Consider the following 61,099-nt stretch of genomic DNA (forward strand, 5'->3'; position numbering starts at 1 on the left):
AAACAATAACCTTGATGGGTACCAGAGGGCAGAAAAAGTGCCACTTTCCATCAGCACCGGGGAGGCACTCTCCTTGGTGCTGAACCCTGTGATGAGCGCTCAAGTGTTGGCGGAGGAGGTGTAAGCCAGAGGAGGGTGAACAAAAGTTAAAGTGTTTGAACCTCCAGCCCAGAAGGGGGGTGATGCCGTGAAGAAGGCCGAATATGGATGCTGATGGGCGGACACAGAAGCACCATAAAACCACCCCCTTGTAAGGTCACCAGGGGCACGAGAATACCCTCCAGCCCAGAAGGGGGTGGTTTTCCGTGAAGAAGCCGAATATGGATGCTGATGGGCGGGACACAGAAGCACCATAAAACCACCCCCTTGTAAGGTCACCAGGGGCACGAGAATACCCTCCACAGAAGGGGGGGTGATTGCCGTGAAGACGGCCACCGAATATGGATGCTGATGGGCGGACACAGAAGCACCATAAAACCACCCCCTTGTAAGGTCACCAGGGGCACGAGGGTTCTGGTGGGTGTGAATACCTGTGTTTAGTCCGTGGGGGAGGGCTTAACTGTGGGGGCCCGGGGACTCAGGGTGTGCAAGGTTATGGAGGTCCCACTGTTAGGGGCCCATGCTGGAGGTAATTAGTCCGTCCTTGGGGCTCTGTGAGCGGGCAAAAAGAGGTGATTTCCCCCTGGTCTCTGCTGGAGGTTGCAGAGTCCCACTGTTAGGGGGCCCATGCTGGAGGTAATTAGTCCGTCCTTCGGGGCTCTGTGAGCGGGCAATGAGAGGTGATTTTCCCGGTCTCCGCCCTGGAGGTGTGAAATAAACAGAGTCCCCCTGTTAGGGACTGGTGCTGGAGGTCTCTAGTCCGTCCTTCGGTGCTATGTGAGCGGGCAAAAAAGAGGTGATTTCCCCCTGGTCTCTGCTGGAGGTGCAGAGTCCCACTGTTAGGGGCCCATGCTGGAGGTAATTAGTCCGTCCTTGGGGCTCTGTGAGCGGGACAGAGAGAGGTGATTTCCCCCTGGTCTCTGCTGGAGCTGTGTGAAAGAAACAGAGTCCCACTGTTATGGGGACATGCTGGAGGTAATTAGTCCGTCCTTGGGGCTCTGTGAGGGGGCAGAGAGAGGTGATTTTCCCCTGGTCTCTGCTGGAGCTGTGAAAGAAACAGAAGTCCCACTGTTATGGGGACATGCTGGAGGTAATTAGTCCGTCCTTGGGGCTCTGTGAGGGGGCAGAGAGAGGTGATTTTCCCCTGGTCTCTGCTGGAGCTGTGAAAGAAACAGAGTCCCACTGTTATGGGGACATGCTGGAGGTAATTAGTCCGTCCTTGGGGCTCTGTGAGGGGGCAGAGAGAGGTGATTTCCCCCTGGTCTCTGCTGGAGGTGCAGAGTCCCACTGTTAGGGGCCCATGCTGGAGGTAATTAGTCCGTCCTTGGGGCTCTGTGAGCGGGCAGAGAGAGGTGATTTTCCCGGTCTCCGCCCTGGAGGTGTGAAATAAACAGAGTCCCCCTGTTAGGGACTGGTGCTGGAGGTCTCTAGTCCGTCCTTCGGTGCTCTGTGAGCGGGCAAAAAGAGGTGATTTCCCCCTGGTCTCTGCTGGAGGTGCAGAGTCCCACTGTTAGGGGCCCATGCTGGAGGTAATTAGTCCGTCCTTGGGGCTCTGTGAGCGGCAGAGAGAGGTGATTTCCCCCTGGTCTCTGCTGGAGCTGTGAAAGAAACAGAGTCCCACTGTTATGGGGACATGCTGGAGGTAATTAGTCCGTCCTTGGGGCCTCTGTGAGGGGGGCAGAGAGAGGGTGATTTTCCCCTGGTCTCTGCTGGAGCTGTGAAAGAAACAGAGTCCCACTGTTATGGGGACATGCTGGAGGTAATTAGTCCGTCCTTGGGGCTCTGTGAGGGGGCAGAGAGAGGTGATTTCCCCCTGGTCTCTGCTGGAGGTGCAGAGTCCCACTGTTAGGGGCCCATGCTGGAGGTAATTAGTCCGTCCTTGGGGCTCTGTGAGCGGGCAGAGAGAGGTGATTTTCCCGGTCTCCGCCCTGGAGGTGTGAAATAAACAGAGTCCCCCTGTTAGGGACTGGTGCTGGAGGTCTCTAGTCCGTCCTTCGGTGCTCTGTGAGCGGGCAAAAAGAGGTGATTTCCCCCTGGTCTCTGCTGGAGGTGCAGAGTCCCACTGTTAGGGGCCCATGCTGGAGGGTAATTAGTCCGTCCTTGGGGCTCTGTGAGCGGGCAGAGAGAGGTGATTTCCCCCTGGTCTCTGCTGGAGCTGTGAAAGAAACAGAGTCCCACTGTTATGGGGACATGCTGGAGGTAATTAGTCCGTCCTTGGGGCTCTGTGAGGGGGCAGAGAGAGGTGATTTCCCCCTGGTCTCTCCTGGAGGTGTGAAATAAACAGAGTGCTACATTTTGTAAATAGTGCAATATCTCCAGGGCGCATAACTGCACTTTACAAGCCAGAAATAATGTTTAAATGGTCGGGGAAAGTATTTTTAAATGTCTGGAAGAGAGTTTTAGACAGTCATTTTGCACGAAATCATTTAACATAGACGCTCTCCTGAAAATGCACAGAATATGTGCTTTTTCAGGAGACCGTCAATGTTAAATGATTTCGTGCAAAATGACTGGCTAAAACCTCGGAATAAGTGTTTGAAAAGCGGGGAAAAGTTGTTTAAAATAGTCTGATACCTCCAGGGCGCATCACCAAAAATGTACAAGCCAGGGAAGATGCCTGAATCCCGGATACTTTAGGTCTGTCACTTAGGGTGACCGCACCACTCCGACGCTCCCGAGAGTGGACGTCCATTGTTTGTAAGGCACCTAAGAGGGAGAAGGGGAAAAATCGGCCTGAAGCGCCAAACACTTGGCCTCTTCTCCTGTTGGCACTCAGAACAAATTTGACAATTTTTCAAAACTTCATTTTTGATTATTTTAAGATATAATTAAGCGTTTTCTTCACTTTTCTTTGCTTTCCACGGGTGGGGGCGCCTGGCAGGCCACCTATGAGCACCCAAATTCAGCCTGGATCATCCAGGATTTGTGGGCTAAGCTCCATAAACTGACTAAATCACCCAGAGAGGTCACCTTTCTAGCCCAAATATATATAATACAAATACATTCAAATTGTAAAAGGTGCACTTGTGCTCTGCATTACCCGGAATTTTATTTTCATAGCCCCATGATAGTGATTAAAAATCATTTTCATGGGAAAAAGTGTTAAAACGCCTGATTAAATTATATGCAGGACCCCAGTGAGCTCCAGACTATGTGCATTGTGTTGGGGAACCATATAAATGATAGAATAAATGCATTTAAATGCAAAAATAATGATTTAAAATCATTTTAGGGGGACAATTGTGGAGAGGAGCCTGAAAATGACTCTGCAGCAGGCCGCCTATGAGCACCCAAATTCGGCCTTCTTGACGTCACCACCACACCTTCTGTGGAGGGTATTCTCGTGCCCCTGGTGACTCTACAAGGGGGGTGGTTTTTATGGTGCTTCGATGTCCGCCCATTAGCATCCATATTCGGCCTTCTTGACGGCACCACAACCCCTTCTGTGGAGGGTATTCTCGTGCCCCCGGTGACTCTACAAGGGGGGGTGGTTTTTATGGTGCTTCGATGTCCGCCTATGAGCACCCAAATTCGGCCTGGATCATCCAGGATTTGTGGGCTAAGCTCCATAAACTGACTAAATCACCCAGAGAGGTCACCTTTCTAGCCCGCTCACAGAGCCCCCAAGGACGGACCAGAGACCTCCAGCAGCAGTCCCCAACAGTGGGACTCTGCACCTCCAGGAGAGACCAGGGGGAAATCACCTCTCTCTGCCCGCTCACAGAGCCCCGAAGGACGGACTAGAGACCTCCAGCAGCACTCCCTAACAGTGGGACTCTGCACCTCCAGCAGAGACCAGGGGGAAATCACCTCTCTCTGCCCGCTCACAGAGCCCCCAAGGACGGACTAGAGACCTCCAGCAGCACTCCCTAACAGTGGGACTCTGCACCTCCAGCAGAGACCAGGGGGAAATCACCTCTCTCTGCCCGCTCACAGAGCCCCCAAGGACGGACTAGAGACCTCCAGCAGCACTCCCTAACAGTGGGACTCTGCACCTCCAGGAGAGACCAGGGGGAAATCCACCTATCTTTGCCCGCTCACAGAGCCCCGAAGGACGGACTAGAGACCTCCAGCAGCACTCCCTAACAGTGGGACTCTGCACCTCCAGCAGAGACCAGGGGGAAATCACCTCTCTCTGCCCGCTCACAGAGTCCCCAAGGACGGACTAGAGACCTCCAGCAGCACTCCCTAACAGTGGGACTCTGCACCTCCAGCAGAGACCAGGGGGAAATCACCTCTCTCTGCCCGCTCACAGAGCCCCCAAGGACGGACTAGAGACCTCCAGCAGCACTCCCTAACAGTGGGACTCTGCACCTCCAGCAGAGACCAGGGGGAAATCACCTCTCTCTGCCCGCTCACAGAGCCCCCAAGGACGGACTAGAGACCTCCAGCAGCAGTCCCCAACAGTGGGACTTCCATAACCTTGCACTCACTTCACTTGTCTCACACACACCCAGGGGGGTGAAAGAGGACACATTGGAGCACACATTGACCCAGCAGTAAGTGCTTGAAACGTGGGTAAAGGTATGTTAAACTGTGGGGTAACATGTTTCAAATGACAGCAGACTGGTGGTTGTTGGCAGGCTGACTCAGTTCACTTGTCTCACACACACCCAGGGGGGGAAAGATAACACTTGTACCCAGGAATAAGTGTTTGAAAGGCGGGGAAAAGTTGTTTGAAATAGTATAATACCTCCAGGGCGCATAACTGCACTTTACAAGCCAGAAATAATGTTTAAATGGTCGGGGAAAGTATTTTTAAATGTCTGGAAGAGAGTTTTAGACAGTCATTTTGCACGAAATCATTTAACATTGACGCTTTCCTGAAAATGCACAGAATATGTGCTTTTTCAGGAGACCAACAATGTTAAATGATATCGCGCAAAATGACTGACTAAAACCCCGGAATAAGTGTTTGAAAGGCGGGGAAAAGTTGTTTAAAATAGGCTGATACCTCCAGGATGCATAACATGGGTAAAAAGTGTGTTAAAAGGTCGGGGAACATGTTTCAAATGACAGCAGACTGGTGGTTGTTAGCAGGCTGGCTCAGTTCACTTGTCTCACACACACCCAGGGGGAAGAAAGAGGACACATTGGAGCACACATTGACCCAGGAAAGAGTCCTCGAAATGTGGCTAAAGCTGTGTCAAACTGTGGGGTAACATGTTTCAAATGACAGCACACTGCTGCTTGTTGGCAGGCTGACTCACTTCACTTGTCTCACACACACCCAGGGGGAAGAAAGAGGACACATTGGAGCACACATTGACCCAGGAAAGAGTCCTCGAAACGTGGCTAAAGCTGTGTCAAACTGTGGGGTAACATGTTTCAAATGACAGCACACTGCTGCTTGTTGGCAGGCTGACTCACTTCACTTGTCTCACACACACCCAGGGGGAAGAAAGATAACACTTGTACCCAGGAATAAGTGTTTGAAAGGCGGGGAAAAGTTGTTTGAAATAGTATAATATCTCCAGGGCGCATAACTGCACTTTACAAGCCAGAAATAATGTTTAAATGGTCGGGGAAAGTATTTTTAAATGTCTGGAAGAGAGTTTTAGACAGTCATTTTGCACGAAATCATTTAACATTGACGCTTTCCTGAAAATGCACAGAATATGTGCTTTTTCAGGAGACCAACAATGTTAAATGATTTCATGCAAAATGACTGGCTAAAACCCCGGAATAAGTGTTTGAAAAGCGGGGAAAAGTTGTTTAAAATAGTCTGATACCTCCAGGGCGCATCACCAAAAATGTACAAGCCAGGGAAGATGCCTGAATCCCGGATACTTTAGGTCTGTCACTTAGGGTGACCGCACCACTCCGACGCTCCCGAGAGCGGACGTCCATTGTTTGTAAGGCACCTAAAGTGGAGAGGACTAATAAAAGTAGTAGGTGACTTTTTTATAGATCAAGGCTAATTAGATTGACAACAAAGGGTCTGAGAGTCTCACAGTCTTGTCCTCACAACAGTGTAAAATAAATTTGATGCAGCAGTGAGCCAGAGTCATTGCAGTTCATTATGTGTTTGAATATATCAAAATGTTCTAAGAAATGTTTTAAAGCACCCAGGACTCTCATTTTTGCCAAGACATGACTTAATACACGATACAAGTTTTAAAGCTTTGCCTGGAAGTAGCAGATTAAGTGATTTAATGGTGGAGCAGGATTGTTAAGAAACCCAATTCCTTACAAAGTACTTTATATTCTACCAAGAAAACGAATTCCTTACAAAGTACTATTCTATTAGTTGTAAAGTGTTGCACACTTCAAAGTGTATCTAAAAGTATCTTAGTAACACAAACAAAAGCAAGGAAGACAAAAGCAAAAATCAGTAAAGTCATCTAACAAAACATATATTTAAAAAAGTAATGTTAGTAAAGTGAAGTTATCAAAACTGCGTTGTTTCATCGAAACAGTGTTAAAATCACAAACTCTCCATTTAGAGTTTGATTCTTTAAGAATCTCAATTCATTACAAATTAATGAATATTTGACCAAGTTATAAAGTTTTGCATCCATTAAAGTGTAACTATAAGTATCTTTGTAGGAGAAAAAACAAAAATAATTTAAGTTATTTCCAGAAAACTGGATTGTCTTATTAAAATCCCCAAGTGCCTTTAAGAGTCACAGTCTTAAAGAAAATCTGTTCGTCTTAGTGGGGGTCCTTAGTTTTGGATGATTTGCTGATTGGGGTGGGACTTATTGCGTTGAGTGTCTGTATATTCAAAAATATAATGGAAAAAGGAGAGAAAAAACAAATATCACAGTATGTTGAAAAATATGAAAAAAGTAATGTTGTGTTAAAATAACATTAAAGAAATCAAAAGTAAAGCATCTAAAAACATATATTTAAAAAAAGTAATGTTAGTCAAGTAATTCATTACAAATGAATGAATATTTTACCAAGTTATAAAGTTTTCCATACATAAACGTGTATCTTACAGTTCCTTTGTGAGAGAATTACGCACAAATCTGTCATATCAAAACATTCTATTGCAGTATTTTATCTGTTTTATGTGCTCTATATGTATATATATATATATATATATATATATATATATATTTGTTGCACTGTTGGAGGAGCCTGTGACCTATGTTTTTCATTGACATATCTACACTGTAGCTAATGGGCATATGCCATAAAGCCTTGAAACTTGAAAACTTAAAATGATCAGAAACTGCATTGTCTCACTGAAAAGAGCTCTAAAGAAAACCCAATTCCATACAAAGTACTTAACTTTCTACCAGTTGTAAAGTGTTGCTCACTTCAAAAGTGTATCTAAAAAGTATCTTAGTAACAAAAACAAAAGCAAAAAGCATTAATGTTAACAACGCCTCAAAGGGCGGACTCCTGAGTTCCGTAATGTCCCCCTACCATGGCTCTTGGACTATTTACATCATCCAGGGCTCAACACCAGTAAATACACCTCTCTTTATCCGCTCTCCAAGCCTCCAAGGGCGGACTCCTGAGTTCCGTAATGTCCCCCTAACATGGCACTTAGACTATTTACATCATCTAGGGAAGCACACCAGTAAATCTGTCACGGCCCAAACTGTGTCCCTGTGTGTCCCTGTTTGTTCCCCTGTGTGTGTGTGGAGGGGGTGTAGTTTCCCTTGCAGGCAGCAGCCTGATTGCACTCACCTGGCCGACCGGCTCAGCTGTCCCTCATCAATCCAATCAAGACACAGCATATCTACTCCAGTCTCCCAGCAACTCACCGCCAGATTGTTTTCTACACCAGTGGTATTGCATCCTCCTGGCTGCTCATTTCAGTTATCCTGTCTGCGTGTTATTCTGTACTTTTTGTAATTAGTTTCTCCTTGTACTTCCAGTACGATCCCTCAGCCATCGGCCACCAGAGCTTCCAGCCAACCTGCCTGCTTCTTCCTTCACCATACCTGCCTGCCCTGTTCTCAGTCCAGCCTGAACTGCCTACCTCCACTCCGGACCTCCATAGTCTCCAAACCCGCCTGAGTCTCAGAACAATAAACCTTTTAAACATCTCCAGTCATTGCCTGCGCCTGGGTCCTGTTTAAAACATAATCCTAACAGAACAATCTGGCCACCATGGACCCAGCAGGCTCGGACCCAATTCGTGAGGCTCTCTCCAACCAAGGCGTCCTCGTGGGCCGGCATGACCAGATGCTCAGAGAGGTTATGGATAACCTTGCATCACTAGCTGCCAACGTAGCACAGATGGGACATCACCTCAACCTGGTTTCAACTCATCTTGCTCCGCCTGCTCCTGAAGATCCAGCTCCCCCACAAGAGTTAGCACCGGTTCCAGCCCAGCCCGCTCTCCCTTCACGTGAGCCTAATATTCCCACTCCAGAGCGGTACGCAGGTGCCTTAGGGACATGTAAGTCTTTCATAATGCAGTGTTCTCTTGTGTTTGAGCAGCAGCCGTCTACTTATGCTAACGACAGAGCTAAGATTTGTTATATGATAGGTTTACTTACAGGTAGCGCCCTAGCCTGGGCATCAGCTGTATGGGAGAGTCAGTCCAACCTTTGTAATTCTTATCCAGAGTTTGTAGAGGAAATGAAGAAAGTATTCCACCACCCCGTCAGCGGTAGGGACGCTACTAAACGCCTCCTCTCACTGCGACAGGGCTCCCGTAGTGTAGCCGAATACTCAGTGGAATTTAGGACCTTAGCTGCAGAGGCGGGTTGGAATGACACAGCGCTTCAAGGGGTTTTTCAAACAGGGCTAACTGATTCGGTTAAGGATGAGTTAGCAGTGAGGGACGAATCAGCTAACTTGGATGAGTTGGTCTCTCTAGCCATAAGACTGGATAATCGCCTTAGGGAGCGCCGTAGGGAAAGAGCCAGCCGATCTCCTGGGTCACTCCACTCTCGCCCTGTCTCGTCTCCTCTCGCAAGATTCGGGTCGGAAACTTTCCCAAGTCCCAGTGCCCCATCTGAAGTCTTTTCTCCTCTCCTGTCTTCAGAGGAACCGATGCAGCTAGGCAGAGCCCGACTCACTCCCCAAGAACGTCTCCGGAGAAGAAGAGAAGGACTTTGTGTCTACTGTGCTCACTCCGGTCATTTCGTGGACACATGCCCCCAGCGCCCAAAAGAGGGTGCTCGCCAGTAAAGGTGGGGATACTGGTGAGCAAGGCTGTTTCTTCCTCAACCCCCCAGACCCGCAAGCCACTTGAAGCCACACTGTTGTTAAACCAACAGTCTCTCTCTCTGCCTGTCCTACTGGACTCTGGGGCTGATGAGAGCTTTTTGGATGCCCAACTGGTTGCCTCAGCCGGCATCTCAACTCAACCTCTGACAGCTCCTCTCAATGCTCGAGGTCTGAATGGGAAGCTCCTGGCACACGTTACCCATGTCACCGAACCCCTACATCTCGTCCTGTCCGGTAATCACCATGAAATGATTCAGTTCCACGTCATGTCCTCCCCTCACACACCCCTAGTTCTGGGCCAGCCATGGTTAAGACTGCATAACCCCCACATAGACTGGTCGGAGAATCAAGTAAGGAGTTGGAGTACCTTTTGTCACTCTTCATGCCTGCGGTCTGCAATTCCCCCAGCAGAGGTCGGTATTCCCCCAGTTCAGCAGGAGCCACTCAACTTGTCCGCTGTCCCTCCGGTTTATCATAGCCTGGGAGAGGTTTTCAGCAAGCAGCGAGCCCTTTTTCTGCCCCCTCATCGCCCTTACGACTGCACAATAGATCTTCTTCCTGGGGCATCTCTCCCATCCAGTCGCCTGTTTAACTTGTCCCGAACTGAGCGTGAGGCCATGGAGACATACATCAAAGACTCACTCGCTGCTGGCATCATAAGACCCTCTTCTTCCCCCGTCGGAGCAGGCTTCTTCTTTGTATCCAAGAAAGACCGCTCCCTGCGCCCCTGCATTGACTACCGGGGCCTTAACAACATCACCATCAAGAACAAGTATCCACTGCCCCTCATCAATTCAGCCTTCGAACCCCTACAGAAGGCCACCATTTTCTCGAAACTCGACCTCAGGAATGCTTACCACCTGGTCCGCATACGTCAAGGAGACGAGTGGAAGACCGCATTCAACACCCCACTAGGCCATTTCGAGTATCTAGTGATGCCCTTTGGACTCACTAATGCCCCAGCTGTCTTCCAGGCTCTTGTGAACGATGTCCTCCGTGACTTCCTGAACCGTTCAGTATTTGTGTATCTGGATGATATTCTGATATTCTCACAGACCATGGAGGAACACACCCAACATGTGCAGCAGGTTCTACAAAGGCTCCTCGAGAACAAGCTGTTTGTCAAAGTAGAGAAATGCAAATTTCACGTGGATTCAGTGGACTTCCTGGGCTACATCATTGAGCAAGGTCAGGTGAGAACAGACCCAGAGAAGGTACAAGCAGTGGCACAATGGCCCAAACCTTCCACCAGGAAGCAGCTCCAACGTTTTTTGGGCTTTGCAAATTTCTATCGCCGGTTCATCAGAGACTACAGTCGTGTTGCCGGTCCTCTCAACCAACTCACCTCCCCAGCAATCCCCTTCTCATGGACTACTCAGGCTGAGGCTGCCTTCTCTGAGCTGAAGAGACGTTTCACCTCGGCTCCTATTCTTATGAATCCTGACCCATCTCTTCAGTTTATTGTTGAGGTTGATGCATCCAACACCGGTGTGGGGGCTGTTCTATCACAACGCTCAGTCTCCGATCAAAAGCTTCACCCTTGTGCTTTTTTTTCCCGACGACTGACAACCTCTGAGCGCAACTATGATGTTGGCAACAGGGAGCTGCTTGCTGTAAAGCTTGCGCTGGAAGAATGGAGGCACTGGCTGGAAGGCTGTGAACATCCATTCATTGTGTGGACAGACCACAGGAACCTGGTCTACATACAAACTGCCAAACGACTAAACTCCCGTCAGGCACGCTGGGCATTGTTTTTTGGCAGGTTCAACTTCACCCTTACCTACCGACCTGGTTCTAAAAACCTTAAACCTGACGCATTGTCCCGGCAGTTTGCAGTGGATCAGGACCCCATAGTTCCTGACACCATAATCCCTGCTACCAGAGTGGTGGGCGCTGTGACATGGGAGATTGAGAACTCAGTGAGGAATGCACAGAGAGACCAGCCAGATCCAGGAAATGGTCCAGATAACCGTTTGTTTGTACCTGACTCTGTCTGCTCACAGGTTCTCCTATGGACCCATGCTTCCCGCTTTGCCTGCCACCCGGGTGTGAATCGGACCCTGTCCCTCCTGAGACGACACTTCTGGTGGCCTTCCATGGAAGCGGACTCTCGAGCCTTTGTGCTGGCCTGCACTGTCTGCGCCCGTAGCAAGTCTTCACACCAGGCTCCTATCGGTCTACTCCAGCCTCTCCCAGTCCCTAGTCGTCCCTGGAGTCACATCGGCCTAGACTTTGTTACCGGCCTCCCGGTTTCACAGGGTAACTCAACCATTCTCACTATTGTCGATCGCTTTTCCAAAGCGGTTCATTTTGTGCCTCTTCCTAAACTCCCCACAGCCTCTGGAACTGCTGACCTCCTAGTCAATCATGTGGTCCGGCTTCATGGCATTCCAACAGACATTGTTTCCGACCGAGGGCCACAGTTCATATCTCAGGTATGGAAAGCATTCTGTCGAGCACTTGGAGCATCTGTCAGTCTCTCCTCAGGCTATCATCCGCAGACTAACGGGCAGGCCGAAAGAGCCAATCAGGACCTTGGAGCTGCACTTCGCTGTGTCACCTCCCGGAATCCCACCTCCTGGAGTTTACATCTGCCCTGGATTGAATACGCTCATAACTCACTGTCTAGTGCTGCCACCGGTATGTCCCCATTTGAATGTTCTCTTGGATATCAACCCCCTTTGTTCCCAGCCCAAGAGGACGAGATCGCAGTTCCCTCTGTCCAAGCCCATCTCCGTCGTTGTCGGAGGATCTGGAAGGATGCCCGCTCTGCCCTTCTCCGCTCCGCTGAACGCAATCGGCATATTGCAAACCGCTACCGGACCGCAGCTCCCCAGTTCCAACCAGGTCAGAAAGTTTGGCTTTCATCTAAAAATATTTCTTTACAAGCTGAGTCTAAGAAGTTGAAACCACGCTTCATTGGTCCCTATGTGATCGAGCGCATAATCAATCCATCTGCTGTTAGACTCAAGCTGCCTCCCTCCATGAGAATTCACCCTACCTTTCATGTGTCCCAGTTGAAACCAGTGTTTTCCAGCCCTTTGTGCCCTCCAGCCATCTCCCCTCCACCCACCCTTGTTATTGATGACCACCCGGCCTACACGGTCCGGCGGCTGTTGGACATTCGCCGCCGGGGCCGTGGGTACCAGTATCTGGTCGATTGGGAGGGTTATGGTCCTGAGGAGAGGAGCTGGGTGTCCCGCAAGCTCATTCTAGGTCCCTCTCTCATTCGGGACTTTCACAGAGACCACCCAGACAAGCCTGGTGGTTCGCCTGGAGGCTCCCGTTGAGGGGGGGGTACTGTCACGGCCCAAACTGTGTCCCTGTGTGTCCCTGTTTGTTCCCCTGTGTGTGTGTGGAGGGGGTGTAGTTTCCCTTGCAGGCAGCAGCCTGATTGCACTCACCTGGCCGACCGGCTCAGCTGTCCCTCATCAATCCAATCAAGACACAGCATATCTACTCCAGTCTCCCAGCAACTCACCGCCAGATTGTTTTCTACACCAGTGGTATTGCATCCTCCTGGCTGCTCATTTCAGTTATCCTGTCTGCGTGTTATTCTGTACTTTTTGTAATTAGTTTCTCCTTGTACTTCCAGTACGATCCCTCAGCCATCGGCCACCAGAGCTTCCAGCCAACCTGCCTGCTTCTTCCTTCACCATACCTGCCTGCCCTGTTCTCAGTCCAGCCTGAACTGCCTACCTCCACTCCGGACGTCCATAGTCTCCAAACCCGCCTGAGTCTCAGAACAATAAACCTTTTAAACATCTCCAGTCATTGCCTGCGCCTGGGTCCTGTTTAAAACATAATCCTAACAAAATCTTCCTTATAGTTAATAAAGTAATTAAACAATAAAAAGACAAGATCAAGGGGTCATTAAGATCTTTAAATTATTATTACCCTCTTCAAAGAGACTTCGTTGTAGTTAAAGTAATTAAACATTAGTTCACAAGCCATACATTTTCAAAAGAACATCCTTAGTTAACAACAACTTCATAGGGGCTTTTAAAGTTGTGTGAAGTAATTAAACATTACAATTACAATATCAGGGGGTCATTAACATCTTTTTTAATTAGTATTACCCTCTTTTAAAAAAGAGAGTCCCTTGTAGTTAGTAAAGTAATTAAACATTAGTTCACAAGCCTTACAACTTAAGAGAACATCCATAGTTAACACAAATCATGTTAAAAACTAATCTAATTTTTTAGGTGACTTAGTGAATGAGAATGAATGGCTGATAGCAAAATCAGGAGGTGACCGGCTGGGGGAGGGGAGGGGTGGGAGGGGGTGTGAGAGGAGACAGTCTCACACATCCAGACTCCATTTTTCATGAAGAGCCTCAGACGGAGGGTCTGAACCCGGCACAGATACTGCATCCGTTTCTTGACTGGCGCTCCCGACTGTCACAGGCGTCTCGCTGATTAAACCCATATCGATGCTTCTCTTTGCCATTTTCGTTTTTGAAAGTTTAGGTGACTTGGTGAGTGGAAATGACTGGCTTTTTATCTAGTTTGCACGGATTTCTTTTTTACCTAACTCCACCCCTCACTATCTTCTGACATCACAGCTAAAGGAAGGGGGGTGACAGAAGAGGTGAGAGGGGGACGGGGTGGGAGGAGGACGGGGTGCGAGACAGTCTCACACAACTTCAAAGAGACTGTCTTAATATTAGTTACAAACACTGATCAAAGGACATACATCAAAGGGCTAATTAGATTGACATAAAAGGCTTATAACACGTCGGTGTGATATCACACCTACATGTTACAACACCTCACCACCCTCACATCAAAGGACAGACATCAAAGGGTAATTAGATTAGACAACAAAGGGGCAGACATCAAAGGCTAATTAGATTAGACAACAAAGGATCTACTACAAGGGGGAATATCACACCTACATGTTACAACACCTCACCCCTCACATCAAAGGATATCACATTAGCATAATTAGTGGGGGACCTGTCACTTTGTATGCATACTTATGTGATGGAAGCGGGATCAGTATAACTACTGTCATCCGATAATTTATTCCGAACTTAAATTACTCAGACCTACTAATGAACCTAACCGAAGTTATTGAGTCTATGTAAGTTTACTGCTTTGCTCAGATCCACCAACGTCAGCAAGATCTCACCTCTATTAACTCCTGAAGAACCAGGTTCAATTAACTGCTGTTTCAATTCAGACGACCCCCTAAATCTGTTTAAGCGATCCCGAAGGATTTTGATATCAGTAATGAGGTGTGGCCCTACCTAAGTGTGAGTGTGGCAGTGTGCAATCTTACCTTTGAAGCAGGAGAGGAGAGCGCAGATGTCTTTTAAGTTGTCCCAATCCAAAAGGTGGGATCAGTTTATTTGAAGAAAAATAGGTCCACACTTATACAGGGTTTTTACCTTCTCTTGTTACAACATTATAATCCTACTAAACATATCATGCTGTGATCATGTTCTAATGTGAAACCTCAATTCACAGTTTTACATTTATTACCATCATTTGTAACTTCAACTGCCCAATTCAGTTGTGACATTTAAAATCTCCCGATAGAATTTAGAGGCATTTCCTCATAAATGACCAGTGATAATAAAAAGCACATTCAAACTTTCATTCAACAAATCAATTCACGTACACGTATGTCCAGCATGAATTCAGAGGACCTTTCCTCACAGGTGGCAGGGTACTATCATTCAACAAACATTAATTCATTCCACTCATTTCACAAAGAAATTCACTCAGCATTCAACAAAGAAATTCGAGAGATATTTACCAAGTTTGAGAGAACCTTACAGAGAGCAAAAACCCAGCTCTGAAGCTCTCCCTCTCTAACCCAGTGTTTTAAAGCTCAACACAGGGCAGACAAACCCAATACACACCTCCTCAGGCTTATGTAACAAAAGTTCATGACCTCAAATGTACAGAACTAAAACATTATTCTCGGTTATGACAAAACCACCTTTTTGGGCCTCAGTCTATCTCCAAAAAGTCAGGAGCCCCCCTCCCTGTGTACTGCTGTGAGGGAAGAGGGAAGAAACTGCCTTCTTATCAGTGACACCTATAAACCATTATAGGCCTTACACACTCAACTTAACAAACCACTTGTGTTTTGTTTATACTGTAAATATAGAAAATCATAAAATATGAAGCATTTTCATTTTGGGTTATACAAGAATATAATTGATTATATTTGATTATAACTAACTTTCGTTTTAATTATTCAACCTGATATGGAGATCTCAACAAATGCCAAACTAAGATGAAGGTAAACCAAAGCATGAATCAGATAGCTGCTCTCCAAACAGATCCTCAGCAGAGAGAGAGACTCTGGCTCGGGCCTTTCACTCCTCAGGTGCCGACGGCCAGGTGCCCTCAGTCAGTGCTGATAGGGAGGAAGGGAGATCGTTAAAGGGCCACACACACACACACACACACACACACACACACACACACACACACACACACACACACACACACACACACACACACACACACACACACACACACACACACACACACACACACACACACACACACACACACACACACACACCAGGAGAGAGTAAAGCAGGGGTCCTCACAGTATTGTGTGTTTGGCGATGAGGCTTCAGTTGCGAGGAGTCAACACAAGACGCTTCCTCAGGGTGTGCCAAATTGCAGGCATCTGCGTTGTTGGACCACAGCTCGTACCAGACTCCGGACCACATCTCAAAACACTGTTTTTCCTGGCTACTTCCTTGTTCACGCGGCGGAGTATGACTTCAATTTCTTCATTCCTAAATAAATATGAGGGGTAGAAAAACATGTTATCACATGATGGTCACATTAAGTCGAGGGTAAAATATATGTTAACGATTTTAACATCAGATTTAGATCTACAAAATCTTTTGGATATTTCAATAACTATATAATTAATGTTGAGTCTGACATTCACCTCTGACAGCCCTCTATTAGCTGCTTACAGACAGATGGCAGTATGAACTAGAAAATCTGCTTCCTGAGGGATGAATTTCGAGTCAGAGTCATCAGCCTGCCGTGTTGAGCGAGAGCTATCAGCCTGCAGACCCTATAATAACACCATAGGATCGTCTGATACCACCTTAGGATGTATCTGGTCCCCCTGGCAGGCCTGGATCAGGAACACTTTGGGCTTGGCAGTGAGGGGAGATTGAGGAGTTGCCATGAAGATTCTCGTTATTTGTTTGATAGGGAGGGGCTTCCTATCAACCCCAAATACCACACCCTTTCCCCCGTGACTGAGAAGATAGCAGATGAAGGCATCGCCATGCTGAGGAGCCTCTAGAAGTTCGGTGAATCTGCTTCCAGTCCACTCCTGGACCTGGACCTCCTGCAGCTGAGAAAGGTCGCACTGAGAAGCAAAGCATTTCAGCGCTCGCTCCATCTGGTCCTTGGTTTGGTCTTTACACATCAGCACTCTGAACCCCAGCCAGGTGAACACCTTTCCCAAGCTTTCTGCAGTGAAATAAAACCTAGTTAGGCTTCAACAGGCAACACCGGGATGATAATATACATCTGTCAACTCTGTAACGTACCAGCATCTTTATCGGTTCCACGTCTCGGTTTACCACTAACAAACGTTTTGTTGTTTATGATCAGGCAGAGGCCGGTGGGCTGGCTCTTCAACTCGTACTGCTCATCCTGAAAACAACAGAAACAATTTCACACAAACACAACATGATGAAACTGGAATGGATTAGGTCTGGGCTGTGTGGACACAATCTAATATATTTACACTTTAAGGTTTTTGATGAAGAATAATAGCTATGTGGATATCATTGCTAAATAGTGCTGCAGATCATTAAATATATTAATAAATAGTCCAAAAGTGGAAGCAAGTACTCAAAACAAACTCCTTTGAGTTGACTCTTTTGAAAAAGCCCGCTTGCCACTCCAAAGATGGAGGCAATGTTCAGGATGGTCACCAATGATGGAAATGTCCTTTTTGCCATTAAATCACTTTCACTTGCTCAATAATTGATCTTGGTGTCAAATCATAAATGTAATAACAACGTAGAAACAAAATTCAGACGTCAGAGGCCTGTACTACGAAGCTGGTTCAACCTAACCTGGATATGTTGGAGTTAGCCGGTTGGCCCAATCCAAAACATACGCGCTCTCGCTAAACTGTACTACGACGCTGGTTATACAACTCGTTAACTCAAGCCAGCCGTGTCCTATCTAGTTAGGTGCGCGTTCACATGAAAGGGGTGGTATCTGGAGCATTCGACCAATCACAAACATGGAGAAGCGCACTGACAGCGCAGCGTCATACTTCCTGAATGAAAAGTGAACTTTAATATTAGTCAAATATGAAGAAGTTAAACTTTAAACATCCATGACTTAAAGCTCCCATGTCATGCTTTTCCGGTTATTACCCGTCCCCTTGTGTGTTATGAAGGTTTTTATGCATGTAAACGGTGTGCAGAGTCAAAACCCTCAAAGTACACCCTGTAGCGAGTAAAACTCTAACACAGAAAATACCTCCCCAAAACGCCTCGTTGGAGATACGTCACTGCCCATTTGAGTCTTCCATTTAGTTCCGGGTACCGCCTGATGTCATGCGGTACCCGGAACGAAATGGACCAATCCCGAAGAGCTATGGCCACACCAGCAGCGTCGTGTTCCTCCTCCAGAGGTTCGAAGAACCGGCATTTCACAGACGAAAGCTTCCAAAACATTGCCCAGTTTGAGGCCGGATATGCACAGCTTGTTTGGACCGTTTGGAGCAGGGGAAGATCTGGGTATACAACCTGTAAGTTTGCATTGTTATTTGTGTATTTATCAAACAAGACTGTTTAAATGTGTAAACTGTGTTGGACTGCTAAGCCATTGACACAGTGCTAACTAAGTTGCTAGAGTTTCCATATATCAACTCTAATATCAGCAGATGGCCTTGCATACATGTATCTCATAGCAGGAGAATGTCTGCATTCACACACAAAATACCTATTGACAGTATACTCCGGGTGATTTGCCGGTCAGTCGCGAAACGTAATTACATTATAGCTGGCGTAGCGATCTAACACACGGAGCTAGAGCTAGTTTCGGTCAGAAAAACATTTTTGTGATGCTACGTTGCTAGCGTTTAAATATATCAACTACAATGTCAGCAGATGGCCTTACATGTTTGTCATGGCAGGAGAATGTCTGCAGTCACACACACGGAATACTCATACAGTATACTGTACTGTGATTTACCGTACATTGTGACCGTACATATACTGCATGTAGCTAACGAGGCTAGCTGTATGCTAGCGCAAAACAATGTATTCATGCAAGTTACATTGTATGACCGAACGTAGCAGAATACCCGTATACGATTGCAATTATAAACACGTTATTGCTAGCCTAATATGAACCACTAGCTTTTGTTCATAGTAGTTTTATTACACTGCATTATAGTTGCCTTTCCTCCAAGCTAACGTTCATATCGTGTTAGCTACCAAGGTAAACAAAGCTAGGTTAGCATATTAGCAGGCAAGCTGTTCATTACACAACTACTACTAACGAATCTAAAACAACTAAGTTTCTCTAATATTTTGTGATTTGCATTTGATTTCGTCCAGCCAGATCCTGGCGGACAATCCATGACGGGGAAGGGATTCTACTACTACTGAGGGTGCTAAAAGGCACCGCACCGACTGTGCGCAGGCAAGATGCGAGGAGGAGGAATGGATGATATACCGTGTATATATGTATATTTATGTTCATTTTGTACATTTCTAAAAATAAAGTTTAATGGAAATACTTAGTAGGCCTATCCTTTCTTCCCTGAATTCATATATAGCAAACCATGATTTGATTTCTCATCAAACAGTAGTAGTTTATAACGGGTAAAAATAACTTACTCTTTGTTATGAGAGTAGCTCGTAGGCCACAACGGAAAGACAAGGAGACATACACGAGTTTACAAAACCACGGCACATTTATTGTAGTAAATGCAGAGACAGGTGGTCGAGGGGAGAGGGTCGCTCAGTTCGTACTTCTGCAGCCGCTTTGGAGAGAGACTCCGGGCCGCTGGGATTAATAGCACCGGCTACGGAGGTGTCCGTGATCGCGCTGATTACCCTCTTCAGCTCCACCCCACCGTAAGACAAAGGCCCTGAGGCCGTCACACTCTTCTATAACAACAGTTAAAAATATATATGTATATAAAATATACGGCTGTACCGACGCCATGATAAGACTGATGTTACGCTGAGAGCAGCCGGGAAAAGCACTGACATGGGCGCAGCCTCTCTGGTGGTTGACTAATCAGAACGAGTGGCCGAGCTGACCAATCGGAGCACACTAGGCTCACAGGGAGGGGGGGGCAAGAGCTCCAACGAGTCGTTTAGTGGAGAAAGTGAATACTGCTGAATACACATGCTTGACAGAGATGCTGTATGCGAAACCAATGTGAGTTTGGAAAATTGCACAGTATAAATCTATTTTAGTATACCTCAACAATGTAATTATGATCAGTGGAAATGGCCATGACATGGGCCCTTTAAACACTTTATCCAGGATAAAAGCCACATAGCTGCACCTGCAAGGTGAATACAGCTGGTAACAGAGAAAGTGTTTGAATGCGTACATTAACAGGTTTATGATATCACTGCCCCGTCTAAGACACGATCTGACTTTAATTACATTTGACTCCAGTGTTTCGTCAATTTAATGTGTTGCTTAAAATAATACTTCTGCATCCAGTATGTGACACTGTGAGTGTTGCACGGCCAGATACGGCTCAGCTGACTCAGATAAGGAGATATATGATACATTATGATGTGATATGATATGAATGATAATGGGACACATCGACGTCTGCACTCACAGTGCCGCGGACTGTACTTAATGTTACTCTGATCCGGTTACTTATGTTGTGGCAGATATTTAAGTAAGCTTTCTTAACGCTAATATTATAATAGTCAGATTGCTCTGAAGATGGGAGGGGATATTCTATTAATGTTCACGTTCACACAGTCGGTGATTTTTGCCGGCCGTCTTTCTGTATTTCCTCTGTAATATGACTTGATCGCTTTAAACTCCGCACACTGAGCTCTGATTGGTCAGCGATCTCTTAGCCTGCAACCTAACCTGCTCCGGACCAGGTTAGCCGCTCAGCATAAGTTACCATGGAGATCTAGCCCGCTAAAAAGAGAACCAGCGTCGTAGGACCGGAAACCCAGAGTTTACCCTGAAGTTAGCTAAGAGAACATCCGGCTTCATAGTACAGGCCTCTGGAATGACTCAGAAGTTGTCTAAACCATAACATTTAAATAATCTGCCAATAGAAAACTGGGTAGCCAACATGCAGTGCAGCTGTAGGTGGTGCAGGTATGTTGGGGTGTAGGAGTGTAGTACTGTAGAGGTACACTGGGGACATCATGGTGTTGGTAGCTTGCTAACATAGAAGACTCTCATCAGTATCAGTGTGCTTTCTAATACGCCCCACATTGTAACGTTCTGTGTTTAAAGGACAGAACGTAGCTCTGAAAAACTTTCTAAATTGTGAATTTGGCTGTAATTCAAAACCAAAAGTGGTGAAAATGTTAAAATACTGTTTACTTGGATGGAAATGACGGCCATCTTGGAAATTGGCCGCATTTATTTCAAAATGTAAGTCAATACAGGATAATAAGGATGTTAAAGGTGTCTTTTTTACAAAGGCTAACTAAAAACCCTGACGCAAGCATTTTAACATGAAGTGTGCTTTTTAAATAATAGGTTATCTCACCTCCAGTATGTTCTCCAGCTCAGGGTAAGTCTTCTGGATAGCCTCATCAGTTTGCAGGAGCTTCAGGAAGGCTTGGCAGGCCCACTCTCCTTTGTTCATGATCTTATTCACCAACCTGGCCCTCTGCATCTAGTTTCTTGATGCTTCTCAGTTTGTTGTACTCGCGTGCAGTCATCAACTTCTTTTCATAAGCTTTGTTGAGGATTAGCCTGTCGTATGCACACAAAGTGTCCACAATGGATATCTTATTACTTCTCAAAATGTCGTAGGCTGCCATGCTGAATCTGACAGGGAGAAAAACAACACGCATAGTAAATATATTGGTCTATTTTTTTTCATCATAATCTGGCACCAAAAATAAAATATCATTTTTTTATTTACTCACGAGTTAAAAGCATCAATAAAAGCAGCAACACCCTTCAGAATGAATCCATATCGCTTTAAAATGTAGTTTAACTCTCTAGATTGAATCCATGCTAACCTGCTATCAGCTAACTTTCAGAACTACTTCCTACGATAATGGCATTAAGTGACGTTGCTAAAGTTAGCCACTTTATCAAAGTCGACCACATGTTTCAGAGCACTGCTATCTCTGTCCTGCCGAGCCACCGGGCTCCATTCAGGCCAGGCCGAACAAAACCACACAATGTACCAAACTCCACCCAAATATCTGAGTATTTAAGGAAAACGTGGGTATAATGACAAATAAACTTTGATTTAAAACTAAACTAGTTCCTAATAAGCTGTTAATGCTGGTGAGTTCGGCAAGTATTATATCCACTATTAAGCTCTGTATTTAGCATAAATAGCCTCATAAACTAACAGACAACCTATGCGGCGCGCTCAACCTCCATGTGTCTCACGAGCACACAGGTACCAAACTCCGCTCAACTTACTGTATATTTAACAAAAACGTGGGTATTTATCAAGATATGTGTTGATTTCAGACAGGTTAGTTCATAATAAGCTGTCTTGGTTACTTCTGATGAATTCGGCATATCATTTATCCACTATTAAACATGTATTTTGAATAAATTGCTAAATAAACGTCCCTCTAAAGAGGCGGGAAAACAGCAGTAGTGGGAATACAAGTTGTATAAATATGAATATACTAACAGGTATGTGTGATGTGTGTACACCGAGTAAAAGATGTGATCCCGTAGATTCCTGTACTCATGCTATTGAGTGTGTGTTTTCATGTAAACATCTACAGCAGGGCTTCTCAAACTCCAGACCAAGGTCCGGATACGGACCGAACTGCAAATCAATCCGGACCGAACCCTGTGTCCCATTATAAAAAATTAAAAAAAATTAAATAAAAAAAAAATAAAAAAATCTGATTCTGATAAATTAAAGGTGGGGTAGGTAAGTTTGAGAAACCGGCTCGAGATACACTTGTTGTTATATTCCATGGAATGCTCTTAACATCCCGATAGCAATGAATATCTTAAGTCCTTTGACAAAAAATCCATAAAAAAATGTCATCAGTGGAAGCTGTAGTACTGTAAAAAGCACGACCAATCATCTGAGCCGGCCCGGCTAAAATAACTGGATGGCCTACCTGCCTGTCAGCCTTCCATCTGTTCACAAACTTATCTCGTGCCCTCATTGGTTATGTGCACGTTCGTGTGTGTTGGAGGAGGGGCTCTGTGAGGAAGTGGCAGATTTTCTCCGGTTGTGTATTTTCAAATTCTAGCGATCTCGAGCCGGTTTCTCAAACTTACCTACCCCACCTTTAATGTACATCATTGTGTACGCGCGTCTTGTGTCTGACGCATTGTGAGAATGAACGTGCATATATATTTACTTGTGTCCGCAAGTTAACCGCAAGTTTACCTTGACTTTCTTCTTTCTGCTTCTAATGCCTTTTTTGCCGAGGTTCAAGGCATTGGCTACAGACAAACAGTGCCATTTCTCCCACTAGTTCAAGCCACCATACTGTATGTATGTATTGAATGTGTGTGTATATTACAGGGGCGCCATTTGCCGACAGGCAAGGCAGGCAAGTGCTTGGGCCAGAAGGGGGCCCCCAAAGAAGGTAGATTAAGAAGGTCCACAGCAACGACAACATGAAACACCCTTTAATTTACTGCAACGACATGTCGGGAAACCCCCTCAAGGCGGCCCCATGCATAGAGCGCCAAGAAACTGCTTCTTAATTTCAGTTTCGTTTCTCCGCTTCGGGTCGGGTGGGGGGGGGGGACTTTACTGGCATTGATCCGGACCAGTGACCTTGTATTAAGTTCACAAGTGGACCTTTTATAAAAAAGTTTGAGTACCCCTGATCTACAGGATCATATAATGCATGTTTTTCCAATGAGGTCTGGTTTAAAGCACCGTTAACCCTCCTGTTGTGTTCGGGTCTGACCGATTTACTACTTTCATCAATACTCACTTGTTAGTTTTACATCAGACTGCATTAAGGCTTCATGATATCCTTCACAGAGACATTTGAACACACACCATTGCTTTTTTGTCGAAGGAACCGGAAGAAGCTTACTTCCAGGTTTTAGGGTGCGGCCCTGTGGCACTCTATACCAGTAGTCTGATACAATATGTACAGTTTGAAAGGGTGTTAAATGAAATGTGGTGATGATTCATGGTTTTTGTGTTAATGTTAAAACAGGATCGGTCAAATTTGACCGCGAACACCAAAGTAAGGGGGGGGGGGAACGAACAGCACCATTAAAGAGCAAGCTTACCTGGATCAAGTCCTCCGTTAGAAAAACCTGGACCGGGTTTGTATCCGAGAATAGGAGCTGTTTTTCGGCTGCAAGAGTGTGTGTCTTCCGCTCCACTGTTCAGAGATGTGACTCCTTTAAAACTTGACTTTGAATTAAAAGCAGATTCTACCTGCAGAAAGGGGCGGGGCTAGCCCTGAGCTGTCACTGACAGGAGGGGGCGGGGCCTGCCCTGAGCTGTGACTAACAGGAGGGGGCTAGCCCTGAGCTGTCACTGACAGGAGGGGGCGGGGCTAGCCTTGAGCTGTGACTGATAGGAGGGGGCGGGACCTGAGCTGTGACTGACAGGAGGGGCGGGGCCTGAGCTGTGACTGACAGGGGGGGCGGGGACTGAGCTATGACTGACAGGAGGGGCCTGCCCTGAGCTGTGACTAACAGGAGGGGGCGGGGCTAGCCCTGAGCTGTGACTAACAGGAGGGGGCGGGGCCTGAGCTGTGACTGACAGGGGGGGCGGGGACTGAGCTGTGACTGACAGGAGGGGCCTGCCCTGAGCTGTGACTAACAGGAGGGGGCGGGGCTAGCCCTGAGCTGTGACTAACAGGAGGGGGCGGGGCCTGAGCTGTGACTGACAGGAGGGGCGGGGCCTGAGCTGTGACTGACAGGAGGGGCGGGGCCTGAGCTGTGACTGACAGGGGGGGGCGGGGACTGAGCTGTGACTGACAGGAGGGGGCGGGGCCTGCCCTCAGTGCTGACTGACAGGAGGGGGCGGGACCTGCCCTCAGCGCTGACTGACAGGCAGGACTCAGTACAACACTCCACATGTATAATTGATTAATTAGTCCAGGTGATGTGTTTGATGTCTTAAGATATATCAGTTCATAATCAATATTAGTTGTTGTCATACCCTGGGTCTCCACTATCAGCTGCAACAAGAAAGGACATCAAATACCACAAACATTCAAATATGAATTCAAAGATTATTGTTATTTCTTTAAAAAAATCTATTTTGCATTGATATATTAAAATAAAGAAATAAAGAAAAATAATGTTCTATAAAATGTCTTGATTTGTCAGTGAACATTTTATAAAAATACGATTAATTAATTAAAATACTCACTAATAATAAGGGGTCAAAAAACACGTGAAATGCCCCAAAAATAAGAAAATTAATTAAAAAAACTGCACTCTTTTTAATCAGACATCTTTTCGTTTCATAAAAGAAAATAGAAAAGTCCCGTTTCTTGGATATTTAGTTAAATGAAGAAATAAAGAAAAAAGGAAATTTTAGAAGTATTAATATTTAACATTAAAAGAAATGGAAAAATATTTCTTTAACATAAATTATAATATTCGTTGACATCAAATAAATGAAACTTATACAATCCGCATATTGACTTACAAAAGTTTGCGGGGTGTCTATGATTACTTAAACAATCAATCCAAAACTCACCTTCCAGGACATAAGTGGAACCCTTTCTTCTTATTTCATTGTTCAATGTCTTCGTGCTGTCTAGCGGATACTGGCCTTTATGCTTGTAATCGAAAATGATTTGGTAACAATTATTCTCCATTTAACACCGAATTCAGAGCAAGCTTCACGGTGTAGCTGTCGGCTGTACCACAGGGGGGGCGAGTGGGGGGCGCATGGGGGGCGAGTGGGGGGCGCATGGGGGGCGCGTGTGCAAGTTGCTTGTATTGGTAATGTGCAAAAGCAATCCAGAAGACAGACATGTGCGCATATATGAGATAATTACCTGCATTACATTCTTTCTTGACTTGATCGTACTACGCTATAATATGGGGAGACTGCGAGGTTTCTTAGATTAAACTTTGCCTATAAAAATGCCTACACCATTTAAAGATGAATATGACATGTTCACAATATGTAATTGAATGGACAAGCAATAATGGCTTATTATTAGCTAATGGACCATTACAATTATAATATTACTTTAATATATAATTACATTTATATCCCTAATGATTATGTACCTTGAATAACTTAAATGTACATATATAAATGTTTACAATTTAAGATACTCTTATTTATATATTTTAGTATGACATCAATATGCCACTGTAGAAGACAACGGTAGTCCATTTGATATAAATGGGAGAACTATGATAAGATTTACCTCAAATGTACTTTTGTGTTGAACAAACTTGTATTTAGGTTAACTATACCTTTATGTATCCCTTAATGTAGAACATCTGTTGTGTCGTCTTGATATGGCTGGTCAGCTTGGGGACAAATGAAACAAGTTGTTGCAACGGTCCCCAAATTGAACAGCCTTGACAGAAGCTCATTTGCTAGACACACACTGACTTTGATTGCTTAACATGTCACTGGACTCCAATCTTCAAAATGAATGTTTATTTGATGTGGGATAACACTTTGATGTGTACACTATTTCAGTATGGATAATATGTCACTTTATTTCTGCATTTCATTCAACATGTATTATTAATTACTGTGTGTATGTAAATGTGTTGGGCAGTTGCAGGAGTAGCCCTCACTCCATCATTTTATTATTTCTGACTCGGATGATAAAATGTGTTTCTGTTGCTCCCAGCATCAAGCACTTTTGAGGGTGTAGTTGTAGCACTAGCACCAATACATGGAGCAAGTTTCATGAATGTGACACGTTTATTGTCAGAGATAGCAAGGGGGTGCATATCGTGGTGCATATCGTGGCAACCAGAGGCCTGTACTACGAAGCTGGTTCAACCTAACCTGGATATGTTGGAGTTAGCCGGTTGGCCCAATCCAAAACATACGCGCTGGCACTAAGCGGTCCTACGACGCTGGTTATCAAGTGGATCGCTCAAGCCAGCCGTGCCCTATCTAGTTAGGTGCGCGTTCACATGAAAGGGGTGGTATTTGGAGCATTCGACCAATCACAAACATGGACAAGCGTACTGACAGCGCAGCGTCATACTTCCTGAATGAAAAGTGAACTTTAATATTAGACAAATATGAAGACGTTAAACTTTAAACATCCATGACTTAAACACTTTACCCAGGATCAAAGCCACATAGCTGCACCTGCAAGGTGAATACAGCTGGTAACAGAAAAAGTGTTTGAATGCATACATTAACAGGTTTATGATATCACTGCCCCGTCCAAGACACGATCTGACTTTAATTACATTTGACTCGAGTGTTTCGTCAACTTAATGTGTTGCTTAAAATAATACTTCTGCATACAGTATGTGACACTGAGTGTTGCACGGCCAGATACGGCTCAGCTGACTCAGATAAGGAAATATATGATACATTATGATGTGATATGATATGAATGATAATGAGACACATCTACGTCTGCACTCACAGTGCCGTGGACTGTACTTAATGTTACTCTGATCCGGTTACTTATGTCGTGGCAGATATTTAAGTAAGCTTTCTTAACGCTAATGTTATAATAGTCAGATTGCTCTGAAGATGGGAGGGGATATTCTATTAATGTTCACGTTCACACAGTCAGGTGATTTTTGCCGGCCGTCTTTCCTGCAACGGCAGTTTTTCTGTATTTCCTCTATCCTGTAATATGACTTGATAGCTTTAAACTCCGCACACGGAGCTCTGATTGGTCAGCAGGCGGTGCTTTCACTGAGTTGATCTCTTAGCCTGCAACCAAACCTGCTCCGGAGCAGGTTTGCCGCTCAGCATAAGTTACCATGGAGATCTAGCCCGCTAAAAAGAGAACCAGCGTCGTAGGACCGGAAACCCAGAGATTTCCCTGAATTTAGCCGCTAAGAGAACATCCGGCTTCGTAGTACAGGCCTCCGGCCTGTCGTAAAAAGCACCCCCGAAGAAATATGTTTCTATTAATCCCGTGTGTGTGTGTGTGTGTATGACAAATAATAACTTGAGAAATCTTATGTGCCCCTACCCCCCGTTACCAACTCATGGACCAAGTGATCATCATTCTTTGGGTATAAAGACAGATTTATTATGCAACCAAAATCTGTGACAATATCAAATACAATTATTCAAAGAGACGATTAGAGAAATAGAGAGATTAAGAATAATAAAAAAGATAGAATGCATTTTAAGAAACCCCCCCCCCCCCCCGAGTTGATTATACTTCCTTAAAGTGGACCTATCATGCTATATTATAATAATATAGTGTAGGACCATACCTATATAAGACATATTTATACTTATTTTTTTCAAAATACCAAACAGATCATGCATTTTAGTCATTTCGCTCAATTTGCTCTTTTTTACCCCTGTTTTAGCAAGGGCTGATTCAGTGAGAACAGCACCATCTACAGGCCTGGCATATGTACTACAGCGTCTCCAGCGCTTTCGAACGGCAATGGCCGTGGCTGTCTTCTCCTGATTGGTGGAGTTGGCCCAATAGCCGTAGCGCCACCGTCCTGACGTCAGGACAGTGTTCAAATCTGGATCAGTTTTTATCAGATCCGTTGCAGCCCCTTTTTTAGAGATTTGGGTATGGAGGAAAATAGAGAGGGTTGTGTTTTCTGACACTTGGTGAGTTCCCTGGAACACCGGGGACACATATTCATGTAGAAAAGACGTACACAAGTGCATTTTGCATGATAGGTCCCCTTTAAGTCAGACATTGTGTGTCGTCATGGCCTGGCTCTGGGCCATGACGACAACAGACATGATATAAGGAAGATATTCATTATGAGCCATTCAACTAAACTAAAGAGCTACCACCATGGGGGGTGTTAGTCAGTAGTGTGTGTGTGTGTGTGTGTGTGTGTGTGTGCCAAACTAAGATGAAGGTAAACCAAAGCATGAATCAGATAGCTGCTCTCCAAACAGATCCTCAGCAGAGAGAGAGACTCTGGCCTTTCACTCCTCAGGTGCCGACGGCCAGGTGCCCTCAGTCAGTGCTGATAGGGAGGAAGGGAGATCGGTGAAAGGGCCACACACACACACACACACACACACACACACACACACACACACACACACACACACACACACACACACACACACACACACACACACACACACACACACACACACACACACACACACACACACACACACACACACACACACACACACACACACACACACACACACACACACACACACACACACACACACACACACACACACACACACACACACACACACACACACACACACACACACACACACACACACACACACACACACACACACACACACACACACACACACACACACACACACACACACACACACACACACACACACACACACACACACACACACACACACACACACACACACACACACACACACACACACACACACACACACACACCAGGAGAGAGTAAAGCAGGGGTCCTCACAGTATTGTGTGTTTGGCGATGAGGCTTCAGTTGCGAGGAGTCAACACAAGACGCTTCCTCAGGGTGTTCGTAATTTCGGCCATCTGCGTTGTTGGACCATGTTTCACAACAGTCTGTTTCCCGGCTACTTCATTGTTCACGCGGCGGAGTATGGGATCAATTTCTTCCTTCCTAAATAAATATGAGGGGTAGAAAAACATGTTATCACATGATGGTCACATTAAGTCGAGGGTAAAATATATGTTAACGATCTTATCATCAGATTTAGATCTACAAAATCTTTTGGATATTTCAATAACTATATCATTAATGTTGAGTCTGACATTTACCCGTCACAGCCGTCTTTTAGCTGCTTACAGACAGATTGGATGAACCAGCTCCCCTCCACTGGGTGTCTCATAGAAAAATAATCTTCAACAGTGGAACAATGAACTAGAATATCTGCTTCCTGAGGGATGGATGTCGAGTCAGAGTCATCAGCCTGCAGATCGTCTGATACCACCATAGGATGTACCTGGCCCCCCTGGCAGGCCTGGATCAGGAACACTTTGGGCTTGGCAGTGAGGGGAGATTGACGAGTTGCCATGAAGATTCTCTTTATTTGTTTGATAGGGAGGGGCAGCTTATCAACCCCCAATACGACACCCTGTCGCCCGTGACTGAGAACACAGCAGATGAAGGCATCGCCATGCTGAGGAGCCTCTAGAAGTTTGGTGAATCCGCTGCGAGTCCACTCCTGGACCTTGAACTCCTGCAGCTGAGAAAGGTCGCACTGAGAAGCAAAGCATTTCAGCGCTCGCTCCATCTGGTCCTTGGTTTGGTCTTTACACATCAGCACTCTGAACCCCAGCCAGCTGAACACCTCTGCCAAGCTTTCTGCAGTGAAATAAAACCTAGTTAGGCTTCAACAGGCAACACCGGGATGATAATATACATCTGTCCACTCTGTAACGTACCAGCATCTTTATCGGTTCCATATCTCACGTTTTCAGGTATCTTTTTACCATCACCAGGAAACGTTTTGTTGTTTATGATCAGGCAGAGGCCGGTGGGCTGGCTCTTCAACTCGTACTGCTCGTCCTGAAAACAACAGAAACAATTTCACACAAACACAACATGATGAAACTGGAATGGATTAGGTCTGGGCTGTGTGGACACAATCTAATATATTTACACTTTAAGGTTTTTGATGAAGAATAATAGCTATGTGGATATCATTGCTAAATAGTGCTGCAGATCATTACATATATTAATAAATAGTCCAAAAGTGGAAGCAAGTGCTCAAAACAAACAAACTTGGTGTCAAATCATACATTTAATAACAACGTAGAAACAAAATTCAGACGTCAGGAATGACTCAGAAGTTGTCTAAACCATAACATTTAAATAATCTGCCAATAGAAAACTGGGTAGCCAACATGCAGTGCAGCTGTAGGTGGTGGAGGTATGTTGGGGTGTAGGAGTGTAGTACTGTAGAGGTACACTGGGGACATCATGGTGTTGGTAGCTTGCTAACATAGAAGACTCTCATCAGTATCAGTGTGCTTTCTAATACGCCCCACATTGTAACGTTATGTGTTTAAAGGACAGAACGTAGCTCTGAAGAACTTTCTAAATTGTGAATTTGGCTGTAATTCAAAACCAAAAGTGGTGAAAATGTTAAAAATACTGTTTACTTGGATGGAAATGACGGCCATCTTGGAAATTGGACGCATTTTTTTCAAAATATAAGTTAATACAGGATAATAAGTATGTTATTTGTGTCTTTTTTACAAAGGCTAACTAAAAACCCTGATGCATGCATTTTAACATGAAGTGTGCTTTTTCAATATTAGCTTATCTCACCTCCTTTCGGCTTTCTGGCTGATTATCTGTGGGAATAAGAGGGAAACAGAAGGACACTTTACAAACGTAACATTTGTCAACCTCACAGTAACACACATTTGGCATGCGTATTAGTCATTTGTATGCATGTTAACGTACCGATGTTTTCAACTGAAGAAGCCTGAACCGGGTGTGGCAAGAGGCAGTTTTCCTTCTCCAGTATGTTCTTCAGCTTAGGGTAAGTCTCCTGGATGTCCTTATCAGTTTGCAGGAGGTTCAGGAAGGCTTGGCATCTGTCCTCTCCTTTGTCCATGATCTTATCCACCAACGCCACAACGCGGACCTCTACATCTAGTTTGTCGTTACTTTTCAGATTTGTGTACTCACGTGGAGTTATCAACTCATTTTCCTGAGCTTTGATGAGGATTCGCGGGTGGTCTGCACACAAAGTGTCCACAATGGATGTCTTATTTCTTCTCAAAATGTCGTAGGCTGCCATGCTGAATCGGACAGGGAGAAAAACAACACGCATAGTAAATATATTGGTCTATTTATTTTCATCATAATCTGCCACCAAAAATAAAATATAATTTTTATTTACTCACGAGTTAAAAGCATCAATAAAAGCAGCAACACCCTTCAGAATGAATCCATATCGCTTTAAAATGTAGTTTAACTCTCTAGATTGAATCCATGCTAACCTGCTATCAGCTAACTTTCAGAACTACTTCCTACGATAATGGCATTAAGTGACGTTGCTAAAGTTAGCCACTTTATCAAAGTCGACCACGTGTTTCAGAGCACTGCTATCTCTGTCCTGCCGAGCCACCGGGCTCCATTCAGGCCAGACCGAACAAAACCACACAATGTACCAAACTCCACCCAAATATCTGAGTATTTAAGGAAAACATGGGTATATTGACAAATAAACTTTGATGTAAGACTAAACTAGTTCGCAATAAGCTGTTTGGGTTAGTTCTGATGAATTCGGCAAGTATTTTATCTACTATTAAGCTCTGTATTTTGAATAATTTGCTTAATAATCTGAACACACAAGCACAAAATGTACCAAACTCCACCCAAATGACTGTATTTAACGGAAACGTGGGTATAATGACAAATAAACTTTGATGTAAGACTAAACTAATTCCTAATAAGCTGTTGTGGTTAATGCTGGTGAGTTCGGCATATATTCCATCCACTATGAAGCCCTGTATTTAGCATAAATAGCCTCATAAACTAACAGACAACCTGTGCGGCGCGCTCAACCTCCATGTGTCTCACAAGCACACAGGTACCAAACTCCACTCAACTTACTGCATATTTAACAAAAACGTGGGTATTTATCAAGATATGTGTTGATTTCAGACAGGATAGTTCATAATAAGCTGCTTGGGTTACTTCTGATGAATTCGGCATATCATTTATCCACTATTAAACATGTATTTTGAATAAATTGCTAAATAAACGTCCCTCTAGAGGCGGGAAAACAGCAGTAGTGGGAATACAAGTTGTATAAATATGAATATACTAACAGGTATGTGTGATGTGTGTACACCGAGTAAAAGGTGTGATCCCGTAGATTCCTGTACTCATGCTATTGAGTGTGTGTTTTCATGTAAACATCTACAGGATCATATAATGCATGTTTTTCCAATGAGGTCTGGTTTAAAGCACCGTTAACCTTCCTGTTGTGTTCGGGTCAAATCTGACCGATTTACTACTTTCATCAATACTCACTTTTTAGTTTTACATTCGACTGCATTAAGGCTTCATGATATCCTTCACAGAGACATTTGAACATAGAAATAGCTGATCACCACTTTCATTGCATTTTGGATGATTAGTCAATAGTCAACTTTGTAACCGCCATAAAGAAAAGGAATTAGTAACCATCCGAATCAGATAACACACACACACTTCCTGCTCTTATGTGCCCATCCCCCCCATGGATCACACACAAACATACAAACACACACAAGCACACACACAGTGGCGATTCTAGAGTCTGTGGGGGCCCTCGAACCAGCTTTTCATCACCATGCACTGCCGACAGCACCCCCCCTCCCCCGGAGCTGAGCAAGGCAACGAAGAACGAAACTAAAGATAAGAAGCAGCATTTTACGGCGCGCTATGCATGGGGCCGCCTTGAGGGGGTTTCCCGACATGTCGTTGCAGTAAATTAAAGGGTGTTTCATGTTGTCGTTGCTGTGGACCTTCTTAATCTACCTTCTTTGGGGGCCCCCTTCTGGTCCGGGGCCCCAAGCAGTTGCCTGCCTTTCTGTTCGCAAGGTGCGCCCACGCACGCACGCCCACGCCCACGCCCACACACACACACACACACACACACACACACACACACACACACACACACACACACACACATGCACGCCCACACACACACACGCACACACACACACACACACACACACACACACACACACACACACACACACACACACACACACACAAACAGAAAACTATTTGATACATTTCCTGCTCTTATGTGCCCATCCCCCCCATGGATCACACCTGGCACACGCAAGACATGTTCAGTGTCTGTTCTTTGTATATTTACTGCAGTTTTTCATGTATACCAGTAGTCTGATACAATAGTTACAGTTTGAAAGGGTGTTAAATGAAATGTGGTGATGATTAATGGTTTTTGTGTTAATGTAATAGCAGTTAAAACAGGATCGGTCAAATTTGACCGCGAACACCAAAGTAAGGGGAAAACGAAGACAACAGGACCATTAAAGAGCAAGCTTACCTGCAAGTCAAACCTGGACCGGGCTCCTCTGGGGGGTTTGTATCCGAGAATAGGAGCTGTTTTTCGGCTGCAAGAGTGTGTGTCTTCCGCTCCTCTGTTCAGAGATGTGACTCCTTTAAAACTTGACTTTGAATTAAAAGCAGATTCAACCTGCAGAAAGGGTTAGGCTAGCCCTGAGCTGTGACTGACAGGAGGGGGCGGGGCCTGAGCTGTGACTGACAGGAGGGGGCGGGGCCTGAGCTGTGACTGACAGGAGGGGGCGGGGCCTGAGCTGTGACTGACAGGAGGGGGCGGGGCCTGCCCTCAGTGGTGACTGACAGGCAGGACTCAGTACTACACTACACTACATTATATTACATGTCACTTGTTAGCCTGTTAAGCCCCGAGCCTGTTTTTCAGGTTTCAGGCTCGAAAATGACATGCCCAAAACAAATGACTACAACTTCACTTCTAAAAGAGTTATATGAATAATTTATTTTATCAAAGCAAGGTTACATCTGTGAGTTGGATGTAGAAGTGTCAGAATCAATATAGATTTTTCTCAGTCAGAGTAAATTCAGATGGAACATAGCAAAAAAAGGTAAATTCTTACCTCCGCCTAAAGAAAAAACATTACTTATAGTGAAAACCACCCTTGAATGATGGGATGGTAGACTACAAGCTTTAGGAATCCAAACTATAACATATAATAAGTACCCTGTATCAAGATTGAGGCAAAACAAGTTAAATTTGACCTTTTTAGAGAGATATATCAGTTCATAATAAATATTAGTTGTTGTCATACCCTGGGTCTCCACTATCAGCTGCAACAAGAAAGGACATCAAATACCACAAACATAAAAATATGAATTCAAAGATTATTGTTATTTATTTAAAGGAGAGGTGTCATGGCCATTTCCACTGATCATAATTCCATTGTTGAGGTCTACTAGAATAGATTTATATTGTGCATTGTTCCAAACTCACATTGGTTTCTCAAACAGCATCTCTCCAAACTCACATTGGTTTCTCATACAGCATCTCTCCAAACTCACATTGGTTTCTCAAACAGCATCTCTCCAAACTCACATTGGTTTCTCAAACAGCATCTCTCCAAACTCACATTGGTTTCTCATACAGCATCTCTCCAAACTCACATTGGTTTGCCAAAATATTACCAACACATCAACTTCCCGACGCGCGGGGGAAACATACTGGACCATGTTTATTCCCCTTTCCGGAATGGATATAAGGCTCTCCCTCGCCCTCCCTTCGGCAAATCAGACCATATCTCACTACTGTTGTTGCCTGCTTACAAGCAGAAACTTAAAAGGGACAGACCGATAACAAGGACAGTACAACGATGGAGCGAGGAGTCAGATGCAGCACTGCAGGATTGCTTTGCATCTACGGATTGGAGTGTGTTTGAGGACAATAACATCAACACACACACGGACACTGTCATCTGCTACATTGGGAAATGCATCGATGACGTGGTACCGAAGGTTTCTGTACGGACATTCCCAAATCAAAAGCCCTGGGTAAACGGTGAGGTGCGCGGCAAACTGAAAGCGCGCACTCTCGCGCACACAGCGGGAGATTTGGAGGAGTACAGGAAGTCTAGGTATGATCTCCGGAGAGCAATAAAAAATGCAAAGAGACAGTACAAAGAGAAGGTGGAATCTGACTTCAAAGGCTGTAACACTAGGAATATGTGGGCGGGACTAAGGACAATGACTGACTACAAAGGAGCAGCGGGGGGTGCTGCGGGAGTGTCTGCGTGCGCATCTCTCCCAGATGAGCTAAACAGTTTTTTTGCACGCTTTGAGAGCAGCCAGGCTGTGGAGGTACAGAGGGACCAGGAGCTACACTGCCCTTTTGTTTTAAATAGGGCAGATGTGTGTAAATCCTTTAAAAGGGTTAACCCACACAAGGCTCCTGGACCTGATGGCATCCCTGGCCGTGTTCTCAGGGTGTGTGCAGTTCAGCTGGCAGAGGTGTTCACAGACATCTTCAACAGGTCCCTGCTGCAGTCTGTAGTCCCCACATGTCTTAAACACTCCACCATCATTCCTGTCCCCAAAAAGACAATCATCACCTGCCCCAACGACTACCGCCCAGTAGCACTCACCTCCATCATAATGAAGTGCTTTGAGCGGTTAGTCAAATTATTCATCACCTCCTCCCTCCCTGAATCTCTGGACCCCCTGCAGTTTGCCTACAGAGCAAACAGGTCCACAGACGACGCCATAGCCCTCACCCTCCACACTGCCCTCTCACACCTGGACCCGAAGAAGAGGAACACATATGTGAGAATGCTGTTCATTGACTACAGTTCAGCATTCAACACCATTGTGCCCTCCAAGCTGGCCATCAAGCTCAGAGACCTCGGACTCAACAGCGCCCTCTGCGACTGGATCCTGAACTTCCTGACGGGCAGACCCCAGGCAGTGCGGGTGGGAAATATCACATCCTCCACCCTGATTCTCAACACCGGTGCCCCTCAAGGCTGCGTGCTCAGCCCTCTCCTCTACTCCCTGTTCACCCACGACTGCGTGGCCACACACAGCTCCAACACCATCGTGAAGTTTGCTGATGACACGACCGTCATCGGCCAGATCACAGACGATGACGAGACGGCATACAGAGAGGAGGTCGAAAACCTGACATCTTGGTGCCAGGAGAACAACCTCCATCTCAACATCAGCAAAACAAAGGAGCTGATTGTGGACTACAGGAAGCAGCAGGGAGAGGGACACGCCCCCATCGCCATCAATGGGACTACGGTGGAGAGAGTCAAAAGCTTCAGGTTCCTTGGGGTCCACATCACTGAGGACCTGACATGGTCTCTTCACACCACCACCATCACTAAGAAAGCTCGACAGCGGCTCTTCTTCCTCCGCAGGTTGAGGAGGTTCAAAATGGATTCCAGGATACTCTGCAACTTCTACAGGTGCACGATAGAGAGTATCCTCACTGGCAGCATGACGGCCTGGTACGGCAGCTGCACCGACCTCGATCGTAAGGCTTTACAGAGGGTGGTGAAAACTGCACAGCACATCACCAGGACGGAGCTGCCATCCATGGAGGACCTTTACTCCCAGCGGCTCAGGAAGAAATCACTACGGATTATCAAAGACCCCCATCACCCCAGCCACAAACTGTTCTTTCTGTTGCCGTCTGGCAGACGTTACCGCAGCATCCTGGCAAGGACAAGAAGATTCGGAGACAGTTTCTTCCCGCGGGCAGTGAGACTGTTAAAAAATTGAACTGTTGAAACAACTTCAAACATTCAACTGCTACTCAGTAGTATGTATCTAATACCTAATATATATATATCATTCCAATAACTTGTATATAGACTCATACTGCACTATTCCACATCATAACTTTATTTCATTTTTATAACTATTATTATTTTTGTATTGCTCTTGCTCTTATTGTTATTATGTTATGTTATTATGTTGCATTGTTGGAGAAGCCTGTGACATAAGATTTTCAACTGCATAATTACTCTGTAGCTATGTCAGATTGACAATAAAGAACCTTGAACCTTGAACCTTGAACCTTGGTTTCTCAAACAGCATCTCTCCAAACTCACATTGGTTTCTCATACAGCATCTCTCCAAACTCACATTGGTTTCTCAAACAGCATCTCTCCAAACTCACATTGGTTTCTCATACAGCATCTCTCCAAACTCACATTGGTTTCTCAAACAGCATCTCTGTAAACTACGTGTATTCACTGAATTTCACTCTCTGCCTTTAACGGCTCGTTGTAGCTCCAATAGCTCCACCCCCCACCCTCCCTGTGAGCACAGTGTGCTCTGATTGGTCGGGACGTTGTGAATCGCGCTGAGCTCCGTGGAGGTGTTGTTTCCTTGTTTAGGATACACAGCCAAACTCATCCTGAGCACACACAAAGTCACAGCCGAAGTAAAAACAATACGTTTGATATATTCACACACACAAAAGCCTAAAAAACCCAATGACTGTCTATACACTATACACAGTATGTTTACCTTTTTAAACTAGTAGGCTTAACGACATGATAGGTCATCAAGTCACATTTCTTTGACAAAACACCTGTACCGAATTTCTAATCAATTACCGAATCATGAGGGACCTGACAGCCTATATAAGGTCCAGGCACACCTCTGATCTATATCTCAACCACGACGGAGATATTGAGATATAGGCTATGAAGACTGCAATACTGTGTGCCTTATGGAAGTGGAACCAGCTGCAGAAAACCAAATCCCGTGAGGAAAGACGCCGTTCCCAGCGCTGGAAAGCGAGAATGCGCAATGCCATCCTGCTTCATCTTGAGGTATTTACCAACTACTTGTAGCAAGAAAATCATGACACATAGGCCTAAGCCTTGGAGTTAGAGAAAAAGCATGTTTGTCAGAGAGAAAGTTGTATTTTTTATTATGTAGTTGTATTTATTCAAGAAGGGACCATGCACATTAGTTAACACGAGCACTTGAGACCATCAAATGTAGCCTACCAGATTTAGCCATGGCTTAATTTCTTATGAGAGAATATGTATGTGCAGTTTAAATTGCTGGACAAAGGTTTGACCTCTGTACATGTTATTCTTCCTGTAGGTTCAGCACTGTTCTGGAAATCTTAGACCTAGTCAATACTGTGGAGATACACAATCACAATGATCAATCAATAAAATGGTGGAAACAGATTTGTCTTTCTGGTTCTTCATTTTAAGCTTCAAATAAGGCACAGGTCTCAGTACAGAGTATTCGGGAAGAGTGCGCACAGGGGCAAGAGTGCGTATAGGTTTTATAGGATCTTGACAGTTCAACAACACTTCATCACCTGTCACTATGGCAGGGCTGGATGGATAGATAAGCTACGCCCGCTTTCCAGAGGAACAGAAACCATACATTGGCAATATAGTAAATCAGGAACTAGCTAAAAACAGGAACTGGTTTAAGACAGATGGAAGTGTTGAAATTAGGAACACATTGTGTGTCAGTAGGCGCGTTCACACCGGAGTACTTTGGAGTACTTTTCCCACAATAGTTCATCAGAACTACGATATATTTGCGTTCACACCAAAAAGCCCCAGGAACTAAAGTAGCTCAAATTAGTTCGTCCGACCCGCTTTTCAGTCCCTGCTAGAGAGCAGGGACTGTTGTGGGAGAAAATAGTTCGTACGTCTGATTGGCTGTGCGGAATGCAAACCACGCCCGTTTGACTCTGAATTTTTTTTTGTAAGCGGCCATTGTATTTGCTCGCTTCGGGCCAGCGCACCCGAAGAGATTACTTTTGTGAAAGCAGTTATTATAGCAACACTAAATAAATCTTCGGAGCGGTGGACTGATGAGGATGTGTCTGCTCTTTTGGCGATTTACTCGGAGGACGTGAAGCGCCACATTCAGAAGCTTCTACTGAATGCAGTTTCTGTGGCTCAGCAAAGTTAGCAGACCTGGCAAAGTCATGTCGGGACGACTACGAAGGTAAAATAAAATACATGCACTGCACTGTTTTAATCTGCACAATACTGGTCTTAGATGTACTTTTATTTGCTCAGTAGATCGAGCGAGCCATGCTAGAACTTGCTATAATAGGTCCAAGCTGGCTAACAACATCTAGCTAGCTAGCTATTCTCAGCCGTCCCCGCTATGAACACGTTTTGACTTGTGAATAAGTGTGCAATGTTCTGTAATTTGCTTCACTAACTCATGGCACTAATTGTGTGTTTCAGGCGAGGTGTTTCTCTCAGGATTGGAAACTAGTTTTCCCCTCCGGGATAAAACGATAATATAACGTTAGCAATTAGCATGCTAGCTGGACATAATGCTACCTAGTTGCTATAATTTCAAGTCATTTGCAACATTCATTCTACATGTTAATGGTAAAAGCTTAAACAGTTGATTACCTGCATGCCACAAAGACTGATGTTCTAATATTTTTGCTCATTTAAGTAGAAATGTAATTGAAATTCAATTTATTTTTCCTTTTTTTTATTGATTGTTATAATTGTACTCAGCCATGTTATGTTAGATGTCAATCCACTTACACTGTAACTACTCTGGCCTTGAAAGAAGGTTACACATCTAACTGATGTCCACTAATCCCTATAAAACAAAGTTCAAGCATACATTAAGCACAAAACAATAAATAAGGGCACTTTGATATTTATTTTTTATTTGATATTATTTGATCCTATCTTATCTTCTACTTTACACCTGCATGTTGTACACTGTCCCTGCCTGCACCATGTCCAATGATGGACAATGTTGTCTCGTTGTTGCGATTAAACTGATCTTGTATCTTGCATATTTCACCTTAGGAAAGTGGGCACGCGATGACAGCTTCCTTGACACCATCATGGCGATGGCCCGCCGTGCCATGGTCAGCAAGGAGAATGAGGACCTGCGTGCCAAGGAGATGCACGACGAACGGCTGCTGCATTCACACAAGGCCCAGGAATCGAGGTGGAGCAACAAAATACCTTTCAGGCTGGGCTTCTGGCAGTGCTAAGCGAGCTGATTACATCCAACAGGCCTTCAATACAAAAATTATGAAAAACTTGTCGTCGTTGATAAACTGTACAATGACTTGTTGGGAGGCGTGTGGTGCAGTGGTCTGGTGCGTTGGTGTTCGGATCAGGGGAGCACAGGTTCAAACCCCACTGCAGTCAGCATGTCGTTGTGTCCCTGGGCAAGACACTTCACCCCAAATTGCCTACACCTGAGACAGTTCATTTTGTATTATTGTGATTATATATATATGCCACTGTTATTAATACTGACACCTAACTTTGCACTAAGGTGTGTCTGCTGCTGAGCCTACCTATTGTTATTATATATATATATATATATATATATATATATATATATTGCCACTGTTATTATATTGTTTTGATACTACTGACACTTATTGATCTGCTGCTGATAAATAAAAGAGAACCTACATGCACAGCACTAGCATCATGACTGTCTTTGTTTAAACCAGCAGCAGTGCAGCGGTACACAGACTAACCTGTGTGTGTGTAACGTAGTTCTTCAGGTGTGTATGCTTAACATGTATGTATTTATCACAGTAAAGATGGTATACAAAAGCTTTTTAAAGAGCTTTCAACCTCATCCCATTGTCTTTAACACACATTTAACATAATAATATCCTCATATTAATATACAAATATACAGTAGGAGTACTGTTTTGATACTGACATTTCATCGTTGCACTAAGGTGTGTCTGCACTATTGTAATTGTGTCTGTTGACTGTGGTAAATAAAAGAGAGAACCAAATGCACTGTACAAAAGATCAGCTTTATTGTCAATTTACAATTTCCATGCTGTTCAGATGCCTCATAAGAGCTGTTCAGATGCCTCATGAGGGCTGTTCAGATGCCTCATACGGGCTGTTCAGATGCCTCATAAGGGCTGTTCAGATGCCTCATAAGGGCTGTTCAGATGCCTCATAAGGGCTGTTCAGATGCCTCATAAGGGCTGTTCAGATGCCTCATAAGGGCTGTTCAGATGCCTCATAAGGGCTGTTCAGATGCCTCATAAGGGCTGTTCAGATGCCTCATAAGGGCTGTTCAGATGCCTCATGAGGGCTGTTCAGATGCCTCATGAGGGCTGTTCAGATGCCTCATAAGGGCTGTTCAGATGCCTCATAAGGGCTGTTAAGATGCCTCATGAGGGCTGTTCAGATGCCTCATGAGGGCTGTTCAGATGCCTCATAAGGGCTGTTCAGATGCCTCATAAGGGCTGTTCAGATGCCTCACAAGGGCTGTTCAGATGCCTCATAAGGGCTGTTCAGATGCCTCATAAGGGCTGTTCAGATGCCTCATAAGGGCTGTTCAGATGCCTCATAAGAGCTGTTCAGATGCCTCATAAGGGCTGTTCAGATGCCTCATAAGGGCTGTTCAGATGCCTCATAAGGGCTGTTCAGATGCCTCATAAGGGCTGTGCGCGTGTCTTGCCCCGCGGCGATTTTTTAAGGTTGCGTCTCCCCAACGTTGCTTCCAGGCGAATACAGAGGAGTTGAAAAGAGCCCTTGGACATTCGGAAATCTTTGATCCACTGCACATTGGTGTACGTTGGCACCACCTTCTCCCACCAGGCCGAGGTTCTACTGTTCACCCAGAGAGAGTGCGGGACACGACGCGTTCCGTAGTATTCGCATATCTGGAACACATACAAAGACACAAATTAGCCCTACATAACTCCATAAATCCTACATTAGATAGTATTAATGTGATTTACTGAACGTACCATTGCTGTTCTTTGGGCGTGATAACGGCCATCACCCTCAGCTGTCCTACGGCGAAACATGTCCATAGCGTGTGCTTTTCGTCGTCCAATCCTTTTGTTAAGGCTTCTTAACCGCCTTCGCCTCCGACTCAGCATTTCTATTGCATTTGAATGGTTGATCTGTATTTGTATTTGTGGCTGAGTTATTGGCTTAAATAACTCAGTTACGAAGCTGTATAACACGACCACCAAAACGTCAACTCCATACCGTGTCTGAGGTCGGAAGGTAAACAGAAGCATACAGCGGAAGCGGACGTTTTTTTTCTTCTTCTTCTGTGGGTTTTTTGGCGAATTGCAACTTTAAGGTGCATACCGCCACCTACTGTACTCGCCGTGAAGTTGTTTGCGGCCTGCCAGTAAACCCAAAGCAGAAGAAGAAGAAGTGACGTCAGTGGCTCATTTGCCTAATCCACCCCCAGGAACTCATTTTGGTGTGAACGCAATCTGCTTTAGTTCATCAGAACTAAAAGAGCTCTCATGAACTAAAGTTCTCATGAACTACTGTGGGAAAAGTACTTGGTGTGAACGCGCCTAAAGACAGGTACAAGTGAGGACAGCAGGAACTCATTGTAAGGTTACGACAGATATAACTAAGAATTTAGGAACTCATTGTAGAACTCACTAAAAATGAAATACTATATGACAGTAAAACAAGAATAGAGTTTAAAAGGGGAGTGATTTGTAAAATATCCATAAAGAAAAAGAAAATCTGTTTACAATTCTGTTTCATATGGGTGTTGAGAGATGTATCCATCTCCTAATGTTGCTCTCAGTGCACCAGATTGATGCTTTTAACTTCAATATTTAAAAAAAAATCTTCCCGGGGGAGCATGCCGCCGGACCCCCCTAGAGGAGGTGAGGACCCCCTAGAGGGTGTCGGGTCCACTCCCCACTTATAAAAATAGCACTTTACCCCTGCACCCCCTCTAATCTCAGATGCACCCTGAGTCATTTTGTTTAAGTACAGTGAGCCTTTCTAAAATATACAGTAAAGAGACAAACCCAACAGCATTAGGATATACTGTGACTTTGAGCCAAATACTTGTTTTTGGGCTGTATAAATAAATTGACTTGAAACAGTTGCTGATTTAGAGTACTGGCACCTTTTTTATTCCAATTCAAGCACTGGATATGACTAGAGTAGATAGTTAGTAAGTAAGTAAATCTGTATAGGAAGATGAGTTAAGGGATAGAGGAGAAAAGGTTATGGTATAATTACAGAGCCTGTCAATTTATAAATTGAGGAAATCAATGTTAGTCTGTTAACCAAAGTGCAGCCATCTAATAATGGCTTCTTTATTATTAAAGATCAGAGGAAAAGAACAGAATGAGAGGGGTCAATCCGGAATAATAATAAAGAAGCAAAGAGATTGTAGAGAAGTGAGAAGGAAAAAAGTTTGGTGTGTCAATTCATGACATTGCCAGTATTTTTCGTTGTTGTGAAAAAGAAATCGCCCCCTCAGATTTTTTAACAGCCCCCTCAGTCATTTCATCCTGGAGCCGGGCCTGACACACACACACACACACACACACACACACACACACACACACACACACACACACACACACACACACACACACACACACACACACACACACACACACACACACACACACACACACACACACCACACACACACACACACACACACACACACACCACACACACACACACACACACACACACACACACACACACACACACACACACACACACCACACACACACACACACACACACACACACACACACACACACACGGCCCAGAAACCAAGAAATGACAAGCATGTAATTCAATGGTAAAATGTCACATCTGGTGATATACAGTAAAAATGACAAATTGAACTATTTTCCTCCAAAATAAAACCCTGACAAAATGCATGATTATATAGCGGTATGGTGGAGAGATCAAAAGATGTGGTTATAATCGGAGTGAATGGGACGTTTCTGTCCCGAATGGCTAATGTGGGAGTTTTTTGTTTAATCTGATTTTGTGCAAAAACTAATAATCCACCAAAATAAATGTTTTTGCTAATCTTTGACATATCCAAGACTGTTATAAAAAAAATAAGCCTTTCCCCAGATATGTTTTACATGGAAAATAACTCATTATCTCTGTTTTTAATCATGAAAAACAACAGCGCTTTCATGATTAAAATGGCATTTAAAGGGTTAAAATCCTGACAATGATTCAATATTTGGTATTTTTGATCAGGGCTGAAGTTGCTTTAAAGATTGAACCCAAGAAAGTGGTGAAAAAAATATTTTAATATAATGTTTTTATCAAAGTCTTTTGCAGTAGACATTTTTGTCTCGAATGGTCAATAAGCGAAGTCGATTTGTTACAGCGTGAATTAAAGACCGATTTGAATATTTTCTTAATTGGAATTCCAAAATAGATCGAGAAAATAGCCTTGTTACAAACAAATCAGGCCATTTGCACCAACACAACAAAAGTTATTGCAAAATGAAACGTGAAAAATGACCCATATGGACAAAAACGTCCACAGTGATACCGGAGGGTTAAGCAAATATAAAAATAATTGCTGAAGGACAACATTATAAAAGAGATTGCAGGGGGAAAAAATATGATTAAGTAGAACCGTAGACGATCGTTTTTTTTTGTATTTAACCAGATTAAAAACATTGAGACAAAATCTAATTTACAAAGCTGACCTGGCCAAGAAGGCAGCAACGTTACACATTCTTACACATAATAGACATATAAAATACAGAGAACACAACCAAGTAAACAAAAAAACGAAAATAAGTCTCTCCATTGAGCACATTAGTAAGAAAGGTGCACTACTTATTACTGCAAGAGCAGCTGGTGGTGAGGACTTCAGACAACTTAAATTTAAAACATGCTATAGAGACAAGTGCCCTCAGTTTGAGGCGTGATTGAAGGTCATTCCAAGACCAAGGACCATAATAAGAAAGACTCCTTTTTCCAGCCTCAGTCTGCACAGCAGGAACCTGGACCCATATCCAGGCACTGGATCTGAGGTTGTAAAAGTTACAAACTGGAGCAAATCTGGCACATGCAGTTGAGGCCTAAGTTATTAGCCCCCCAGGAGTTATGGAACATTTTCCTAAAATTCCTCCCAATGTTTCCAGTATTGATAAAACTTGATATAATCAAACATTCACCAGTGCTACTTAGTAGCTTTTGGTACATTTTGGATCATAAAATAAGTTTTTAGGCTTGCTTTATATCAAATATAGTGAAAAATGGGTTGGTCAAAAATATTAGCTCCCATGTGAATTTTTGCTTTCAAAACACACCTAATCAATCAATCAGCTTTCAAACCACACCTAATCATCCAATCAGCTTTCAAACCACACCTAATCAACCAATCAGCTTTCAAACCACACCTAATGGGGTTGGTCAAAAATATTAGCCCCCATGTGAATTTTTGCTTTCAAAACACACCTAATCAATCAATCAGCTTTCAAACCACACCTAATCAACCAATCAGCATAAAAGGACTCCAAGAAACCATCCAGTTAGGCTATACAGTGTGCAATGATGAGTCCTATAGGGTGCATTTGATACATCACAGTGCAGCATGGTAAAGTGAGTCAAGTTTGGCCAAAACTGTGGGACAGGCAAATCTATAGATTGTATCACCGTAGTCCAGCTGGGACAGGAATAAGCCAGAGACCAACCTTTTACGGGATGAAATTGAAAAACAACATTTAAGTCTGTAAAGGAAGCCAAGAGTGAATTTCAATTTCTTTGTTAAAACTTCAATATGGTGTTTAAAGTTCAGATTACTGTCCAACCAAAAGCCCAGATATGTGTAGGTATCAACAAACTCAACGGAGACGCCATCAAGGGTGTCAATGGAGAGGTAAGAGGAGGACGCTGACTTGGGAGCAAAAAGCATTGCTTTGGTTTTCTTACTGTTCAATAGCAGTTTGGAATCAAGAAGTGCATGCTGCAGCGTGATACAATCTGATTTTAAATTGGAAACGGCCATATCCAGAGAAGGAGCACATGAGTATACAATAGTGTCATCAGCATACATATGATAGGTAGAAAATGTAATCTGATTACAAATATTGTTTACATATATAAAAAGAGCAAGGGCCCCAAAATAGAGCCCTGTGGAACTCCCTTCTCCAAGGTGACAGGGTCAGAGACAGTACTACCCAACCTGACGAGTACGGTCGGTTAGATAACTCTGAAACCAGCAAATGGCATTGTGACCGAAACGAGACACCAACATAACATTAGACATAATGTGGTGATCTACAGTGTCAAATGCTTTGGCTAGGTCAATAAACAATACAACACAAACTGATTTCTTATCCAAAGCAGCCTTAATATCGTCTAAGACTTTCAGACTGGCAGTCACAGTACTGGGCTTTGATCTGAATCCAGATTGCATAGGGTTAAGGATGTTGTGTGAATTTAAAAAGAGTTTTAGCTGAGTAGAAACAAGGGACTCAAGAATCTTTGATAACACAGAAAGATTTGAGATAGGACGATAGTTATTCAACTCCGTGGGATCACCAGCTTTCAAGAGGGGCGATACCAGAGCTTGCTTCCACACAGCTGGCAGTGTGTGAGTGGACAGGGAGAGACTATCAGTTACTGGTTGTGCTATCATCTGAGCTGCAATCTTTAAAAAGAACGGGTCAAGGCCGTCAGGCCCGGCAGACTTTTTAGGATCAATCGAGTGCAAACCCTGTAAGACTTCAGAGACCGAGAAATAAGCGAAATCAAAAACAGGGGAGTTCATCTCTTGACTATGGCTGTGAGTACGACCATTTAGAGAGTCATGACTTTGCTCATCAAAAATGTGACCAGCCTTTTTGAAGTGAGCATTAAAGGCATTAGACATACCATCTGAATCTGAAATAAAAGAATCACTGACCTTCAGTTTTTGTGGGAAACTAGAAACCTTCTTGTTCTGAAGTGATTTAATTGTTTTCCAGAACTTAGAATGGTCATTAAAACAATCAGTGGTTAAGCTCAGATAGTAATCAGCTTTAGCTTTTTTAATAAGGGCAGAACATTTATTTCTGAGGACATGAAAAAGAAGCCAGTCATCACTAGTGTTAGACTTTCTAGCTAAGGACCATTGCTTATTTCGATCATGAATGAGATCAGATAGTTCTCTAGTAAACCATGGAGTGTTCCTATTCTTAACTCTGAATTTTCTAAGGGGGGCATGTCTATTAATAATCGATAAAAAGTGATCAATAAAAAATTGGACGGCAAAATCGACAGATGGAATTAACGCTATGAAGGTCCATTTAACCTCCGCCAGATCGTGTAGGAAAGCCTGCTCAGAGAAGTGTTTGAAGCAGCGCCTGAGCACAATAAGGCCCTTGGCGTTGGGCAACTTAGTGCTCCTAACGCAAGCGATAGTGCAATGGTCACTGATATCATTAGGAAAAACACCAACAGACACATACTTATGAGCTGCATTTGTTAGAATGACATCTATTAGGGTATCGTTATTGGGTTTGGCAGGGTTTATTCTAGTGGGACTATCAATAAGCTGAGTTAAGTTCAAAGAATCACAAACCTGCTTAAACTGTGAAGATTTATCACTCAGCCTGTCCCAATTTAAATCACCCAATAAAATGATTTCAGAAGAAAACTTAGACAACAATTCAGTAAGGCTAGTAGTTGCATCCATGATGGCCGATGGAGGACTACAGATGGAGCATCTTATTTCAGACAGTTTGAAACGCGAGGGTTGTGATTGGTCCATGATTGGTCCGTGATCGGCCCGTGATCGGTTCGTGATGAAGAGCCGGCCCCCAGTCTGACTTGATACCGCCCCCGTGATAAATACATTTAATTATTGTGAAGCCAGCTGCAATGGATCATTGATCCACCAGGGGGTGCAGTGGGGTTCCACACTGGAGCTCATGTGAAATCAACTTCGATACAGTAAACTGGATGTACAGTATGTCTGGTACTAATGTATAGCGGATCTTTGTTAAGATCCATATGTCACGGATAGGATCATAGTCTGTGCTAAATAAGACATGTAATAATTTACAAAACATCACCATGTTGTTATTTAACAACGAACGAAAAAAACGAACGAGAGGAAATGCAGCCGGCTCTCGATTTTTAATCCTAATTTAATCATCATCTTCACCACGATCATTTATGTTTATGTTCGCCGAATTGACATGAAATCACTGACAAATATGAATATACTGTATTCAACTTCATTAAAATGTTATTAACGTGCCTAAACTCAGTAATTCACTACAAATATTTATATTTTAATGGAGCCTTGTCAGGCAGATCAAGATCCCGACGCATGGCGGAGGGATCTTGATCCCTGGGTGTTATTTTTCCCCATAATGACCAAGTCGCTGCAAATTATCCCGCTTATTACATGGCCACATTCTCAACAAAGTAACGACATGACTCCCAATATTAATTGAAATGCTTTTATGGATTTAGAAAAAGTTTTTATTGATTTAAAAAATAGTTGTATGTATTGATTTAAATTGACATGCTTCCGCTAAGAAAAATAGTCCGTTGTTACCGTTTTTTAAACAGTCAGAAATAAAGTCTGCCAACTCGCGCGGAGTAAATTGCACAGACAGCAGTTAGTAAGATTGATTTCAGTAGCCACTTGTCTGGAAATACCGAAGACTAGAAACGGTTTTGAAAACTTTTGTCACGTAGTGATCGTCTTCTCAATAAAACATCTTTGATAATGTCTTCTGGCCAATCAGAATCACGATAACGGCGTGGTGTTGTTGCAGGAAGTCCCGACGGAGAATACTTTTGCTGTAGTACATCTGGCTACATCGATACAACATTATGTGTTGATAGAAATCAACACGTAATGAAATAAGACCCCACGGTTTGATGATTGATAGGTGTGTGGGCTGTCTTTCATTTTGACACACAGAACAATGGGGGCTATCCACCCTTATCCACAATGTAAAGTAATTCACACAGCCTCTTCCCTCTTCTCTCTGTAAGGAGCAGCAGGTTCAGCTTTCAGAACAAAGTCACACAAAACAAAAATGGCATTCATTTTTTTTAAATGTGTAGTAATAGATTTATTTATTTTTCTTCTCAAGAGAGTACCAGAATGTGTATTTTATGTTAGTATTTCAAAAAATCTCCTGGGGGAGAATCCCCCCAGACCCCCCTGCAGAGGTTGGATTTTCAGCATGTCAACTCCTTCACCTGTGGGGAAATTGCAGGATTGGCTCCAGGTCGCCCTTTTTATTTACTACAAGACAAATATGCCTTTTTATAATTTCATACAGTTCAATTTGGATTGAGACAGGGAAATAATCTAAACCTCACGCGTGGCGTTTTACTGTCAAGGGGGGTGATATAGCGTGTATGTAATTACATTGCAAATACTGACTTGAGCCCCACCACTGTATGGGTTAGCCCTACCATAGATTACCCAACAAAAATACTCTGGAGCCGCCACTGACTGTAGGTTACTCTGAGTGACAAGCTTACAGTTAGTGAAGTAACACTTTTTTTTTGTGAGTCACGACCTGGCTGTTTCATTCTAACATAACGCTCCAAATATGACTGTTTCCACTCGGACTTCAATACAGCAACACCATTGTTTGGTTTCCATGGTAGCGTGTCTCTTTAGTAGCGTGCACTCCTTTCCTGTAAATTACAGGTCCAGCCAGGCAAAACAGTGCACTTCTCTTTCCCGGACTACTGTGACAGACCATGGGGCTGGGTCAGCCACTAACATATTCATATTTCTCTTCTCAAAAAGAGAAATATGAACGTTAGTTTTTAAATGAAATGATCAAATAAAGTCAAAATGTCACAGTGTTTACAAACATTGACCATACCGTTCACCAGCCCCCACCCCCCTATGTTGAGTCGACTCTTTGTTTAAAACTAATTGGCCATTGAAATGTGTGTGTCCCAACCCCCCCCTGTGATATCTCTTCTCCAGCAGTCTGTAGGTTTGTGTTCGCATATTTATGCTGTCGCAGTTCCTGTTGTTTCTATCGCGCATTGCCGGTATGAAAGGGTCTGTGCCGGAAATATCAAGATAACACGGCAGGGTCCGTTACAGTTTGTTTTCATCTGATTTCAAATAAACAAAGTCTTGGCTTTCAGAATATTAAACTTGTTTCGGCAAATTTAGATGATAAATACAACTATGAAGCTTGTAACGGCATAATTACTTAAGCGGAGAATGGAGTAATTTAACGTTACAGCAGGCATAACAACAGCCGGTGTTTATTTTATCATTATATATAGTCGTTATTCATTTGTTTTAAAGCTCAATAAGGAAGATTTAAACTTTCACACACGTTGACCGGCGGAAAACTCTGCCCGGTTCCCTCGGCCCCCACCACGTTGAATAAACAGAAGGCTGCTTTTGTGGAGGAAGTTACAGCGCTACGTACAGGCTCGGCATATGCACTGCAGCTTTTTCCAGCGGTATCCATAAATCTCTTAATTTTGACCTCAAAGTGCACCAGATTGATGCATTTAACTTCAATATAAAGAAAAACATCTTCTGTTGTAACAACAATAACATTATAAATAGTAACATAGCTGAACATGGTATTGCACATTTAGCTTTCAGTGTTACTGACCTGAGATGTTTTTATTACATGAATTAAGGTGACTGAGGCTTTTTAACATAGACTTTTCCAATGTCTGAGTGTAATATCTGCATTTTCTATTTTGGTTTGATAAGAGCCGCGTTCACACCAAATACTTTCCTGTACTTAGTTCCGGCACTAAGAGCCCCGGCGCTTTTAACCCCAGGGCACTTAGTACAGATCGCGTTCACACCGGAGTACTTTTCCCTGAGGGAAGATTACGCAAATGAGCCGCTGACGTCACTTCTTCTTCTTCTGTTTTGGCTTTACTGGCAGGCCACAAACCACTTCACGGCGAGTACAGTAGGTGGCGGTATGCACCTTAAAGTTGTTTGCAATCCGCTGCAAAACAAGAGAAGAAGAAGAAAAACTTCCCGCGTATACTGCGACGCCCACCCACTCGCTGTACATTAGGCGTCTGTTGTTTACCTTCCGACCTCAGACATGATGGAGATGGAGTCGACTGAAGTTGTGCTGTTTGTGCTCATGTTATACAGCTTTGTAACTGAGTTAATGCAGCCTGAGCAACTTGCGTACAATCACAAAACAAGCCGATCACGAGTGGTGGTGGAGAACGCTTTTGGCAGACTGAAGGGCAGGTGGCGGTGCTTGATGAAAAGAAACTACTGCAAGATGGACAAGATCAAAACCCAGGTGGCAGCATGTTGCATATTACATAACCTTTGTGAAAGTAATGAGTACAGGGACGAATGGACTGCCTTACCGGCGACCCAGCTTTATGAGGCATCTGAACAGCGTGTAAATTGTAAACATTTTGACAATAAAGAAGATCTTTTGTACAGTGATTTTGTTTCCCTTTTATTTTCCAGTCAAGACAGGCAACATTACAATAGGGTACAGTGTGGCAATATAATAACAATAAACTGTGCCAGGTGTGTTGTATGCACAGTAAATAAGCTCAGCAGCAAACCCACCGTTATTATTTATCTTCCTGAGACCCACTGCATTTGTCTGCCATAAACATACATGTTAGTTTCGGCCCATAGTGGACTCCATTTTGTGTTGTGTAAAATGGAGGGGGGAATTAAAAGTTTGCAAATCCCCATGTCCTCCTCAGAGGACAATCATAAAAACATTTAGTTTTAGGTCAAATAATATTTAAAATTATATAAATTATCATATTTGTGTATGTGCCGCTGCCATTCCTCCACAAGGTTGCAACATTGATGATAAATGACAAATAAAGCTTTGCCAGTTTATAACCGATGAAACATGATGGTATCAGAATAATCACTTACATGTGATGTATAGGATGCTACGGTCACTAAAGATAAAGTGTCAGGAGAAATAAGCAAGATACAGGATCTGTTTAACAGTAAATAGAAGTTCACATTTTTAATGTAAATAAAATAGAAGTTGTACATGTAAATTAACATTATCAATATAAAATAAAGTGTCAGTTGTATCAAGACTATATAATAACAGTAATAACAATAATATAAAATGAACTGGTGAGCATCTTGTCCTCCGTTTCCTGGGCCTTGGTGAACAGCACCATCTGATCCCCGTGCATCGACTCTTTCACCACGGCACGCCGGTCCTCCAACGCCTGGGCGGTGTCAAAGAAATTAGCATCCCGTGTCCGCTTTCCTAAGAGGGGAAAATAAGCAATATACAAGATCTGTTTAGTCGCCATGTAGTTTTACAACATACTAGGAATGTGTTTTTTGTATTTTCACAAATAGAATTAAGGTTTCACAAATCTGAAACTGTGTTATAAAGAATGTTTAGCCTCTCTGGGATAATCCAGTCCAGATTTGATGAGTCTAGGTATAGTGGTTTTAGATCAGGACCTGGTCTAATGTGGCCAGGATGCGAAAAAGCACTGAAATCTCCCTTTTTTGTATTTTCACAAATAGAATTAAGGTTTCACAAATCTCAAACTGTGTTATAAAGAATGTTTAGCCTCTCTGGGATAATCCAGTCCAAATAAATCGGCTATGCAGCGATTTAAGAGGTTCAAACACGGAGGATTGTGCTTCATGTATGCTTGAATTTTGTTTAATTTGTTGAGGCAAGTTTTCGTACCGGAAGTCATGTGACCTCTAGCCCTGATGTTTACAATGTTTGTGTGAGACATTTGTAAATGCCGGTCTTGGCGAATACGTTTTCACGCTGTTTCATAATTGTACCAAGAAGGAAATAAACATGATTGTGAACATCAGTTCGATGCGTAACGTTCTGTGTGTGTACCTTTGCGTTTGGTTGCTGGTAAGGGGGGCGAGCTAGCGCTGTAATCTAGAATGCAAAGCTCGCTTGTTTCCAATCACGAGAGTTGTCCATCCTCGCCTGAAACAGACGATTAGTGCCATGAGTTAGTGAAGCAAATTACAGAAACACTACACAGTTATTCACAAGTCAAAACGTTTTCATACAGCCGAGAATATCTAGCTAGCTAGATGTAGCTAGCTCGGGGCCGGTGTTAGCCTATTCCGCCTAGTATGGCTAGCTTGATCTACTGAGCAAATAAAAGTACATCTGAGACCATTATTGTGCAGATTAAAACCCCAGTGCATGTAGTTGATTTTACCTTCGTCGTGGTCGTCATCGTTGGCCACTGAATCCGCCGTTTGTAGTCCTGCCCGAGTTTCTTTATTTTTAGCCGGTGTGCCGTGGGGCTGTGCACATTCCCAGGTCGAGTGAAAGCCACTGAACTGGCTTCAGTGCATTCCCTGGGTCGCGTCCTCGGCGTAGATCTCCAGAAGCGCCGACACCTCCTCATCATTTCTTGATGCTTGCCATAACTGCTTTCAAAAACAAACCCAACGCTCCGTCGGGATTTTGTAGCGAGGCAAAACAATGGCGGCTCTACACAACATTTCCACAGTTCTACGTGGCGTGGTTTGCAATTCGCCCAGCCAATCAGCACTGGGGCACTTTTGGAGCACTTTTCACCCACAGAAAAGTACGCTCTCTGAGCTGGCTCTAAAAATGGGGGTAAAAGTACCCGAGATTAAGTACGATTTTTGGTGTGAACGCGACAACTAAAACGCGAAAAGTACGGTGAAAGTACTCCGGTGTGAACGCGGCTAAGGACATATCCTGGGGATTGTGTTTACAAACATTGACCATACCGTTCACCATCCCCCACCCCCCTACTGTATGTTGATTTTGTTTGCCTACATGTAAATGGGTGGCATTTAGTACCTACCCCCCTCTGAGTGAATACCTGTTGTACCTGTCCGGGGCTAAGCCCATAGGACGATGCTCTGATGTCAACCCCCCCGTTGACAATTCACGAGCGTCTAACTCTCTCCCCCCCTCCCCCGTCGCACCTTCTAACAGAGCCCCCCCACATATCAAATCCCAATTTAACCCAGAATTTAAGCAGAATTTCTGTATTTCTACTCACATTGTCTGAATAAATATATTGAACAACTAAGGGTTAATTTGCAGGATTGATTGCTTACTTAGCCCTATATCAGTATATAGCATGAATAATAATCACACATCACTCATATTTGTTATGAATAATCATTTATTAAATAGTAAGTCGCTTTGGATAAAAGCGGCAGCTAAATGCAATTTATGAAAGCCTCACTCAGGATTTTTTTACCAAGTGTTTTTATTGCTCTTGGGGCATTAAAAACAAGATTTTAACGTTAGTTTTTATATAATATCTGCATTTTCTCTTGTGAAAAACTAAGTCTTAGTTTGGCCATAGTTATTTAATATATAAAGACTATATATTATTGAATTACAAGATTAGATATACTTCATTTGATCTAAAATATTGATGTGTTCAAATGCTCTTCTAAACAAAACTGAAAGTCCATGAAAAGTTGTCTTCCTGTTTTTGTGAAGGAAGCGCCATCTCCTGGTTAAATCCTGAAATTGAAAATCTGGCAACGCCCTCTTGGAAAATAGTGGGAGGGCTTAACATTCCCAGATACTGGTCTTTGGCAGGTCTTAGGCAGGTAACTGGCTGGTAGTAGGCAGGAAGCAGTAAGCTGGAGTCTGAAATAAGATGCTCCATCTGTATTGCAGCCAATAACAGTGAGAGGAGCATTTGCTATAGTTATTTGGACTGCTAGCAACTCAAATTGCCTTGGAATTGAAATTGAGTGAAGGACAGAGCACTGTAGTTTCTCAGCAGTGTATATTGCAACACCACCAGCTCTGCCCTTATGATCAGCTCTGAATACATTATATCCATCAATCTGAATAACAGTGTCAGTGACAGACGGTTTTATCCAGGTTTCAGAAACTACAACAATATCAGGCTTAGCAACTCAAAACCAGGTCTTGAACACATCTAATTTGGGCACTAGGCTTCTAGCACTAACATGCAGAAAACCCAATCCTTGCCAACAGCTAAACTCATTCGGAGTTGGCAAATGCTGCAAGGAAGCAGAGAAACACTCAGGACCAGGGTTAATGTTAACGTTACCAGAGAGTAATAGCAGTAACAATATTAACAGCCTGGAAGATGATTTTTGATGGGCTCTGTCTGGATGCATCACTCCTCAGAGGGGCGGGGCTGCTCCGATCATTCGATATTAGCGAGTCCAGAGTCATAAGGGCATACGGGAGAACGCATTTCGTGCCATAAAACGTCAGCTTTTGGTAAACACTATCCGATGGAGTCAGCGCTCCAGAGGTTCCACCATCCGAATGTCCGAAGTGAACAGAGACATCGCTGGGAGGCAATCCGTCAGCTTTGCCGACATGCGGGCTGACAATTAATCCCAGAAGAAGAGCGAACACGAGGGTAGCTTTAGGCGACATTGTGCTGCAACACACCCAATTCAGGAACAGCAGCTCAGGTGGATCAGCCCCCGACAGCACGGCAGGACAGACAGCCATTCAGAGTCCGAAAGAGCCACAGCTCAGGCAGAGAGCAAACAATCCAGTCACAGCGAGGCACCGGCACAAAAACTTTTAAAAGTGCAGCAGACCAATTAAGAAAAACGGGTCTAAAAAGCTAAATAAAAATGATAAAATGTCAGTATGCACAAGAGGTAGTCAATGCCAAAAAAACGAGAATGAGACAAACACTAACAGAGACAGAGACAAATCAACGTGCTGCCATCTTGGAACACACGTACAGCTCTCCTGAAGGGGGGATCATCACTGGGAACCAGTCCTCAAACCTTCATCCTGCTCATCTACTTCTTCTTCTTCTTCATCACCTGTGGGATCAAAAACATGTGATTAAACCAGAGATCACAGTGAAACATGTTTTAATACAATATGTTCATTTAGTGAAAGCTAAAGTCAAGTGTGTCTTTGTGACGGATACATGTGAAAACCCGTGTATATAGAAAATGAACACACCATGTGTTATGGCAAAAGTAAAACCCAACCAGCCAGTGTAAGTCAACAAACCCTTATTCCACAAAATACAATTACTTTTATTGACCTTTTCAGACTTCCACGAAGGTTGTCATCATTTACAGACGCACGAAAAACTGAAAACGGGTACTGAAATGTTAATGATCATGAAGTGTTGCGTCATTGTCAGATCAATCAGATCCCTGATTAGAGATTTCAAACATAATCCATCTCTCGTAGTCGATAAGGAAAAAAATAAATAACACTCAAACTAGGGACAGAAATCGAATCAAAAGTTTACGTCAGCATCTCCACTACGTGCTGCTCTTTGATTATCAGCAGAGTATAGCCGCTTTCACACCAAGTACTTTGCCGTACTTAGTGTCGGCACTCAGTGCCCTGGCACTTAGTGCCCCAGGGCACTGAGTGCCAATCGCGTTCACACCGGAATAAGTTCCTGAGGGAAGATTACGCAAATGAGCCGCTGACATCACTTCGTCTTCTTCTGCTTTGGGTTTACTGGCAGGCCGCAAACCACTTCACGGCGTATACTGCCCACCCGGAGTCCCCGGCCGGAAGTCCCCGGAGTTGGGGAAGGTTTCAGTAGAAGCTGCTGGGACTCCCAGCAGCTTCTACTGAAGCCTTCAGAGTAAATCACCAGAACGTCGGCACCTCCTCATCTCCACCGCTCCCATGTTTTCTTTTGTGTTGCCATAAGTTAGTCTCTCTGCGTTGGTGCGCGGGGCTAATGCTAATGCTAATAATGCTAATGCCAGTAAATACAATGGCGGCTTCACAAAACTTTTCAGAGTTTTACGGGGTGTGGTTTGCAATCCGCCCAGCCAATATAAATTGGTACTTTTTAGGTACCACCTCTCTAGCAGGCACTAACAATGGGGGTAAAAGTTCCCGGCACTAAGTACTCTTTTTGGTGTGAACGCAACATAAGGGGTACTAACGGAACTAAACGGGAAAAGTACGGGGAAAAGTACTCCGGTGTGAACGCGCCTAATGATTCTTTGTCATGCCTGCAGCCTCATGTGCAACCTGCACTCAATGTAAGCAGATTGCCCAGCCATGTGCGCTACACAAGCTACTACAAGAGGCCTGCTGGCAGGGGGAGATCAAGTGCAGAGAGAAAAACTCCACAGGATACTTCAAAAACATAATATGTGCCCTGTAAAACCCTGAATGGATTTGTCTGTGTGAGTGTTTACCTTGCGAGCACTAGCCGGTCCAGGAGACTTTGCAGACCTGCTGGTGGCTTTGGGTCCTTTGGGGGCTTTGGGTGCTTTAGTGGCTTTGGGTGCTTTGGGGGCTTTGGAGGCTTTGGGTGCTTTGGTGGCTGTCGGTGCTTTGGGGGCTGTCGGTGCTTTAGTGGCTTTGGGTGCTTTGGGGGCTTTGGGGGCTTTGGGTGCTTTGGGAGCTGTCGGTGCTTTGGGGGCTGTCGGTGCTATGGGAGCTGTCGGTGCTATGGGAGCTGTCGGTGCTTTGGGGGCTGTCGGTCCTATGGGAGCTGTCGGTGCTTTGGGGGCTGTCGGTGCTTTGGGGGCTGTCGGTGCTTTGGGGGCTGTCGGTGCTATGGGAGCTGTCGGTGCTATGGGAGCTGTCGGTGCTATGGGAGCTGTCGGTGCTTTGGGGGCTGTCGGTGCTATGGGAGCTGTCGGTGCTTTTTGGGGCTGTCGGTGCTTTGGGGGCTGTCGGTGCTTTGGGGGCTGTCGGTGCTTTTGGGAGCTGTCGGTGCTTTGGGGGCTGTCGGTGCTATGGGAGCTGTCGGTGCTTTGGGGGCTGTCGGTGCTATGGGAGCTGTCGGTGCTTTGGGGGCTGTCGGTGCTTTGGGGGCTGTCGGTGCTATTGGAGCTGTCGGTGCTTTGGGGGCTGTCGGTGCTTTGGGGGCTGTCGGTGCTATGGGAGCTGTCGGTGCTTTTTGGGGCTGTCGGTGCTTTGGGGGCTGTCGGTGCTTTGGGGGCTGTCGGTGCTTTTGGGAGCTGTCGGTGCTTTGGGGGCTGTCGGTGCTATGGGAGCTGTCGGTGCTTTGGGGGCTGTCGGTGCTATGGGAGCTGTCGGTGCTTTGGGGGCTGTCGGTGCTTTGGGGGCTGTCGGTGCTATTGGAGCTGTCGGTGCTTTGGGGGCTGTCGGTGCTTTGGGGGCTGTCGGTGCTTTGGGGGCTGTCGGTGCTTTGGGGGCTGTCGGGCTGCTCGGCTGGGAAAATACAAATAAATACAAAATGAACACTCTAAGCATCTTTTATCCAAAACTGTAGTAATAACATTTCAGAATTGGGCAATATTTTCGAAACACACCCCCCCAAGGATTAGATCAGCACCTTGTTTGGTACCTGAGGGCAGGGAGGTTAACTAGTTTGAATCTAACCCTAACAGTATTACAATGCTACTATTCTAGATGTTAATACAGGATAATAATTACAAAGGCTAACTAAAAACCCTGACGCATGCATTTTAACATTAAGTGTGCTTTTTCAATATTAGCTTATCTCACCTCCTCTCCGCTTTCTGGCTGATCTGCGGGAATAAGAGGGAAACAGAAGGACACTTTACAAACGTAACATTTGTCAACCTCACAGTAACACACATTTGGCATGCGTATTAGTCATTTGTATGTTAACGTACCGATGTTTTCAACTGAAGAAGCCTGAACCGGGTGGTTTCCCTTCTCCAGTATGTTCTTCAGCTCAGGGTAAGTCTCATGGATGTCCTTATCAGTTTGCAGGAGGTTCAGGAAGGCTTGGCATCTGTCCTCTCCTTTGTCCATGATCGTATCCACCAACGCCACAACGCGGTCCTCTGCATCTAGTTTGTCGATGCTTCTTAGTTTTTTGTACTCGCGTGCAGTTATCAACTTGTTCTCATCAACTTTGTTGAGGATTAGCGTGTGGTCTGCACACAAAGTGGCCACAATGGATGTCTTATTACTTCTCAAAATGTCGTAGGCTGCCATGCTGAATCGGACAGGGAGAAAAACAACACGCATAGTAAATATATTGGTCTATTTTTTTTCATCATAATCTGGCACTAAAAATAAAAAATAATTTTTTAATTTACTCACGAGTTAAAAGCAACAATAAAAGCAGCAACACCCTTCAGAATGAATCCATATCGCTTTAAAATGTAGTTTAACTCTCTAGATTGAATCCATGCTAACCTGCTATCAGCTAACTTTCAGAACTACTTCCTACGATAATGGCATTAAGTGACGTTGCTAAAGTTAGCCACTTTATCAAAGTCGACCACGTGTTTCAGAGCATTGCTATCTCTGTCCTGCCGAGCCACCGGGCTCCATTCAGGCCAGACCGAACAAAACCACACAATGTACCAAACTCCACCCAAATATCTGAGTATTTAAGGAAAACGTGGGTATAATGACAAATAAACTTTGATTTAAAACAATAATAATTCATAATAAGCTGTTGTGGTTAATGCTGGTGAGTTCGGCATATATTCCATCCACTATTAAGCCCTGTATTTAGCATACATCGCCTCATAAACTAACAGACAACCTGTGTGGCGCGCTCAACCTCCATGTGTCTCACAAGCACACAGGTACCAAACTCCACTCAACTTACTGTATATTTAACAAAAACGTGGGTATTTATCAAGATATGTGTTGATTTCAGACAGGTTAGTTCATAATAAGCTGTCTTGGTTACTTCTGATGAATTCGACATATCCATATCCACTATTAAACATGTATTTTGAATAAATTGCTAAATAAACGTCCCTCTAAAGAGGCGGGAAAACAGCAGTAGTGGGAATACAAGTTGTATAAATATGAATATACTAACAGGTATGTGTGATGTGTGTACACCGAGTAAAAGGTGTGATCCCGTAGATTCCTGTACTCATGCTATTGAGTGTGTGTTTTCATGTAAACATCTACAGAATCATATAATGCATGTTTTTCCAATGAGGTCTGGTTTAAAGCACCGTTAACCCTCCTGTTGTGTTCGGGTCAAATCTGACCGATTTACTACTTTCATCAATACTCACTTTTTAGTTTTACATTCGACTGCATTAAGGCTTCGTGATATCCTTCACAGAGACATTTGAACATAGAAATAGCTGATCACCACTTTCATTGCATTTTGGATGATTTTTGGACTTTGTAACCGCCATAAAGAAAAGTAATTAGTAACCATCCGAATCAGATAACACACACACACTTCCTGCTCTTATGTGCCCATCCCCCCCATGGATCACACACAAACATACAAACACACACAAAGCACACACACAGTGGCGATTCTAGAGTCTGTGGGGGCCCTCGAACCAGCTTTTCATCACCATGCACTGCCGACAGTACCCCCCCTCCCCCGGAGCTGAGCAAGGCAACGAAGAACGAAACTAAAGATAAGAAGCAGCATTTTACGGCGCTATGCACGGGGCCGCCTTGAGGGGGTTTCATGTTGTCGTTGCTGTGGACCTTCTTAATCTACCTTCTTTGGGGCCCCCTTCTGGTCCGGGGCCCCAAGCAGTTGCCTGCCTTTCTGTTCGCAAGGTGCGCCCACGCACGCACGCCCACACACACACACACACACACACACACACACACACACACACACACACACACACACACACACACACACACACACACACACACACACACACACACGCACGCCCACACACACGCACGCCCACACGCACGCCCCACACACACACACACACACACACACACACACACACAGAAAACTATTTGATACATTTCCTGCTCTTATGTGCCCATCCCCCACATGGATCACACCTGGCACACGCAAGACATGTCCAGTGTCTGTTCTTTGTATATTTACTGCAGTTTTTCATGTATACCAGTAGTCTGATACAATAGTTACAGTTTGAAAGGGTGTTAAATGAAATTTGGTGCTGATTAATGGTTTTTGTGTTAATGTAATAGCAGTTAAAACAGGATCGGTCAAATTTGACCGCGAACACCAAAGTAAGGGGAAAACGAAGACAACAGGACCATTAAAGAGCAAGCTTACCTGCAAGTCAAACCTGGACCGGGCTCCTCTGGGGGTTTGTATCCGAGAATAGGAGCTGTTTTTCGGCTGCAAGAGTGTGTGTCTTCCGCTCCTCTGTTCGGAGATGTGACTCCTTTAAAACTTGACTTTGAATTAAAAGCAGATTCAACCTGCAGAAAGGGGCGGGGCTAGCCCTGAGCTGTGACTGACAGGAGGGGGTGGGGCCTGAGCTGTGACTGACAGGAGGGGGCGGGGCCTGAGCTGTGACTGACAGGAGGGGTCGGGGCCTGCCCTCAGTGGTGACTGACAGGCAGGACTCAGTACTACACTACACATGTATAAATAATTAATGAATTAGTCCAGGTGATGTGTTCGATGTCTTAAGATATATCAGTTCATAATCAATATTAG

General features: G+C 44.3%; 3 protein-coding genes across 5 annotated transcripts; all 3 read right to left on the bottom strand.

The window, feature by feature from the left end:
* Nucleotides 1-15,485: 15,485 nt before the first annotated feature.
* LOC117470607 (caspase-10-like) lies at nt 15,486-33,698 on the bottom strand. Of its 2 annotated transcripts, XM_034115418.1 has the most exons (7): nt 33,575-33,698; nt 23,670-23,696; nt 20,968-21,251; nt 16,781-16,886; nt 16,162-16,700; nt 15,809-16,003; nt 15,486-15,609 (listed from the first exon to the last, which is right to left on the bottom strand). In XM_034115418.1, exons 3-5 carry the CDS (start codon nt 21,094-21,096, stop codon nt 16,294-16,296), a joined length of 642 nt encoding a protein of 213 aa, XP_033971309.1. In that variant the 5' UTR covers nt 21,097-21,251; nt 23,670-23,696; nt 33,575-33,698; the 3' UTR covers nt 15,486-15,609; nt 15,809-16,003; nt 16,162-16,293. The 2 variants fall into 2 exon arrangements, with proteins under 2 accessions (XP_033971309.1, XP_033971308.1); XM_034115417.1 differs by having other exon boundaries at nt 15,809-16,700.
* Nucleotides 28,186-33,644, bottom strand: LOC117470606 (caspase-3-like). Of its 2 annotated transcripts, none has more exons than XM_034115415.1 (7): nt 33,562-33,644; nt 30,951-31,291; nt 30,813-30,838; nt 29,924-30,047; nt 29,297-29,843; nt 28,968-29,138; nt 28,186-28,517 (listed from the first exon to the last, which is right to left on the bottom strand). In XM_034115415.1, exons 2-6 carry the CDS (start codon nt 31,288-31,290, stop codon nt 28,994-28,996), a joined length of 1,182 nt encoding a protein of 393 aa, XP_033971306.1. In that variant the 5' UTR covers nt 31,291; nt 33,562-33,644; the 3' UTR covers nt 28,186-28,517; nt 28,968-28,993. The 2 variants fall into 2 exon arrangements, with proteins under 2 accessions (XP_033971306.1, XP_033971307.1); XM_034115416.1 differs by lacking the exon at nt 33,562-33,644 and adding an exon at nt 31,397-31,794.
* Nucleotides 33,699-54,476: 20,778 nt separating the features above from the next.
* LOC117470605 (proteoglycan 4-like) lies at nt 54,477-58,671 on the bottom strand. The gene is made up of 4 exons (XM_034115413.1): nt 58,344-58,671; nt 58,213-58,235; nt 56,931-57,728; nt 54,477-55,571 (listed from the first exon to the last, which is right to left on the bottom strand). The coding sequence occupies exons 1-4, from the start codon at nt 58,669-58,671 to the stop codon at nt 55,548-55,550; spliced, it is 1,173 nt and encodes a 390-aa protein (XP_033971304.1). The 3' UTR covers nt 54,477-55,547.
* Nucleotides 58,672-61,099: the final 2,428 nt, after the last annotated feature.

This window comes from Trematomus bernacchii, unplaced genomic scaffold (genome assembly GCF_902827165.1).
Source record: "Trematomus bernacchii unplaced genomic scaffold, fTreBer1.1, whole genome shotgun sequence".
NCBI lineage: Eukaryota > Metazoa > Chordata > Actinopteri > Perciformes > Nototheniidae > Trematomus > Trematomus bernacchii.

What these genes read in the sequence shown, in the direction of transcription:
- LOC117470606 (XM_034115415.1), bottom strand. Translation starts at nt 31,290, where the DNA reads ATGGCAGCCTACGACATTTTGAGAAGAAATAAGACATCCATTGTGGAC. An exon ending in TTCTTCAGTTGAAAACATCG is followed by an intron (nt 30,839 to 30,950) that starts GTACGTTAACAT and finishes TTATTCCCACAG; the next exon opens with ATAATCAGCCAGAAAGCCGA. An exon ending in AGCCAGAAAGCCGAAAGGAG is followed by an intron (nt 30,048 to 30,812) that starts GTGAGATAAGCT and finishes TGTTGTTTTCAG; the next exon opens with GACGAGCAGTACGAGTTGAA.
- LOC117470605 (XM_034115413.1), bottom strand. Translation starts at nt 58,671, where the DNA reads ATGGCAGCCTACGACATTTTGAGAAGTAATAAGACATCCATTGTGGCC. An exon ending in TTCTTCAGTTGAAAACATCG is followed by an intron (nt 58,236 to 58,343) that starts GTACGTTAACAT and finishes TTATTCCCGCAG; the next exon opens with ATCAGCCAGAAAGCGGAGAG. An exon ending in AGCCAGAAAGCGGAGAGGAG is followed by an intron (nt 57,729 to 58,212) that starts GTGAGATAAGCT and finishes CAGCTCCCATAG; the next exon opens with CACCGACAGCCCCCAAAGCA.
- LOC117470607 (XM_034115418.1), bottom strand. Translation starts at nt 21,096, where the DNA reads ATGCAGAGGGCCAGGTTGGTGAATAAGATCATGAACAAAGGAGAGTGG. An exon ending in AGCTGGAGAACATACTGGAG is followed by an intron (nt 16,887 to 20,967) that starts GTGAGATAACCT and finishes TGTTGTTTTCAG; the next exon opens with GATGAGCAGTACGAGTTGAA. An exon ending in TGGAACCGATAAAGATGCTG is followed by an intron (nt 16,701 to 16,780) that starts GTACGTTACAGA and finishes ATTTCACTGCAG; the next exon opens with AAAGCTTGGGAAAGGTGTTC.